The following is a 72,089-nucleotide window of genomic DNA, read 5'->3' on the forward strand; positions in this document are numbered from 1 at the left end:
GAACGTCTCGTTTTCTTCCTGTTTTTTTTTTTTTTTCAGAAATGTCTCTGCGAGTGTCTTTCGCCACGAACTGCCTCAATTCTTGATTTGGTGATGAAGCTGCGGTTTGTACGCCCGTTGACGCAACATTTCACGGCCGACATCGTCTACTGTCCAACGACATAGTTGTAACTGCCTAATTGCTTCTCAGTTTGAATTACGGGGGCACCGCTGGAAGGACGTACGGATTAATTGAACAGTAGCCTGTGGAACTGGGTGCTTCGCGTGCTGGTCCGTCACCCAAAACAAACTCCTACACTACTGGCCTTTAAAATTGCTACACCACGATGATGACGTGCTACAGACGCGAAATTCAACCGACAGGAAGTAGATGCTGTGATATGCAAATGATCAGCTTTTCAGAGCATTCACACAATGTTGGCGCCGGTGGCGACACCTACAACGTGCTGACATGAGGAAAGTTTCCAACCGATTTCTCATACTCAAACAGCAGTTCACCGGCGTTGCCTGGTGAAACATAGTTGTGATGCCTCGTGTAATGAGGAGAAATGCGTACCATCACGTTTCCGAATTTGATAAAGGTCGGATTGTAGCCTATCGCGATTGCGGTTTATCGTATCGCGACAATGCTGCTCGCGTTGGTCGAGATCCAAAGACTGTTAGCAGAATATGTAATCGGTGGGTTCAGGAGGTTAATACGGGTCGCCGTGCTGGATCCCGACGGCCTCGTATCAATAGCAGTCAAGATGATAGGCATCTTATCCGCATGGCTGTAACGGATCGTGCATCCACGTTTCGATTCCAGAGTCAACAGATGGAGACGTTTGCAAGACAACAACCATCTGCACGAACAGTTCGATGACGTTTGCAGCAGCATGGACTATCAGCTCGCAGACCATGGCTGCGGTTGCCCTTGACGCTGCATCACACACAGGAGCGCCTGCGATGGTGTACTCAACGACGAACCTGGGTGCACGAATGGCAAAACGTCATTTTTTCGGATGAATCCAGGTTCTGTTTACAGCATCATGATGGTCGCATCCGTGTATGGCGACATCGAGGGGAGCGCACATTGGGAGCGTATATTCGTCATCGCCATACCGGCGTATCACCCAGCGTGATGATATGGGGTGCCATTGGTTACACGTCTCGGTCATCTCTTGTTCGCATTGACGGCACTTTGAACAGTGGGCGTTACATTTCAGATGCGTTACGACCTGTAGCTCTACCTTTCATTCGATCCCTGCGAAACCCTACATTCCAGCAGGATAATGCATGACCGCATGCTGCAGGTGCTGTACGGGCCTTTCTGGATACAGAAAGTGTTCAACTGCTGCCCTGGCCAGCACATTCTCCAGATCTCTCACCAACTGAAAACTTCTTGTCAATGGTGGCTGAGCAACTGGCTCGTCACAATACGCCAGTCACTACTCTTGATGAACTGTGGTATCGTGTTGAAGCTGCATGGCCAGCTGTACCAGTACACACCATCCAAGCTCTGTTTGACTCAATGCCCAGGCGTATGAAGGCCGTTATTACGGCCAGAGGTGTTTGTTCTGGGTACTGATTTCTCATGATCTATGCACACAAATTGCGTGAAAATGTAATCACATGTCAGCTCTAGTGTAATACATCTGTCCAATGAATACCTGTTCATCATATACATGTCTTCTTGGTGTAGCAATTTTAATGGCCAGTAGTGTATATTATTATATGTTTAACCCGGACAAAGTGTACTTCAAATATGACAAAAGTGTCTTACGACATTCTTGTTTTAATGCGTCAACGAGTTGTAACGGGAGACGTGGGAATAATGAGACCGCGGTGAGTTCAGATCCGGGGGGAGGGGGACATGTGATGTGGAGCACAGTGGCACCCCGTGGACAGCGGCGGCGGATTACGCAATCCTCATTAGCGGAACGCGCGTCAGCTCTGACTTGTCCGGCTGCCGGCCGCGGTCCACTGCCCGCTCGGCGCCATTACGGCTAATTGCGAGCTGATTGGTCGGGACGGCCGCGGGGCAGGTTGCTTTCTGCCCCTGCGCGCGCAGGCGCCGCCGGTAATTATGACAGGAGGCGAGCCTCGTTTACGCAATTACCGTCGAATTAAAATAACGAGCGCCGACATGGGTTTCCTCGTCACCGACCTGCGGCCGACCAGGTCTCGCTCTGCAATTAGCGGGTGAGCTGACTAATAACACGTCCCCCATCGCCGTAATTAAAGCCGCGACGCATCTGATTTCCAAAGCCGCTGTAATCACTGTCCCGGGTGGTGTAACACACACGCATCGCGGATTAAGAAACCGACCGGAGCAGTGGCGAAACATCCGTGAAGTGAGGTGGTCTCTGGATAACATCCGCGACTAAGTATACGAATTCTCTCCGACGTTTCTTCTGCAAATACATGCACCTTACCAACCTTGCGAGCACTTAAAGTATTTTGTTCGCATGTGTGATGAGTGGACCGAGGATGTGGCCGGGGGGAGGGGGAGGGGGAAAGCGGAGAAGGGAGGGGAGGGGGTGAGCGCTTATCGCAGACAAAATAACAAATCGGAGCACGAATTTCAAACCTAGCTATGTATTTATTGACCTTTCCGTGCCACATTTCACTATAATCGACTGCTTAACTTATTCTCTGGGCAGTGGTCCCTTAATCAGTAGAAAAGAAAACTTTGTGTAAACCTGAGACTTTTCCGCGATGTATGACCCGTCGTAGATGGAGAGGTGTCAGCTGCAAAGTCATCCATTACTCACAAGGAAAGCGTACTTCGTTATTGACTATTAACCATTTCGCTGCATGTGGACGTGTATACACGTCTGTTACGTCGTTGACCAGGTGCTGTGGACGTTTGGGTTTTTCTAGAGTGCAATTGGCGTCTGTATGCATCCTGAACGGCCGATCTCTCACTCCTGCGGACGAGCTACTTCTGTATCTCGATGTCTCGATGAATAAGGAAGATTGGTTGGTTGGCTGGTTTAAAAGGGGGGGGGGGGGGGAAACCAAACTGCTAGGTCATCGGTCCCGAGTAACGAAGTTTCGAGTACTTATCGTACAACATATATGCCTCATTGTGTGTTATCATTTCCAAAAAGAATGGATATATAGAATCGTTTATGAAAGATGACGACTGTTATGAACATATGATTCGTATGCACAAGGATGTGAATGGGCAAATCATGCGTGAACTGCCTTCGCATATAAAGCCCAATCACTCAAAAACGAAATGAAATATCGTTCTACTCTCAATTTTAAATAAAATTCCGATATCTTTTCCACATCTCATTTACTGCAATGTATGAGCTAAAATCAACTATACGCGAAGTTTAGATAACGCGTTTTTGCCTCTGGATGGTCTTTAAAATTCCGAGCAGTGTTTTGCTCAACATGATACAGCACAGTAACTATGCCATATAATGAACACAAATTCAGTCCTTTATTGAGCGAAGATATCAGACTATAAGATATGCAAAGTAAATTTTTTCTGATAGTGTTCTGAAAATCTAATGATAAGTATTTCATAGCAGCCTCCGAGTCCACATGGAGAGAACTGGGCACGTCACGTGCAGTTTTCCATCAGATACAGAACCCAATAGCTCAAGAACAAAATGAGATATCCTTCTGCTCTCGATTTTAGATGAAATTTCGATGTCTTATCTCCATTTCATTCCCCGCAATGTAAGAGCTAAAATCAATCATACGCAATGCCTTTCTATCTCTGCAAACTCTTTAAATTTGCGTGCTATGTTCCACTTAATTTAATGCAATGCAATAAGTTTGATGGGTAACGAAAAGAAATTCAGTTCTTTATCGAATGAAGATATCCCATTTAAGATGTGCAAAAATTAAATTTTTTCCCGTAATAGTTTTCGAGAAACGGATAAAAAGTATTTCATATCGACTGGACGCCATCTCTCAGCGCAGGAATCGTTTGGTGAGTATTAAAGCCACAACAGATGCCGCCCTCAGCACAGAATGAACAAAGCACTTCTGTAGTAGCGAAAAAAAGTCATAATCACTAACCGCGAGAGGAGGCAAAATTATGAATCCACTGAGCGCAGTCACGGGCTGATTGCCTGAATATTTAACAAGTCGCAAAAGTTAATAAGGACATTTATATTAAAATATTAATTTTTCTCAGTTTTCTGGAGCTGCCCAGGTGTTCCCTCGATGTCGGACCATCGGAGGGTGGAGGAGAATTAATTTTAATATCACATGAACAATTTGATGTGGAATCAGTTTATGTTGGCTCACATTGGTAGAAATCAACTCGTGCCGCGAAAATATCCACGGGCCTACCTCGACTGCCGTCGATACAGGTGCACGCATCTTGTTATGGGAGCAGTCAGCGCACAGCTTGCAGATGTCGCGTTTACCGCCATCTGATTCGAATTTCTTGTTTCTCATGGTCAACAACATCTCCTGTCTGTTTCTTACGATTATTTCCTGTGTTTCACTAGTTGCGGATCTTTAACAGCATTTGCACTGGGATCCAAAGTTTCTAAGGCTGCGTTTATTTTACCACAAGACAGTATGATCAGACGATAGTAAAGTAGAAGCAGTATAAGGAATACAGAACGTAAACAACTACAACATGCATAACGGTGGACAAAAATGTCCTTCGCATTCAGGCTACTGATTAATGCGCTCAGTATGGGGGTGTATCCACCTCTGAAAGCAATACAGGCATGACAAACGACGGCGCACGCTGTGAATGATGTCATCAGTCTCACGTTGAGGCAATAACGCCCATTCTTCCTGCAGCGCTACTTTCAAGCGTTGGAGAGTTGTTGGTGGATGCTGACCTGTGTCCCTAATATATCCCAGGCGTGCTCTGTGGGATTCAAATCGGACAGCGAGCAGGACACTGCGTGCGTGCAGTATCTTCCCTTTCCAGGAAAGCATCGAGCAGCTGTGCTGTATGAGATCGAGCATTATCGTCCATCACTGTGAAGTCTGGGCCCACGGCTACTCGCAACAACCGCACATGAGGCCCCAAGATCTCGTCACGACACCGGGCAGCAGTTAAAACTTGCCCATTCACCCTCACAATTTCATGAAGAGGCGTTCGTGTGGTCAAGATAATCCCTGCTCGCACCATTAGGGATCCTCCTCTACCTCGGTCTCCGCCCACAATGTTTGGGTCCCGAAATCGTGTTCCACGTTCCCTCCAGACGCGAATCCGTCGAGAGTCTCTCTCCAGACCAAAGGGGACTCATTTGTGAAAAGAGCTTTGACCCACTGTTCTACTGTCCAGAGACCACACCGCCGAAGCTTTCTGTACACCGCTTGCTTCGCTACAACACGTCCAGTGGATGCTGCGAGGTCAGATGTCAGTTGCCGTGCAGTACTAAGTCGGTAAAGTCATGCCCTTACAGCTAAATAACGGTCGTCTCTTTCTGATGTTACACGTAATCGGTCCCGGCCTGGTGTTCGGGATAGATTCGATCTCTATGAACTGTCGCCACAGCTGAAAAATAACAGAACGATTCACATTAAGCCATCGGGCCACATCAGCTTGTGATTGTCCTGCTTCAATTCTTCCCATGGCCCTCCACCGCAGAGAGCCTGGTAGGCGTCTTCTCTGTGACTGTGTACACAGCGATTGTGGATGTGGGGCTACCCTGCAAACACTATCCCGTTCCATAAGTGTTCTGACCTCATCGTGGCTTGATTCTCCGTTGACCAGAATGCCATCTTCCGTGCAGAACACGATCGTACGGACATCTCTACACACTTTGTATGATTATATCGTGAATTAGCACACAGGACGAGAAGACAGTGGTTCGTTGCTTTAATTCTGGACGACAGTGTATTTCTTGTTTGACTGCTTTTCTCTTGTAACTTTTAATTTCTATGGAGGAATGACACGTGAGTAATCCAGAATTGTGGACTGATGATGTCGTCCCACGCCATAACAAGGCTACCCCGCATTCAGATGCGTTTTTAAATGGTCATTATACAAACTAGAATGAGAAACGCACCTATCGTGGCACAAAATATTGTGTGTGAGGAATGTTTCCTGAAAGTCTGGTCGTACCTTTTTGTAACACCCTGTGTTTTGCAACCATGATTTATTAATCTCACACCGAGCGAGGTGGCTCAGTGGTTAGACACTGGACTCGCATTCGGAAGGACGACGGTTCAATCCCGCGTCCGGACATCCTGACTTAGGTTTTCCGTGATTTCCCTAAATCGCTCCAGGCAAATGCCGGGATGGTTCCTTTCAAAGGGCACGGTCGACTTCCTTCCCCGTCCTTCCCTAATCCGATGAGACCGATGACCTCGCTGTCTGGTCTCCTTCCCCAAAACAACCAACCAACCTATTAATCTCACAGTTCGGTAACTGTCACATCTGGCAGCAAGTGATTTCTTTGGAATTGGAATTACTACAATCTTATTGAAGACTGAGGGTATTTCACCTGTCTCATACATCTTGCATACCAGATGGAAGGCCGGCCGCGGTGGTCTAGCGGTTCTGGCGCTGCAGTCCGGAACCGCAGGACTGCTACGGTCGCAGGTTCGAATCCTGCCTCGGGCATGGGTGTGTGTGATGTCCTTAGGTTAGTTAGGTTTAAGTATTTCTAAGTTCTAGGGGACTTATGACCTAAGATGTTGAGTCCCATAGTGCTCAGAGCCATTTGAACCATTTTTGAACCAGATGGAAGAGTTTTGACATGGCTGATTCTCTGGAATATCTGATGGAATATCGTCTACCCCCCGGGCCTTGTTTCGACTTCCACCACTCAGCTTTCCGTTCTAAGACTGGTTTACCACCTGAGATCTTGATATTCATACACGTGCCTCTCTTTTCGCCAAAGGCCGCATTAATTTTCACGCAGGCGGTATCCATCTTTCCCCTAGTGAAATATTTTTCTAAATCCGTATATTTGTCCTTTAGCCATTTCTGCTTAGAAATCTTGCATTCCTGTAAGTCTCACTTCTTAAACGTTGGTATTCCTTTCGCCTACTTCATTTGCTACATTTTTAAATTTTTTTTCTTTTCATCAATTAAATCATCAATCACAACTTCCACTTTGCCATAATTTTGACATGCTGGCCACCACAGCTTACCAATCGACATAGATTTTTGTTGACTTGGACGACGACTGATCCGGTATAGGCATCTTTACTTTCTTCGAAACATGTTGTTTATATAGTGGCAACAGATAAAATTTTCATAAAACAACAGGACTACGAGTAATTGCAGGTATTTGTTCACCTTCTTTCCAGATTTGAACCGATTCGTAGAAGTTCGAAACGTATAAGTGACGTGTGTAAAAAAAATATCACATGAACTTGTTTCTTGCGCGTAAAATCTAAATGAAGGTAGAAATTTTAAAATTGGTTTTACATTTTATCGTAATATGCATTTATTTATTTATTTTATTCACTTTAAACTGCATCTTTTCGCTCAATGTACGTCAGAACGAATTTTACGTGTTGCATTTAGCTCGACTTTAAACCGTCATATCTCGACAACGTATGCATTTTATTGAATAAAAAAATTCGTTTTGACTTTATCCATCATGTAAAGCTTCAACCAGTTCGTGCAAGTGTAATGTATAGAAGTGCCACGCTTCAAAAATCTGCCAGAAAAAAACCTGTTTTTGCATGTAAATACCAAACGAAGCACGATATTTTGGGCCACCAGTCTCACTCTATTCTGGAATTGTTTTGTACCTAAAATCCGAAAGGCTGTGACTGTTTTTGCGCGTACAATCCGAAAGTTGCACATACAAATGGTGCCATTACCTGAGCATTTCTTTCAGCTCAATTAAAGGCTTTTGCAAAAGGAATTAATCTATTCGCATAATTTGCGTAAGCGTCAGCTCCGGTTCGTTATTTAAACCTTGCTTAATCTATTGTAACACAGCTACAGTAAGACAGGTTATCGAATGGCTGCACAGAAAGCCCCTGGCCCGGATTAAACCAAAAACTTTTCACCCCACCTTCGTAGCTCAAATAGGAAACGAGTGGCCATACCTCCCTTCCCTCCAAACCGCGATTCTGTGCACGTCCTTTGCATACATATTTGTTACAGCGCTTCCGCGCTCTAACGATTTTCCGTCAGTTCATGCTTGTCTGTTGCGTGTGATTGTCCTACTCTCAGTCCGTTCTTATATAACTTTTGCTTCCAGAAATACCTGTTGTAGATTCATCCTGCACTGCTCCCATGGTCAGGGGATAGAAGTTACCCAGGTAATCTTCCGTAGGGAAGTGATAAGACAGATAAATTCCAAATAAATCTCACGAATCCGTCCTCATGGACTTCATTCACGCAGCAGTAAAATATCAAATTAGCTATATCAAAGACTCGTATAAATGTGTATGATGCGTCACTATACGTTATCTTTACGTATTTTTTGAACCAAAGGAGATACCAAAACACGATTTTTCGGAAATTTCAGTAAGCACAGGAGTGAGTTCTTCGTAATACGGTCAATGATATCAGCTAGAGTTGTGTGCAGATGCCGATAGCTGAGACTATCTGCGGTTATCCACAGTAATAGTGACTTTGCAGATAAAACATAGAGGGTGTATTGTCAACAATACAATGACCGTCTAATTCTGCATTAAAAGCGATCGATAATAGTGATTAATACCGTTTAAGTCATTGCTATTATCTGTCTCGAATTAATATTCACTATGCCGGATACACCCTTTGATAGCAAGGCGTTTCTCGTTGCGACGGGATCTTCTCATGAAATTCCAATCACCACTTTTCTCCTCCGATAGCGAAAACATTCTGTTAACACCTACCTGCAGAGGCAGAAATCATAATCACGAGAAAATAAGAGAATTCAGGGGTCGCACAGAAAAAAATTAAGTGCTTCTTTCTCCCGCGCGCCGTTCGAGAGTGGAACGGTAGAGACAGCTTGAAGATGGTTCATTGAACCCTCTGCCAGGCTCTTTATTGTGAACAACAGAGTAATCACGTAGATGTAGATAGGATAAAGGGACCGAAAGATTATCTGTAACTTGTATAGAAAGCAGTCTGCACTTATGGCAGTCTAAGTACATGAATGGGACGTATTGTAGTTAAGAGAGGATGAGACAGGGCTCTAGCCTCTGCCACACGTTAATAAATTTGTACACTGATTAAGAAGTAAAGGAAACCAACGATAAATTTGAAAGGGAATTGAGGGTTAGACAGAAGAAAAAAGGAACTTGCCGGCTTATCGAAACATCCTAAATCTGTTAGAGATGACAGAGGACATGGAAGGACAGCTGGACGGAATGGATAGTGCCTTGAAAATTGGATACAGGACGAACATCTACGAAAGTGAAACAAGAATAATGCAGTGAAGTCGAAGTAAGTCAGGTAAAGATAGTAGTTGAGTTTTGTTGTTTGGGTATAAAAATAACTAACGATGAACGAACTAGGGACAATATAAAATGCAGACTGGTAGTAACAAGAAAAGAGTGTCTCAAAAAGAAAAATTTGTGAACATCAAACATAAACTGAAAAGTCACTAAGTCTTTTTCTAGTGCTCTGCCTAGTTAGTGACCTCAGTGAAGCAATTAGTATCCCAGAGTTGGGCTAAAGAGTTATGCAAGTCTCACATGAAAATGTATTTTTGTCACTGTTGAACATTGTACTTCAAGATAACAGGTTGTTAATTAATGCAGCAAGTGATGCTTAAATAGTCAATGAAAGTTGTAAATTATCAAGCACTCTTGTGGCAAAGGGTTGTATCAAGTTAAGTAAATCTTTTTATCATTCATGTAAAAAAGTGAACTAATATTTCGCATATCGAGCGAGGTGCCGTAGTGATTAGCACAGTGAAATTGCATTCTGGAGGATGATGGCTCAAACTCGCATCCAGCCATGCTGATTTAGGTTCTCCGTGACTTCCATAATCCGCTTCAGGAAAATGCTAAGATGGTTCGTTTGACAGGGCACAGCGAATTTCCTTCCCCATCATTTCCTTATCCCAGTGGACCGATGACCTTGCTATTTGGTCCCCTCTGCCAAATAATCAATCAGTCAATTAATGTTTCACATGTTTCAGTCTGATTAACCAACTCACAAGGCAATCAAAGACCCCACAGCTATGCTAAGACGATTATAGTTTCGTCTGGTCATAACAAGGAGGTGCTGAAACGAATCGAGGAGAAAATAAATGTATGACACAACTTGACTAGGAGAAAATACTGGCTGCTGGGACACACGCTGAGGCATCAAACAATCGTCAGTTTCGTAAAGGGAGAAAGTAATGGAATTCCAAGGCTTGACTATAATAAGCAGGTTCAGACTGATTTAGGTCACAATAGTAAAAGGTTACAGTTCTCAGATAATTTTGGCCAATGTTGCTATATGAGACGCATCTACTTTGCAATGGCAACTTTTATTTCATCGTTCTTTAATGACTTATTTAATTTTCTGGTTCATATAAGATCTGAACCTAAGATTGCTTCTTATAAAATGCTATAGATACCTTTATTTCATTTTTATCATTTAATCGAAGCACCAGAACACCACACTCAGTTTTATTTGTAAAAAGTTTTATATGATTACTTCAAGAATACATTAAGGATAGGATGACATTGCAACCTGTAAGCCTTAGCTGTCTCTTAAACAATCGATCTGAATGATTTCTTAATCAAGCAAATTAGATATGAATCAAATGTACACAATGAGAGCACATTCATCAATATGCTATAGTGGTATGATCCTTACTTCATAGAAAAGTCGAACTGAATTTGTCATCATACCAACACTGAGTAGTTATAGGGTATAGCTGGGATATGTTCACACAAGGACACGTTGTTTAGGGTGGCGATCGTGTAATCCCATATTCATCCATGCATCAAGAAACAAAGATGACAGCAGTTTGTAGTACTCCTGATAGCCTGTACAAAACTCACAGCACAATCGGCAGAGAAGTCTTAGCCCAACCTTGGACATGTATTAAACCAGGAAAACTCTATTAAATTTTACAACTTAAAAGTCTATAAACATAATCCCTCACACAGGTATTCATTCTGCTCACCAAACTTACATTTGTCTAAAATGATTAACGAAGAATTGTGTTTAGATATAATTTGAGTGGAACATGATGAAACATCCCATCTCTTCCACAAGAAAATTCAACTAAAAATTGGAAAACTGCAGTTATGCTATGTCAACGCTGGAAGTACAGGCACTTTTCCGAAGAACTAGTGAACGAATGCCCGTATTCTAAACAAGTCCCCAAACCATACAAAATTCGTTAAATTACACAACGCCAAAGTGACGAAAAGTAAGCCAGTCGCGTAGGTATTCATTCCACACCAAAAATTTAGATCCAATCAATGATTAACAAAGAACTGAGTTTCACCGTGCTTAGAGTGACATCTGGTTGAGTACTTAGATGCCAATTCGAAGATAGTTTATTTCTGGAGAAAAATCAGCTTAATGCTGGAAACCTGCACAGGCATCACTTAAACACTAAAGATTCAAGCGTATATTGTAGTCTAAATAAGGAATAAACCCAAATCCTATCAATGACTACGTGACATGGTAACTGAATAAAGGAGTCCATTTTAAAATCATAAAAAATCACCAAAATTATAAACTTGAACCATGTTCTTGTCAGGTTATGTTCTGTGAATCTACTTTACACAGTGAAAATAATTTCACTTTACTAGCTGTATGGAAATGAAGTATATTTCTATAGCACCACGCACGGTAGGCAACTCATACACATAAAAAGTGTTCGTTATGACAAGCACAAAAAATAATGGTGATCCACTTCCGAAATTCGTCCTCTACATGATTAATATGATTTCCCCCTAACATCCAAAAGGCTGAAACAAAGATGGTTAAATATTACACACTAAGTTCAGTCTAATATCTCAATGTACAGGGAGTCTGAAGGACACCTTTCTTGTGCGACTAGAGTGGCAGAGTGCCATACTGGATGAACAGTAACGACTTTCCGCCTATCAGTGGACAGGTGGCAGCTAGAGATGATGAGCCCCTCCCCACCCACCCCCCCCCTCCTGCCAACCTAAACCTGTACCTGTTCAGACACCAGACCTATGGTAAAGCAGCTCTCCTGTTTTGCACTCCTCTGTGGTGTGGTCACAGGGGAATGCGACATTCACATGTGGGTAAATAAAACGGCAAAGAGTCTGTCTCAAGTGACGCTAGTTCGTCAACACCCTCAGTGCCACCACATTAAAACGTACCTGTCAGAAATTTCGACACCAATTCGGTCTCGTGGTTGCTCCTGCGCCTAAAGGTAGGCAAACCCCATCTGAGACTGTCGAAGAGGTTGCCTAACCCTCAGAGGTATAGCAGCCACGAAGCAGAATTGATGTCAAAATTTTTGGCAGAATCATTTGTAAGGGGCTGTAACATCCTACCGCCTCGCGGGATTAGCCGAGCGGTCTAGGGCGCTGCAGTCGTGGACTGTGCGCCTGGTCCCGGCGGAGGTTCGAGTCCTCCCTCGGGCATGCGTGTGTGTGTTTGTCCTTAGGATAATGTAGGTTAAGTAGTGTGTAAGCTTAGGGACTGATGACCTTAGCAGTTAAGTCCCATAAGATTTCACACACATTTGACATCCTACCCATCGTGTAAGACCACAGTGGAATTGGGCAGAGTTGTAATAAATTTAACCCACGTTAAACCTCATATAACGTCTGACCTGTGGCATGTTTTTCACAAGTCTCGATACTTTGCCTTCCGTACTACTATCCTTACATGCTCATTCCATTTCGTATTGCTTTGCAGCGTTACGCTTAGATATCTACGAAGTGACAATGTCAAGCAGAACACTACTAATCCTGTCCGCCAACATCGTGGGTCCGTTTTTCCTACTTGTCTACATTACCTTACATGTTGCTACACTTGGAACTAGGTGCCACTCATCACTCCAATTAAGAATTCTGTCTAAGTCATCTTGCATCCTCCTACAGTCATTTAACGACGACAGCTTCCCATACGCCACAGCGTCATCGGCAAACAGCTGCGGACTGCTGTTTACCCTGTCCGCCATATCATTTATATATACAATGAACAAGAGAAGTATTATTACACCTCCCTGGGGCTTTCCTGACGATACCCATGACTCTGACGAACTCTTGTAGTCCAAGACACCATAATGGATCCATTTACTTAAGAAGACATCGAGAAACTCAGTTATCTGTGAACTTATTCCGTGTGTTTGTACCTTCGTTAACAGTCGGCAATGTCGCACCGTGTCAAACGCTTTACTGAAATCCATGAATATAGAATCCGCCTGTTGTCCTTCGTCCACGGTTATCAGGCAATCTAAGGTTTGCAAGAGCCTCTGCATGAACGATTTTTTAAATGCGAAATTTAAAACTTTGACTTTACTTTCGCTATCTTTTACTGCCACACCAGACTGCTCAACGAGAGTCTGGATAGAAGCTTATACTCCCTTTACGTAGGATCAGACTTTTCTCGGCTTCCCGGCAAGATCTATTGCTAAAGTTTGACGGTGCTAGTTGTTGTAAGCGTCACTTATGGATCTCTTTACAGACGCACGAATTTCTATTAACTTTTGCCTGTCGTCATCTGCACGTTCTCTTTTGAACCGAGAGTGCAACAGCCTTTACGTTCTCAGAATTTTACAAATTTCGTTGTTAATCTACCCTGTGTCTTCTCCGTCTTTAATCCTCTTACTCAGCACCTAATTCTCCAGAGCGTGATTTACAGTTTGATTCAGCTTTGCCCATAATTACTCTACATCCATCGTACTGGAATTACATGATGTTAGTTCATCATATAAGTGGGACGCTAGCAACTGTCTACCAAAGTTGTTATGATATCATGGTTACTAATCCCTGTCACTATAGTGACGCAGCATCCGTTAGGCAACGATTGGTGAAGACAGCATTTCTCAAATGGACAGGCCTGCCTCGACTCCAGGTTTAAACCGAACGGAACACCTTTGGGATGAGCTAGAACGTCGTCTTAACTCCAGACCCCAATGTCCAACATTGTTATTTCCTCTTGTTTCGGCTCTTGAAGAAGAACTGGCGGCCATTCGTCCACGACTCACCGAAAGTGTCAAGATATCAAGCCGTCTTAATGAAGAATAGTGGGCGCACCCCACAATTATGTCCACCAACAGGTGTCCAGACCTCTTTGATCAGGTAGTGTATAGCTGGGTCTGATTATTTGCTTTCATTATGGCAACATTCATGAAGCGATATTTTCGGTAGCCTGATTAGTATTTCTGTTTAAGTTAGTTGCAATGAACCTGTAAGGTATTAGTGAATATCTGAATCGGTGGATTAGGCGCGCATCAGTATTACAGTTGGTGGAGTTCGAGGAAGATAACTTGGTCTCTTGATCCGTGCGCGGAAAAGTCTTCTCGTTCGCGGCACTGGCCGAGACCACCCCTCTGTTTTGAAAGGCTGGCTGTCTCAGTTTGCTGCCGCCCGCGTATCTCTGTGCTTCATTCGTTATGAACGAATTTTCGCTACCCATTTCAGTTACCCTGCGGAACAGAGGCTTGCGCACGCCGGCTGTTCGGCAATATTTCTCGAACGATTTTGAAGAAACTATTCGGCAAAGAAGTTTGATTCTGTTGCATCTTATATCGCTCCGCGTCACTCCCTTGTCTGCTTCGTGATGAACTGCACATCATTTCCTTAATGGTCACAGTCGTTATCGTACTTTTACGTTAAGTAAGCTGAAGTGCGAAATTAGAATAGCCTGCAATGAAAACTAGGGGCTGCTATGGGTTTGCGTTTGGAGAACGTTAGGTTAAACACTGTGTGTTTCAATGCAGCTAATATATCGAATTTTTCTCGAAACCTCAAATGAGATCTATATCTGTTTCCAGGCTCGAGGAAATTGATGGTATGTAGTGAACTCACTTCCGATCGCGTGTGCAAAATGAGTGGTAATGAAATATTCATAACATCCCTCATATCTCGTAAACGGTTTGGGATACCGAAACGAGTTTTTCGCAAATAACAGCACACAAACTCTTTCAGCTGATTTTATACGCCAGGGATGTCTATTACTATCCCTCTATACGGGAGACTGTGCGATGGTCAAACGACAATATATTTGTACGATCATCCGGCCGCAACGATTTATTAAACACGAGATTTAAAACTTCATCTTTCCTTTTGCTGTCTTCTGTTGCAACACTATACTGGCCAACGAGTTACTGGACAGAAGCCTTTGACTCTCGTAGCGATTTTATGTTGGACCAGAATTTTCTCGGATTTTCGACTAGATCCTTTGCTATGGTATGATGCAGGCCGCTGATATATGCTTCGCGAAACGGCCTTTTTACAGACGAACGAATATGTAACTTTTGCCTGTTGTCATTTTCGCACTCTCTTTTTGAACCGAAAAAGCTACTGTGTTTCCTTCCTCAGCATTTTCCATATTTTGATATTAACCTACGGTGGGTCTTTTCCGACCTTCTGTCACTTAATAGGGACAGTCTTCTCCAGAGGGCAATGTGCTATCCGTTTTAGTTTTGCCCATGATTTCCTTGGTTGCACGATACTGGAGCAAAATAACGTCCACTGATGTACCAAGTGGGATGCTAGCGACTGCCTCTCTGCTCTTTCTAGCAAAAATACTCTCTCCTAGCGTTCTTGGTTAGTTTATTGACTTTAGTAAGCATCGTCTTATGATGTCATTGTAATCTCTAAACCCTCTCTCTGTACTGGCACAGCGGATGAGGTCAGACCTGTTTGTAGCTACAAGGTCTAAAGCGGTTCCATTGCGTGTGGGCTGTCAAACTAGATGATCAAGACAGTTTCGGAAATCGTGTTCAAAAGTGCGTAAACTCTCCGTCCGTATCCCCTGCAATGAATCCTCAGACGTTCCAGTCTATACTTGGTAGGTTAAAGTCCCTCAAAATGATAGTGCATGATCTGGATATTTACACGGTGATGAGCGTAGACTTTATTTGAATGATCCTAAACTGGCACAGCGACAGCGAGTGTTTGGTAAAAACATTCAACAATTAACCTGATTTTAGCTAGACACGCTATACACCTTCAGCTAACTTCACACTCATACTGAAAATCGACCTCGTTAGAGGCAATGTTTTTGTCGACTGCAATGAACACTCCCAGTCGTACGCCATGTAGTCTGTCTTTCCGATACACGTTTCATGTCTGGGTGAATATTTCAAAACTTTCGGCTTCGGGTTTCAGACAACTCTCGGTACCAAGAATGATTTTAGTGCGACAAATTTTGTGAACTTCGTTACATATACTTCCGACAGTTAAGTGATTAGATTTTAACACTCGAAGTGTCTTTACTCGAATTTTGCTGCCTGCGTGTCCACTGGTGATAGTTCATCAGGGTACCTCAAACTACCGCCTAGCCTAAAAAACATCCATGTGCACTCCACGAGTACTCTGCTATACGAATTGCTGCTTCCTTTGTGTCGTACACTCCTGATCTACCAAGGGGCATCCTACAATTTTCCACCCAATGACGCAGGTCCAGGATATAAAATGTAGACTGGCGATGGCAAGGAGAGGGTTTCTGAAGAAGAGAAATTTGTTAACATCGAGTATAGATTTAAGTGTCAGGAAGTCGTTCCTGAAAGTATTTGTATGGAGTGTAGCCATGTATGGAAGTGAAACGTGGATGATAAATAGTTTAGCCAAGAAGAGAATTGAAGCTTTCGAAATGTGGTGCCACAGAAGAATGCTGAAGTGGGTGGCTCACATAACTAATGAGGAGGTACTGAATAGAATTGGAGAGAAGAGAAATTTGTGGCACAACTTGGGTAGAAGAAGGGATCGGTTGGTAGGACATATTCTGAGGCATCAAGCGATCACCACTTTAGTATTGGAGGGCAGTGTGGAGGGTAAAAATCGTAGACGGAGACCAAGAGATGAATACACTAAACAGATTCAGAAGGATGTAGGTTGCAGTAGGTACTGGGAGATGAAGAAGCTTGTACAGGATAGAGTAGCATGGAGAGCTGCATCAAACCAGTCTCTGGACTGAAGATCACAACAACAATAACGACACAGGTCCAGCAGTCTTCAGACAAAGATATCACAGAGTGGGCGAGGCCTTTTGTTTCGACCCTCCACCTGTCTCCAGACCAAAGGACCCAGATTAACTCCCGGAACAATGCTGCAAACTGCGAGCTCTGCTTGCACGCAACACACGAGGTCAGCAGCCTTCGCCACTTCCGCCAGCAACCCACATGAACTGAGGACGGCCTCAGAACCCAAGCGACGGGCGCCGTTGGTGCCGAAGTGAGCCACAGTCTGCATGCGATTGCACCCTGCAGGCTCGATAGCCGCAGGCAAGACCCCCTCCACATCTCGTATGACGCCCTCCGGCAGACGTATTGAGTACACATTTTCTTTCTTCCCGCTACTTCCCGAAGAGGCTTCATAACGATCCTAACAATGGAGCCCCCGATAACCACGTCCCCCACTGCGCTCTCTGTCCGCACGAGAAGCCCCATCTCAACCATTGTCCCATGCCCTATCGCCTCGTTGGAACAGCTATGGGCCATGTATCTTGTACGACTAACAGCGACAATTATGGATCCTAGTTCGATTCCCATTCTCACACACGTATCCACTTGTCATGTACGATCATCAGTTAAAGCTACTTGACATAGCTGATGGCTCCTCTACTTTCTTTATGCTGCTTCAGGGACTCAACATGATTTCCCGCATTCGTTTTTACTTCCTATCATGATTCACGACATTCATCATGAATTCAGACATAAGACAACACACACTCACTTTTTGCACTCACACACACACACACACACACACACATTTTATTTTATTGGCCATAAAAATGGCAATATTGCACGAGTAATAAAATAACATAGTTCAGATATTCCAGTTATAGCAATCGAGAGGATTTTCTTGGTTATCAAGAGACTGTCAACACTGTACCTTTTCTCCAGTTATTCCCAGTCAGGTTTCCCTTTACCCCACTCCCTACCTACTGGGATATCTAACTGAAAAGAACGAAGTTCTACAACGAACCACTCTCACGAGAAAGGAATTTAAAGAAAAAGAAAAAGAGCGCTCTACAAACTTTCATCGCAAAAGTTTGTACCTAACAGCAGCACTTGAGACGCATAAAACGGCTCGCGCACTGTAAAGGCTGTAGAACAGCGAGATCTCTCCAGCTAACAAGGCGACCAAGTCCAAGAGGTCTTACAGCCAACCACCCCTTATGACGTTCCATGTCTCTTCAGGCGACCATAGATAGGGAGCAGCTTGGTGAAATAAATCATCTCGATTTGCTTGCAAAGTTATCGATTTTTCTTCGTGAAACGATCACTTCCGCACTCAGAAACTGGTTGAAGAATTGGCTAGGAAATGCTTCGACATTAGCTCTACGCGATATATCTGCCTTGCCTTGTGGACCATAAAAATGGTCATTTCCTTACTTTCAATTAGTTATTTCTATCAATAAACACTTAAAAATTGTGTCCTGTATACAAATAAAACTTGTGAGGAAGAAGTTGGACGAGGGTCGCCAGGCAGAAGATGCATTTCTAGGCGTTAGAATTTACTCATATTGAACCACATTTGAAAGAACTGTTATCACAACGATGAATGCTACTCTGTTAGTACATTCGTATTCTTCTCCGAACAGCAACAAGGTATCGTAGGTAGTGTTATCCAGTTAGGATGCTGTAAGTCTGCGGTACCAATTTTTGGTGCCTCGGAAAAGCAAAGAACTTGTTGAGTATTCTCCGAGAACTGAAAAAGAGCTCTGCCTTTGAGGTGGTAGATCAAAGGAACGCCTCACGCATTTCATCACAATGGCTTTAAAGTTTTGTACTAAACGTGTAGTGTCAGAAGTAGTTTTCTACAATCTTCTTTGGAAAACTGCTAAGAGAAAAGGAAATTTAGTTAACTCCTACAGCTTATCCTGCATGTGTGCTCGCCCGGTCAAAGCTCTAACGCAGAAAATAATTACTGTCGTCTTCGCCTAATGAATAATCTCTAATGTCACTGGCACTCAACGAGGAAGCTTGTTTACTTACCTTATTTGGACAATAGTGCGTTTCATTGTATCATATTCCATGGAAAGTTACTACTTTTGCAAGGAATAGTCACAATTTAAGACGGGATAAAGGAACTTTTTGTGGGGTCATCTGACTGTTGACATGACTACCATTTTTAACACTAACATCCAAATTTGTGATCCAGCGTATGGCGTTTTGTTGCTAATAGCGTGAGTTGAAAAAAATTGTTCAAATGGCTCTGAGCAGGATGGGACTTAACATCTGTGGTCATCCGTCCCCTAGAACTTAGAACGACTTAAACCTAACTAACCTAAGGACATCACACACATCCATGTCCGAAGTAGGATTCGAACCTGCGACCGTAGCGGTCACGCGGTTCAAGACTGAAGCGCCTAGAACCGCACGGCCACACCGGCCGGCTAATATCGTGAGTTCATTGAATCGTAACATTCATTTACCAATCAGAAAACAAGACGAGGTATAAGATATTCGAGTATCCCTGTGTGAAATATACCCTATGCTTAGTCGAATCAGTCACAGTAAGTATTATAATGTTATAGGATTTGAATTACGTGAGGGGTTCGTTTCTCTTCTATTAATACAGCAGTGGAAAATGAAAAATAAAAACCTGAAGCAAAGGTTCGACTTCAATGAAATTTTAATAAAATATTACACAGGTTTTTCTTTGTGTGTGATCACAACTACAGGTGTCTCCACACAGACAGATTGTTTTGCATGATTCCAATACACGAGTATACCCTACGAGAAAGAGAAAGACACACCACGAAGGAGCTATGCAGATGGGTCACAAATTGATATTCATACAGGTATCTACGGAAAATGCAAAACTGTAAACTTTGGCAGCCGACGCATCAATGTGACTCTGGAGCGCAATTTCCCAGCGCAAATGGCAAGGATGGCAAACAGATCACATGTCGATCCAGTGCATGAAGTCTGTGCGGATTTCATTTCTCTACTGAGTGCGACAGTAATTATGACTCTTAGACGGGCGCGTGAACAATATACGCATAGCTCAGCATCCGAGAGAGGACGTGTAGTTGGGCTTAAAGAAACCGGTTGGAGTAATCGGCGAATCGTTCGAAATTTGAATAGGAGCTGTGCCACTATTAGGCGTGTTGGCAGGAATGGGCGCACCATGGCTGAACGCAGCGCCATGAAGGAATCGATCGACCTAGAGAGTCGACAGAACGTAAGAATTGATTAATCGTCAGATAGGCACTCAGAAATCCGGATTCGTCATTATCATCGATCCGGCGTGTAACTAGTAGTTCAGTGACCACAAGGACCATTAACAGGCGGTTCACAAAAAGGAGGCTGAACTCATGGCGCTGCTTTCGCCAACTGCGCATTGACCTCTGTACACCAACGAGACCGTCTGCAGTGTTGACGGGGATATTCGGCCTGGAACCACATTGACTAGAGTAGAATCGTTTTCAGTGATCAGTCCCGCTTCCAACATGGGAGAGAGTGTCACAGAACTGATACAGGATTTCGGACGGACGTCATTAAAAGAAAGACGTTTTTCATTGCGACGGAATCTTCTCGCGAAATTCCAATCACCAACTTTCTCCTCCGAATGCGAAAATATTTTGTTGACACCGACTTACATGGGGAGGAACAAAAAAATGGCTCTGAGCACTATGGGACTTAACATCTGAGGTCATCAGTACATAGGGAGGAACGATCACAAAGATAAAATAAGGGATATAAGAGCTCGTACGGAAAGATATAGGTGTTCATTCTTCACGCGCGCTATACGAGATTGGATTAATAGGGAATTGTGAAGGTGGTTCGATGAACCCTCTGCCAGGTAATTAAATGTGATTTGCAAAGTATCAATGAAGATGTAGATGTAGATGAACAGGAAGACGTGTCTGGAGATGCATCGAACAGTGCTGAGGTAGCAACCGGACTGTCGCCCACCATATGGCCCGACAAACAGGAGCGGTGGTCTGCGGTGCCAGTTCCCTTCATAGCAGGACACCTTTGGTTTCATCCGCGGCACCCTTACAGCACAGCGGCAGGCCGACGATACTCTATGCCCCGTCCTGATGCCCTTCATTGCAAGCCATCCTGGGCTTACATTTCAGCAAGATAATCCCTTCTCGCACACTGCGACAGTTTCTAGTGCTTGTCTTTGTGCTTGCCAAACCCTACCTTTAGAACAGTATGGGCAGAGCCCTCCAACCAGCAAGAAATTTTGACGATCTAAAGCCTCAGTTGTACAGAATTTGCACGATATCCCTCAGGATGACATCTAACAACTCTATCAATCAATGCAAAGTGGAGTAACTGCTTGCATAACAGCCAGTGTTGGACCAACGCGTTATTGACTTGCTCAATTTTTGCAGCTCCTTCTTTGTAATCTATCATCTACTTTTTCTGAAATTGTAATCTTTTATTTGTCTATACATGTACATCACATATACCGAATTCTGTCACACTCAGATAATTCCTTCGTCACTCTTTTGTCTTAGAGTCTTTAACAATAGTTTCTAGCTCAACAGCTGTCGACCCGTGGTCCACATGCGGCCAGCTAACTCATTTCGTGCGACAAACAGAAGCAGCACTTTTCTTAGGGTAAATCTCGCCTAGCCTTCGTTCACAGAGTTTTATCCTGCTGTGATGACCAACTTTGTCACGATTATTTTCTCAATCTAAGTTACCTGTTTCACAAACTGTGAAAATACGTTCGTCTTCACTTATTTTCCATAAGTGCAATTTCGCTTCACCGTCAGATTAGTTGTAGTGGGGTATGACTACATCTAAATTATATAAAAGTGTTATTTCATTGACGTTCAGTTCCTTGCAGATATCGTGTCAGCTACTGTTCCGATGTTGTTCAACTTCTCTTGTGATTCAGCTGACTTTTCCAGCATCTTTGACATCAAAATTTACAGGTACGAAACGCTGTAACCAGACATGTCCTTTACATGTTGATGTCCCATCATTTTGAAAACTGTCACTGACAGTTTTTGGCAGCATGAAACACGTTCATCTCTCTTTTTAAACCACTTCTCCAGCGTATGGGCATAGCTTTCCCTCTGTGTTTTCACTCAGATTGACGATACAGCATCATTTTCATGCTACACTGTGCAAAGGTTCGCTGAAAAAGCCTACAAATACTATGCTAAGGTAATGGCATAACGGAATCAATTGCAAAACCTGAAGACTACTATCAAAATTTATATTTAGCCCTTTATGTAGCATTAGTTCCTTTCCTTAAATTGTTATAATGCTGACTTTTAAGTACAATCTCTATTCTGCATAGCCATAAATACCCATTAAGATATTCGCAGTTTTTTCGTAATTAAAATCGCCCTTTGAAAACGTTCATTAATTTTCTACCACTAAATTACTGTAAGTGTTGCATTTTAAAATAAAAATAACAAATTTTACAAGCGACAAAGAATATTTATACCACGTTCACCAATCTGAAAATAATACGATGTAAATACTTACGGCCTTTAAGACAATTTGTGCAGGTTTGTGCAGCGCGGTTTCTGAAAGTCTGCCGTCCCATGGTCTATATAAAAAGCAATCCAGCTATCGGCCACACTGGCGAAGATTTAAGTGTCTGTTGGTATTCAAGGAGAGAGTGTACCACGATACGATCCCCGTAACGCAGAATGAACCAGAGGCTATATCACCATGTCCAGTGAGGGGTGGGTCGGATGATTATTCTGGGTAGAGGAGTTGGCAAAAATCTTGCAGAAAGCGTAGGATAACGCTGCACGAGCAGTAACAGTTTGAGGCAGATGACGATGCGAACGTATCATGTTTCCTCGACAAAAACCAGATGTGTACCATCACTCTAGACCAGTGGCTCCCAACCACTCAGAGATCATTACGCTCCCAAATTAGATTAGATACCAGCCAGTAACTAAACATAGTTTAGTCGCTAACCAAGGATTCGAATTTTTAAAAAAATAGTTTAACGCTCCTAATTTTACGATGGTGTTCGAAACAACAAAATCTCACATGTTCGTTACATGTTTACTTTTTTACTTTTTAAACATTGGTTTGCTATCAGCCAGTGACGTTGGTCAAACATCTCCTTACATACCGTCACGTTATAAATAAAGTGCAGCTACTCACGAAGGTCCAATGTGGGCTGTAACTATCGTCTGGCACCAAAACTTGGTAGATATTCTAATGCGTTAATGCTGAAGCGATTTACGCTGGAAAAAATTAGTTCCAATTTTCGCCACCGTTTGCAGATCTGGCACTGTAATTGCAAGGAAGACATTTAGAAAAATGTTTTCATATGTAATGGTTTATCCACTGAACGTGGTCATAAAAAATCAAACAAGTGAGAAAGGCACAATGTTCATGTTATTATTAACCGCCGCTGACACAGTTTGTTCAATATGAACACCGGAGACGTTGACGAGATGCTCCATCAATAAAACGACGTGATCAATGTTGCTGTCAGCATTTTCAGTGGAATCTGAGCAACGAATTCCTGTATACAGGCCTTCAAATCAGATAGAAACCGAATGTGTACCCAGAAAACGCGTTCTTTTAGTTATCCTCAGAGACAAGAGTCACATGGATTCGGATCCGATGTTCTTGCAGGGAATTCAGCTGGAAAACTTGTGGAGATAACACATTCTTGAAAGATTGCGTTAAGCAAATCTCTCATTGCGGGTCCGTCATGAGGTGTTGCCTCATTTTACATGAAAACAGTGATTTCTGCGCAATTGCACACTTCCAAAGCTGGAGTCACGTGTTGTACAAGGAGATTTCCATAATCTGCAAACGTCAGCAGGTTACACCTGACAGGCCTCTGGGTATATTCTCTTCAAAGCAGAAGGGACAGAGAATAAAGCTGATTGCGAATCCACACCTCGTAGACAGATATGGCGAGTGCAGTGGCTCTTCGTACACAACACGCAGTTTAACAGTGCCCCAAATTCGGCAGTTCTGTGTATTCACTGCATCCTGTAGTGTAAATGTGTCTCGTCACGCCACAGAATATTTCCCAGATACATGTCATCAACTTTCATCAATGCCAGAAACAGAAGAGCAAATTCAGAAAGTTGCTGCACATGATGAGGTTTCAGTTACCGTGCCATCTTGAACTCGTACTAGTACCAGTCTAATACAGACCGGAAAATTTTCCGTGCCGTTGACCATGGGGTGGACAATTCTTGTGACACACCACTAGCACTAGCACTACCCGGGACCTATGATGCGTGGTCAGTTACAACAGCAATTTCGTCAATAACTTCCATTGGAATAGAACCGTTTCCTCTTCCAGCTGCCACACCTAGCTCACCCATGTTTTTAAATTTCATTATCATCTTCTTTAAACCATTTAATAACATTGTGCCTCTCGTCAGACCTTTCACACGGTGGCACTCTCTCAGTGCAGCCCTGTAATTGCTGTCGTTGAGATAAAATATTTTCAATAACAGTGCACGGTCTCCCTTCTCGATAACCATACTGCTCACTCACGTTATGGCTTGCCAACTGACAGCGTGGTTGTCATACCGTCACAGAAACTGTATACAGCTCCAGATTTGCACCTGGTGGCCAAAACTGGAACCAATTTTTTCCACTGTAAATCGGGCCTGCGTTAACGCTATCCACCACGTTTCGTTTCCACACGATAATTACATCTCACCACCTGGTACTTGCGACATTCTTGCCTTTTTACCAATAATAACGAATACTCGTCACCAGCATTCTGTCAAAACGGCACAAGTTTTCTTTGATCAAAACATGGCGTTAGAGTTTGCCGAAATAAACTGTATTTTGGGTCCAATATAACTACCTGAAAATATTCTTTATTATTGATAAGAAGCACTTACTAAATTTCATATGTAAATCAGCATTTTTATTGTTTGCGCTGAAGCTCACTGTTGGTTATCGAAATGTCCTCAACCTCAGCCCTCATTGGTATAGCTCCTGTCTGCGATGGACACTGGCTACATCTTGTTGTTAAAATACAAAAGATAAAATATATTTCCTTGAGAGCTCAAGCAAGGATATCAACAACAAAAGAAAGTTCTAAAATAAATACATTGCCTACTACAAATACATCTTATAACACTAAATTGAGTAAATATCTTTAAAACATTTTGCCTCAAGAAACTTGTATACACAGTAGAACTGTCCATAGTATTTAACTTATGGACTCTAATCTAGATTATATGCGTACTATCAGGGCTTAATTTAAAGTTCGACGAGAAGGAATACACACTGATTTATACACAAATGCGGCCTAGTATCTATGGACCTATATTACCTCGCTGTCATATTCAGTGTGTGTACTGCTGGCGCCGTTACTTATAAATACACATACGATACTGCAGTTGCTTACGACACCACTTCCTCTAGCGTAAAATGGGATCAGTTATTCATAGCGTTGCTGATTTTCTTGGTTGTATTATTTTTCAACCATTGAAGAACTGGGAACAGAATTAAAGTCCTGGAAAAAAAGTTCAAATTATAAGATCTGTTGATGAATTTACAAATTCTTTTAGCAGTGGAAAAGGAATTGTAAGAGTAATTGAACGGAATGGGTATTACGTTTAAAAGAAATTGTAATTTGAAAAACGATAAAAATAATACAAGGGCAATGGTTTGTAGTGGAATTAAATCCGGCGATGATGAAGGAATTATGTTGCAAAATGAGACGCCTAAAGTAATATGTGAGTTTTCCTTTGTTGGCTGAAAAGTGGCTGACGATCACCAAAATGCAGATAATATAAAATACAGAGGGGAAATAGCAAGAAAAGCGTTCCTGAGAAAGCTAAGTTTATTTAGTGTTAGGAAGTTTTTCTGAAGGTACTTGTTTGAAGCGCAGGCTCTTCTGGCACTGAAATGTAGATAATAAACAGTACAGGCAAGAAGAGAATATAAGATTTCGAAATGTGGTGCTACAGAAGAATACTAAAGATTAGGTGAGTCAATCGGTTGACAGGACACCTCCTGTGGCGTCAAGGAGTTGTGAGTTTGGTAATGGAAGGACGAGGGATGGTAAAAGTAGACAGAGCCCTAGACCTGACAACAATGAGCGTGTTGAAATGTATGTAGGTTGCAATTGTAAAAGACCACAGCGAGAACTGGGACTAGTCACTAAACTGATCACTTATTTTTAAAAATGTTGATCACAGCAAGAACAGTACAACGTTTTATTACAGCTATCAGCCACTAATTTTATGAAATGTTTTTAAAAATATATCATGATAAAAAATTTAAAATATTTTAAAACTGTGTCATCAGTTTAGTGACTGGCAGCTGTTCCATAACACATTTTACATCAGAACGCAAAACCCTCAAAATGTGATCGACTGAGAAAATAACATTACCTCTTATGTTGTCTTGATCGACGAGTGAACAACCAACTCGTGAAACAGGGAATAGCATGAGAGGTGATAATTTGGTCGAATTTGTATGCACAGTCTATTGAAGTAGTGTTTAAAATATCTTGGTCTAGTATCTTAAACAACCTCAAATACTTTTTGTCCCATAAAATGAAAGTGTCGAACACTGTTAACCGAGACGAACAGGTGAAGTAAAAAGAGGTGGCTCGTGAACTGACAAGCACAAACAAGCCCTCTCACGCAGAATGAAGGAAGTTTGGGCTTAGATGAAAGTGAGGATCCCTGCAAAATATCACGATGCTCAGAATGGGCCAGGTTGTCCGCAATAAATAAATAATTAAATATTAAACATATTTTGAGGGAAAAATGCAGAGTAATGGTAACAATGTGAAATGTGTGCTCATCACGTGCCAAGTGAGCTGCAATGAATAAATAAGTAAATACTGAAGTAATGTTGAGGGGAAAATGCAGGTTAGTGGTAACAGTGTGAAACGTGTGCTCATCATTACTTGACATGAATCATATACACTGTTTCCAATGTGCTACCAATATAATTTGATTTTCTGAAGTTTCATACAAAGCTGTTAAATTTGCTCACTTTTGATTTATATTTCTTCTGTTAAACAATGTGACAATGCAGTAAGAATACACTCCATATACAATGAATGCTGAAAATAATGATGTGCTGCAAACTGATCCTTGGCATATGGTATTCACTTGAAAGAGGCAGTCATATCATTAAATTATATAATGTGTTCTATATTATCGTATGGTAGCTGTTATATTTACATCAAACTACAGAACCCTCAAAATGTCGTCTTAACAGGAGACACATATGTATGTGTGTATGTATGTAAGTATGTATATGTGTATGATTGTATGTATGTATGTCTTTGGTGTCCTCCCAAACCACTCAAATGACTTCAACTAAATCTGGCACACAAATAATGAGCTTTATGAGTATCAGTCTGCAGGATCTATAACTCAGTCCCAATAGGAGTGAAGCTAAGGCAAAAGTTGTTGTTTTCAGCCCCTGTTATATAGGCTGCTCTGCATGGCAGGCATATTGATCGGCCTCCCTCACGAATATGCTTTCTAGGGCAGCCTACATATGAGGGGAAATACAACTTCCAACCCCTGATGTGTAGGCTGCCCTACAAAACCGACATGTTGTGACAGTAGTGTCGACCAGCTTTATAGACCTGTATTTCAGAGACTACATGCAAAGACAAGTGCAGCTGTTGAAGGTTGAGATGGATACAAGCGGGTATAGGCAGAGACAAAGTGGAAGGAGGGAATGAGTATGGAGAGAGAGAGAGAGAGAGCAGTGTGAGAGGGACAGAAAGATGGGGAGTAGGGGACTGAATAGGGAAAGGAAGAGGATGAGGAGGAGAAGATGGATAGGAGCGTGGGCAGGAGGAGATGGAAAGAGAAATGAGAGCAGGTGGAAATGTACAGAGTTGGAGGGGGATGTGAAAATGAACAGAGGGAAACGGGGGAGGAGATGAGCAGAGAGATGGGACAAAGGCACAGAGAGAGGGGAAGGAGAGATGTGTGCAGTACATGTTTTGAACGCTTTCACGAGCAAACCTGTGGGGAGAAAATCGTTAATAATAATCACTTCCACGAAAGGAATTTTTTCACAGAAGCTCGCTTGATAGGATGAAACACTGTTGTCAAATCTACGTTTGTTTTGGGTTTCGTTACATGGCGACCGTGACAGGACTACAACCTCTTAGGTCTGCAGGTACACGCTGTGGTGGCGGGAGGGGGAGGATGACGAATAGTGGACATTAGCGAAGAGCCGGTGTGAGACGCGCTAGCAGCAGCAGCAGCGTTGTGCAGTGTGCACGAGGCGAGTGTCGCCGGTATCAGCTGGGGGAGGAGGGCCTCTGCCCTGTCTCGTTAGGCGCGGCGCCGCGCGCTAATGGAGCGGTATCGCGGCCATCCGTCTGGCGGGCGACGCGCGACAAGCCGAAGCTCACGGGTGCGGCCTCCTCCGCAGCCCGCAGCGCCCGGAGGCCCTTATCGCCGCCCCACCAGCGCCTCTTCGTCTTTCCGTCGGTCACGCCCGTACCCGCAACTGGCGCACCTCGCTTTCACCAAGCGAGACCATGATAAGTTGTATCTGCCCATTGCGCGTAATATAAACCACTAGAAAACAAAACTGTTGAGCCTTTTTGTGACTACTTGCTGACGTATAGCCTGCTGGCTTCTGTCTCGGGATCTTCAGTCGACATTCGTCCGACGATTTTTCTGGGAGTCGCCAGCACAAGCCGCTGGCGTTGTCAAAGCTTCATTCTCCTTTGTTGATCTCGGACTTGAGTCGAGCGTTCAGCCGGAGATTATATGTACCTGTCGCTCCAACGTCTCAAGCCTTTTTTCCTGGTCATCACTGCTGTGGTTCCCCGATTCCTACCTGCAACGAACGTTCAGTGCAGCGCGCAAGATCCGTTTACTTACAGGCTTTCTTATGTCTTGTTAAAAATATTGACGTATTTTTGAATTTCTATGGCTTCTCTGAAGAAAAGAAAGGGTAACTCTTCTCCACTGCGCGAACCTGCGCGTCTGCGAATTTTATTATGTGGTTCATGTCACTCAGCCCGCAGTGTACACATTCCGCTTTTAACCTGCCAATCTTGCCTGTTAGCCAGGAAGGCAAGCCGCAGAGTAGGCAGGCTGCTGTGCTCCCATCCAAACCGAGCTATGCCCAGCACAAGCAGGATAAAGGAATATTGCTTGACTGCTCATCGGCCGGCCTGGGTGGCCGAGCGTTTCAAGGCGCCACAGTCTGGAACCGCGCTGCTGCTACGGTCGCACGTTCGAATCCTGCCTCGGGAATGGATGTGTGTGATGTGCTTAGGTTGGTTAGGTTTAAGTAGTTCTAAGTTATAGGAGACTGATGACCTCAGAAGTTAAGTCCCATAGTGCTCAGAGCCATTTGAACCATTTGACTGCCCATCTTCCAGCGGTGCTACCATGTGTAGCAGTTTATTCTCTACGGTTTAATTCTACAGTTAAGAGCTGTTCTTGGAAGTTGATGAAAAGTCTTTCTTTTACTTAAGTATCACGAGATGATCTCTCAATAAAGTGTATATTAATTGTGGGTCATTGTAGGCTGGAAGATGGTGGATTTTATTTTTCCTCATTTGTTCCTTTCCCTCGTGATTCTGCCTCATTTATTTATTTCGACATGAACGGTTCTCTCTACAACTTCACCCTCTTCCGATTAGTACCAGCTATTCTCAATTCGAAGCATCGTTAGGTCACCCCTAACATAGATTTTCCGTAGTAAGCAGAACCATCTTTGAAAGTTGAGATCCTTTGCACCAAAGAACCTGATGATGTCTGTTATACTGCTACGACAACTATAGTAAGGTTTTAGAAGTCCAGTTTCAGTTACCTTAATGTGTTCGATGCAGTTATGACCTCAGTAATACCAATTTTAATTACTTTCTCCAAGCTATGTATTATAGGTTCACTGGTCGTTCTAAATGACCAAAATGATTCATTCTAAATTTCCTAAAAGCATTTTAGCAAACACGAGGTTGGTTATTCATATTACGTTAATATAAAAAGTACACGTCAGCAAGAAGAAGTTTTTCTTTCATACTAAGCTTTCTTCGTATTGCTTCACATAGCGCCAGAATCCGATCTTTTAAAATCCACTGAGAAATATTTTTGTTCCTAAGTCAGTCAATGTTTGGCCTAAATGTAGGAACCCTGTATACTGCTAAATACGTTAAACTGAAAATTACATGTCAGCCAGATTGTAAGAGGTCCATGATTAACGAATTTGTAGTTAGCGCATTCGAGCAGATGTAATTTCGATGGATTGCTCACGCGCTGCCTGCGATATGTGAGCTATAAGAGAATCTCATACCAAAGAGCAGTGTTGTACGCAGTAGGACCTGTGTAGCAGTAGTAGTAGTAGCTAGCTGTCTGGTGTATCGTGTTGGCTGAGCCGGCCGTGGTGGAGCGATGGCGGAGCCTGAGTGTTGTAGTATAAGATAAAAGCAGCCTCGCGCATATGTAGTATTGTTATATCAAGCCCCATGTAAATGTTTTAAAAAAAATCTCTTAATAATAGTCTTTCTCATTAAAAGTAACTTTTGACAATCATTCATTACAATTTAAAGAATTTACTAATTTCTCCAATCCTTGGTTATCCCGATTATTGAAAAAGAAAAATCAGTTGTTCCTTTTTATACATGACAAATCTATTGGCCAGCATTGCACAGGGCTGTGCCAGAAAAATTTCTTATAGGAGTAGATATAGACGCGTTATCCGGCGACCTTATTGAAGTAAGAATTTTCAATTTATTCTGAATGATATTTCAGGGACATGACGCAGCGCTGCTGGCGTCAAAAATTCACCAGTTTAAATTCACAGTCATTATTGAAAGGTTATAAGTGAGCGACAATTTTTTATTGAGAGATTAGTCACATTTTATTATTGATAGGTTACGCAATTTAGTTTTTGGAAGGGTACACTAAATGTGAAAGATAATTACATGTTTTTATAGTGGGGAGGTTAAAAGATGTAGCTTTTCTTTCATACTAAGCTTTCTTCCCGCTATACTGTATACCACCAGAATCTGGTCTTTTATACTCACTTAACCATATTTTTTCCTGTATCAGTCAATGTTTGGACTAAATTTAGGAACCATATATACTGTTAAATGGTCTCAAGTCTTTAACATACACTTCCACGAACTTGTCAGCCACTAAGTCTTTGTCCTCTTTCAAAATATTTATGAAGTGAGGAAGCTGATAGTGAGATTTACAAATATATCGTAACATACTCGATGTTCCGGAATGAGGGTTCAGTAACTTTTTACACAGTTTCCATTGCAAGACACCTACCGATTTATTTGAAGCTGTTTCTTGAACACACGACAGCTTTTTCACTGCTGTACTAGGGCTTTGTTTCGTGACTAGTATTTACTCCCCGATTCTTAATTATTTCTCAATCTCCTTTAAGTGTTTGTTCATTTTGTTGCTCCCACAGTTATCATAAATGAGCTGCAGTGGAACTACCTACGCAAAAACATAGATCTGGATAGTCACACTGGATTGATATAGCAAACTTTCGTCAGGTTCAGCATCTGAATGGGTCCCTTGGAGCTTCTGGAAAACGAAAGCTGGCCTGATTCAGTACACACGTACTGCTGTGTCTCCACTGCAGCATGTTGATTGCCTTAATGGTTGCAGCGGAGATAGAGGCAAGCAGGTTGGAAGGAGAATTAATACACCTTTGAACCTCAGCATGTGCTCCTCCGCGGCACATTTCTCCACCTGTCCCAAACTGCAATACTGTTTATGTTCACTTATACTGGTATTGAGGGATCGTCTAGTCATTCCCACTGAGACTGTTCCACATGTGCATGGTGAGCAGTATATTCCCGACGCTATGAGTAGATCCTTTTTGTCCTTTGCCGATCTGAGACGATCTTTGATCTTCTTGGTCACCGATTCCGTTCGTCACCCCTGGGATGTATGGCACAAAGGTCGTAGCCGACATTTCTTCTTCCAACGTGTCACTTTGCTGAGTGTTGCGTTTCGTCACATTTCTTAAGCAAATGGTGGACTACCCACTGCTACTGAAAACGATTTCCAGGTGCTGCATCTCGCGTACGAAGAACTGCGGCTCACATATTCAACCATTCTTGATCACGTTGAGCTCGACAGCTGATTGACTCTAATATTAGAGATTAATGAGAACCACTACAACTGTGTTAGTACACATTTTTTGTATTACAACCGATTTGGTTCTGCTAGAACATCATCAGGTTGACGAGTTGTCAGTATCATGACATAGAAGGCCCCGTTGTCATCTGCAAGATCCGGATATTGTCTCTAACGTTACCTATAACAACCAGACATTTGTATCATGATATTGGCACAGCTCGGCAACCTGATGACGGTCGAAAAGAACGAAACCGTTTGTTACACAATAAATGTGTATTAATACAACTGTGGTGGTATTCGTTAATCACTAATACGAGGTTCACCTGAAAAGTTCGTTGAATGGTCCCAGAAAATTAAGGGAACAAGAGTTACAAACAGAGAGCCATTACTGGCCTTCAAAGTAATCACCATCAGCTGAGACACACTTCTGACTTACGTTGTAAAGCCGTTGCACTCTGTCAGCAAACGCTTATTGTGGAATCGCTCGAAGTATTGTGGTCACGAAAGTATATCCGCAACATTTACGAAGTATAAGCCTTTCATGGCCAATTTAAAGCGGGGAAACTAAAATATTGGTGCCAAATATGAAGAATAAGCAGGGTGTTGAAGAACACTCACCTTGCGTTGAGCGAGAAAGTTGAGCACGCAGATCGCAGTGTGCTGATGGGTGGTGTTGTGAAGAAAGTTCCATTGTCCACACCTGTTAAGTTCTGGTCGAACCCGCTGGATGTGTTGCGGCAACCGTTTCAAAACTCTCTCGTAAATGTACGCTTTGACAGTTTGACTCTCGGGGAGAAATTCGTAATGGATCAAGTACTTGCTGTCACAAAAGTCTGTCAACAACGCTCTATTCTTCGATTTCATCAGCCTATTTTGCTTATAGGCGAGGAATACGATGAACACCACTCCATTGACTGGCGTTTAGACCCCGCGTCATACTGATGACGTAAGGTTTCATCTCCTGTAAAGATGGTTTCCAAAACTGCAGATTCCGTTCAGACAAGTCGATTAAATCTCCGGATGTTTCCATACGAGTTTGCTTCCGTTCGTCTGTCAGCGTATGCGGTACAAACCGAGCACAAATCTTCCACCTTTTCAAATGTTTGTAAACAACAGTAATTGCACTGCCCTCACTTAACTTCAACTATTCTGTTACCAATTTCAAAAACAGCCGCCGATCATTCGCAAGCCTACGTCGCACTGTCGGATTGTGTCGATTGTCAACCCGAACGCGGCTCATACTCGACAATTTGTTCCGTCTCTAAAGCATTTAAACCACTCAGACACACACTCTTAACTCATTGCACCAATACCGTACGCTTCAATAATTGTCCATTAATCTCCGTCGCTGTTTTCCCTCATTGAAGTAAAACTTCCCGTTAACGCTCTATTGTCAATGACACAAGTTCTCATATTCACCAATGCTTCACGTCCGTGGCTTGCACGACAAGGGGCGCTTGTTGACATGTCTCTCAGTACGTAGGGGAGGGGGGAGGGGGAGGGACACCTCATCCGAACCAATGCGCTTTTAAAATATGCGACCATTTACTGAACTTTCCAGACGCTCCTTGTATTAATCATTCCTCTCTTCTGGCTCGAGTAATGGTTTGAGAATTTGTGCAGATGTCTGGCTGCGTGTGCCGGTTTCGGATACACTATCTGATACACGTTCTCACAGTGCTAATGACAGGGGAAAGGCCTCGAGACGTTGGCGAGACAGATACGTATAATCTCGTGGCGCGGGGTCCACTCCAGGCTGCCACGAGCAATGAAGGGGGAGCTTTGGCAACGTCGAACAGTCGTGCTGCTGAAATGTTAAAAAATCATTGAACAAAAATAAGGCGAAGATCTCGAGACCAAATCCAAAGGGCAATATATTATGCTCAGCCGGCCGAAGTGGCCGAGTGGTTGTAGGCGCTTCAGTCTGGAACCGCGCGACCGCTACGGTCGCAGGTTCGAATCCTGCCTCGGGCATGGATGTGTGTGATGTCCTTAGGTTAGTTAGGTTTAAGTAGTTCTAAGTTCTAGGGGACTGATGACCTCAGATGTTAAGTCCCATATCACTCAGAGCAATTTGAGCCATTTGAGCCTTAAGATGTTTCCTATGAATATGAGTCTTGCATCTGCTTTTCCCACTGTATGTTGTGTGCGGTCATTTCACTTAAGGTCGTTCAGGATAATTACTCCCAGATATTTTACGATAGATACTGTTTCCCGCGGCTTTTCATCAATAATGTCACTGTACAGTAGTGTATTTCTTTTCCTGTGTATGCACCAATGTTACATTTATTTAATGCACAATATGTTACATTTATTTACGCTCAGGGTCACCTGCCAGAGCCTGCAAAATTCATCAATTATTTAGAAGTCATTCCGCAAATCGTTACTAGCTTCTCGTGCTGCCATTTTGTTGTAGACAACTGCATCATCTGCGAACAGTTTTAAAGAGTATCCGACGCTTTCTACTAGATCATCTATATATGATGTAAACAGTAACGGTCCTGTCACACTTCCTTGGGGTATTCCGGCAATTACCTTCACATCTGTCTATTTAGTACCGTTAAAATCGCTGTGTTGAGTTCTGTCTGCAACGAAGTCTTGAATCCAGTTGCGAATCTGTTCCGATACTGGAGAATTTCTTTTTCACTAAAAGGAAGCGTGGAACCATGTCAAATGCCTTCCTGAAGTCAACGAACATGGCGTCAACCTGAGCCACGTTGTCTCCGGCGCTGTGGATACCATGGAGGAACAGAGCGAGCTGAGTTTCGCAGGATCTCTGTTCGCGGAATCCATGTAGATTTTTATAGATGAGATTTTGATTCTCCAAAAACGTCATAATAATTGAGCATAAAACATATTCTATAGTTCTTCAACAGATTGACGTCAACGATAAAGGTCAATAATTGTGTGCATCTGTCTTACGGGCCGTTTTTAAAGGGAATGACGTGCGCTTTCATCCAGTCGCTAACTACCCTTCGTTGCTCAAAAGATCGACGATAAATTACTGCTAGACGGGGAGCAAGTTTTTTTACATAATCTTTGTAAATCTTATAGGTATCTCATTTGGTCCTGACGGTTTTCCACTACTTAGCGATTGTAGCTGTTTTTCTACTCAATAGCCCCAAACATCTTGCAAGACCCGTCGAAAATTTCGCACAACTGTGATCAAGAGCGTACATACTGTACGTCTAAGACATATATTATCCACTTTGTTGGAAGATGTACAAAGTGATCTGGGTACATACACGATTTCAAAATTATGTAGCTCCAGCTCGCTTCGGAGACCTATGTCGTGAACACTTGCGTCAGTCTTTTGCTGAAAGGCGAATTAGGGCGAAAGGATTCCTATTTCGTTGGCAGCTCGTTCCCCAGATCTGGTCCCACTTGGTTCCTTCTTGTCATGGAATGCAGGACGGACAATTAACGTTTAATGAGCCACTTGTTCCGACTGAAAGGGAGAATCCGTCTCTAGTGACCGCGCTGTCGACGGGCGTTAACCTCTAATCTTCCTTCCTTTTGAAGAAAGAACGCGCAAAAATTCGGCTGTGTCCTTTTCAATGGAACCATATCGGCATTTGCTTTAAATAGTTTGAGGAGCCGTACAGGAATTTTAGGCACCGTCTTTCTGAAGGCCAGTCGTTTTGAAACGCATTCTTTCCGAAAGCCAGTTAGATCTGATCACTATGTAATTTTTCCTCCTATCTATGTAATCATGTAGTTCTCAATTCGTTCGAGCAATCAATCATTCATAATAGGAAACACAGTCATAGGTCAGTCACTCAAAATGATTCAGAAACTTTACTTGTTACAATGAAATCAGGCGATGATTCTTCTTCTCTGTAGGCTCGTGCTTTGCGGCAGTCTACTAATCTGTACAAATAAAATGCCTCGTAATTTTGGGAGCGTTGTATAATCTGTAGGGAAACCTCAGATCAAGCGGATATTTGGCTTTGAGGCAGTTTAAGCTTCCGAAGAAGTAATGGAGCTCTTGGATTATTAAAAGAAGGGTTCGTATCCAGTCTTTCGAAAGTTCCCTTCTGATTAATAGCTACGCAATATATCGATGAATATCATCAATTCTCAAATGTCAAATACACATCTTTTGTTCAAAATGGTTCAAATGGCTCTGAGCACTATGCGACTTCTGAGGTCATCAGTCGCCTAGAACTTAGAACTACACTCCTGGAAATGGAAAAAAGAACACATTGACACCGGTGTGTCAGACCCACCATACTTGCTCCGGACACTGCGAGAGGGCTGTACAAGCAATGATCACACGCACGGCACAGCGGACACACCAGGAACCGCGGTGTTGGCCGTCGAATGGCGCTAGCTGCGCAGCATTTGTGCACCGCCGCCGTCAGTATCAGCCAGTTTGCCGTGGCATACGGAGCTCCATCGCAGTCTTTAACACTGGTAGCATGCCGCGACAGCGTGGACGTGAACCGTATGTGCAGTTGACGGACTTTGAGCGAGGGCGTATAGTGGGCATGCGGGAGGCCGGGTGGACGTACCGCCGAATTGCTCAACACGTGGGGCTTGAGGTCTCCACAGTACATCGATGTTGTCGCCAGTGGTCGGCGGAAGGTGCACGTGCCCGTCGACCTGGGACCGGACCGCAGCGACGCACGGATGCACGCCAAGACCGTAGGATCCTACGCAGTGCCGTAGGGGACCGCACCGCCACTTCCCAGCAAATTAGGGACACTGTTGCTCCTGGGGTATCGGCGAGGACCATTCGCAACCGTCTCCATGAAGCTGGGCTACGGTCCCGCACACCGTTAGGCCGTCTTCCGCTCACGCCCCAACATCGTGCAGCCCGCCTCCAGTGGTGTCGCGACAGGCGTGAATGGAGGGACGAATGGAGACGTGTCGTCTTCAGCGATGACAGTCGCTTCTGCCTTGGTGCCAATGATGGTCGTATGCGTGTTTGGCGCCGTGCAGGTGAGCGCCACAATCAGGACTGCATACGACCGAGGCACACAGGGCCAACACCCGGCATCATGGTGTGGGGAGCGATCTCCTACACTGGCCGTACACCACTGGTGATCGTCGAGGGGACACTGAATAGTGCACGGTACATCCAAACCGTCATCGAACCCATCGTTCTACCATTCCTAGACCGGCAAGGGAACGTGCTGTTCCAACAGGACAATGCACGTCCGCATGTATCCCGTGCCACCCAACGTGCTCTAGAAGGTGTAAGTCAACTACCCTGGCCAGCAAGATCTCCGGATCTGTCCCCCATTGAGCATGTTTGGGACTGGATGAAGCGTCGTCTCACGCGGTCTGCACGTCCAGCACGAACGCTGGTCCAACTGAGGCGCCAGGTGGAAATGGCATGGCAAGCCGTTCCACAGGACTACATCCAGCATCTCTACGATCGTCTTCATGGGAGAATAGCAGCCTGCATTGCTGCGAAAGGTGGATATACACTGTACTAGTGCCGACATTGTGCATGCTCTGTTGCCTGTGTCTATGTGCCTGTGGTTCTGTCAGTGTGATCATGTGATGTATCTGACCCCAGGAATGTGTCAATAAAGTTTCCCCTTCCTGGGACAATGAATTCACGGTGTTCTTATTTCAAGTTCCAGGAGTGTAATTAAACCTAACTAACCTAAGGACATCACACACATCCATGCCCGAGGCAGGATTCGAACCTGCGACCGTAGTAGTCCCGCACACACCTTTTGTATGAAGGAGCAATATACATATATTTCCCTTTTAATCGTACAATTTCGTATCAGTTATCTTTTGTCATAAATCTCAATATTCAGATTACAATTCTTCAAACAAAGCTCAGGCTAATCGACACGAAGACAATTTCGGAAGCTTTTTTCTAACAACCACCAGAGAGAGTACTACAAAAAATAATTATGCGCTCATGGCATAGCTATTGTATGAAACTACTTTGCGCATGGATTCTGCGAGTATGAAGATAGAAAATTGGTAAACGTCATTCAACGGTAGAATTGTATCAGAATAATTCATCGAATATAAAGAGATATTACAATTACACAACCTCGTCCGACCATTTTTGTGTAAAAACTTGTGTACAAAGCACCAGCCGAGACTAAAGAAGGTTTTCTGGAAAACATTCTAACAGCCTGTGACCTTGCTAGAGCAATACCGAGGTCTACTGATAGGATACGATAGAAAACATCGCGATCGTCATGCAGGAGAACACCACATTTAACAACTTTTAAGAAAGTAGCACCTTGTGCAAATACATGTAGATGTATATCTTCAGTTCTTAAAAACGTCAGCAGACCAACTGCAAATCTGAAATTCGCTCGTATCTTCCTTCGACTCATTCGTTTCACGACCAGTATTTCCAATTTCAAACTGTTACGTGTAACGTCCTCGATTATCCGTGATGTTTTTGTCATCATCACGGAAACATCCTGTATACAAGGTGTTTAAAAAAAGTATCATATGTTCCAACAGGATATAGTATTGGTCAAACCTAAGACACGGGGCTGTCTGCCCCCTTATTTCCACCTGTTTGTTACGAAGGTGATCCCAAAAATAAGGTTTCCTGTTTTTTTGTAAGTACTTAGACCTGTTTATTTCTGCAATGGTTTACACCAGTTTACAGCTTGAATATTTAGCTATTTTTCGACATAATCACCATTTCTGTCGATGCATTTCTGTAGTCGCTGTGGCATTTTTTGTATGCCCATGTCATACCAGCTCGTCGCCTTGCTGTTCAGAAAGTTATGAACCCCTTCTTTCCCCTCGTCGTCGGAGCTGAATCGCTTTCCGACCAAATTTTCTTTTAACCTAGGGAACAGGTGATAATCCCTGGGCGCCAAGTCAGGACTATAAGGTGGATTATGTTCCACTGAAACTGCTGCAGGAGAGCAACGGTTTGCCGAGCGATGTTCGGGTGAGCGTTGTCGTAGAGAATGTGCACGCCCTCGCTCAACATTCCTCTTCCCGGTTCTGAATTGCCTGTTTGAGTTTTTTCAGAGTCTCACGGTACCTGTCAGCGTTAATTTTGGTCACAGTGCGCATGAAGTCGATCAACAATACCCCTTTCCGATCCCATAAAGGTTGTCATGACTTTACCGGCAGACTGTGTTTGTTTGAATTTCCGCGGCTTTGGCGAAGAAGGATGCCGCTACTGCCGTGATTGTCGCTTGGTCTCAGGTGTAAAGTGGTATGCTCAGGTTTCATCCCCCGTGATAATTGAGTCCAGAAAGTTGTCTTGTTCGGCTGCAAGGCAGTTAAGAAATGCGCGGGAAGCGTCAAATCGTTGCAGCATGTGGTCCTCAGTCAGCATGCGTGGCACCCATCTTGCGCACACCTTCCGGTAGTTCAATGTTTTTGTTAAAATTTTCTGAGCAGTGCTTCAGGAAACCTCAGGAACTAACGTGCAGAGATCACCCAGGGTGATCCGCCGATCTTCACGCACGCTTTGCTCAACCTTTAACACTGTCTCCTCAGAAGTTGACGGTCTCCCGCTCCTTTGTTGGTCGTGAATTTCGGTCCGACCAGCTGCAAACTCTCTACACCACTTATGAACATTTTTGACATCCATACACGACTCATCATACACTTCCGTCAATTGGCGATGGACTTCAATCGGCGCAGTGCCCTTTGCGATCAAAAACCGAATAACGGCACACAATTAGCGCTTGGCAGTAACATCCAACGGGAGCTCCATTCTCAACAGCTGCCTCAGCGCGGCGTGCGCATGTTTACACACAGCGCGTGAAGCACTCTTCATAACTGTGTGACCAACTGCCCCTCAAACAGAGTTCTGTACTTATAAAAAAATAAGAGACCTTACTTTTTGGATTACCCTCGTAAGTGCTGCTTGTGGCTACCACGCATCCTGACAGACCCTTCAACTCTTCTACGCAGTGAATCAAGCATTTCTTTAGTGTTATGCCATATGCATTGACCACACGCTCCTGCAACTTCTGCACATTGTCGAGGGATTGAGCATATGCCAGTACCTTTAAATATCCCCATAGCCAGAATTCCAACGGGTTCAGTTGCAGTGAACGAGGAGACCATTCCACCATACCTCCCTGACGAATCCATCGCCCACGAAACATTGCGGAGAGACACTGTAGCATGATCCAATGTGGTGCCCCGTTGTGCATAAACCTTTATCGTAGGCTTTTACAAGGGTAACGTTCTCCACTAACGCTGGTAAATCGTCGCACAGTACTCGGTGATACACAGCATATTTTAATCTGTTTGATGAAGTGTCTGCCACCGACAATCCCTGCTCAAACCCTGATGCTGAAACGGTCCTGAGGCCTCGCCTTCATGGCTGCACGAGGACCTGCATCTGCCAATTTGTGAGTATTGTGGTCATTTACTATGCTTCTCTTGTGAGTATTGCCCATGTCACTCAATCTTACGCATTACTCGTCGCTACTAAATGTTCCATAACTTAGTCCACATACTGGTGTCCGCATATATATTTATAGGAACTTGTCCTCTAGTTTTTGATGAATACTCCTCATGTAGAATATATGACACCCTTTTTAAACACCTTGTCAGTCAAAAAAAGTTTCGAGACTGGATCGACAAAAGAGAGAGAGAGAGAGAGAGAGAGAGAGAGACAGAGAAACGTTACGGAGGCGGTTACAACGCTTTAGGCGTTCTACATAATCTCTCCCTACTTGAGTACAGCACACACAACGTTCGTACAGATATGCAAAACTGTCAGGAAGGTTCTTCCTTGGTATATTGTTAAACTTGCACGTCACGTTGGTTTAAACGTCGGTGATGTTGTCATGGCGTTGAGCCTTCCTACGAATTTCAGCACTTTGTCTTTTGTGGCAGGTTTGTATTGATAACAACAAGTCTCGCCATCTCTGGTGGTTTTTTACAGAAGAGTTGTCCGCGTCTGTCACTTCAGTCAATGCGCGACAGGCGTTTCATACATCTTTAAGTTTGTTCGGGAGTCAAGGTGTGCGGGACAGACTTTGTGCACAATTTTCTCTTTCTAAAGACATTCTGGCGAATACCTTGAACACTTGATGCAGAGGTGTTGCTCGATTGTGATTTGTGACACAACAGCTTTGACACATTATGGTCGCACTTCCACTACTTAACATTGCCTTCTCACAACTGACTGATCAAATGCACATGTGTTGTTTACAGTTGTAAGCTCAATCTCTAACTGTAGTTACTGTAGAACCGAAAAGTTACGCACCATTTTCCATATGAAACAATATTTATGGAGATTCTGCTATTGTTCTGTGGGTCACAAATGACATGTCGAAAGAAGAAAACAAACTAGTTCGTATATAAGATGATACAATTATGAAGACTGGTTGGTGCTACTTCGTCTAAACGAAGCACGTCGGTTACAAAATGCTTCTTAATTTTCAGTTGTGAACCAAATGAAAGAGGGGCGGTAAGTTTGGAAATGATGTACTCCTCCATCTTTCGATGGCAGATACACTGCGTGAATGTTGTCGAACAAATGGGGCTTACTTCTCCTTGTTCAAGATGGACAAACTTCAACTTGCCCAGAAAATATTAAATGCATCTTAATGCAGCCAACATTATTTACACTGTTCGCATCTGGGCAGATGATGTAAGTTGGGCTGCTTATCTTTCGCACAAAAACGTAATTGCAAGCGGAAACTGTTTACTTCGAGTTATCTGCAGTTTCGGCAACCAACGTTTTTCGGTACATACTGAGTGGTCACTTTTGTTGGTAAACAAGAGTAGGGAAAAGTGAAAATTTTCAGCAAAATATTTCATGCACCTGAAGATAATCAACCAAACTTAAATCATCTGCCTTGGGTGAGGATGCTGTAAGACAGGTTGCCTATCTTGAATTACATAAAGTGCAATGGAATTTGGAAAGTGAGTTTCGATCGGCCCCGAAATGGAGTACAATGCGAAAACCAAAAATATTTTACCTGCAACAGTTAGCTGCAAGTTCTATTTGCGTACGTATATAGTCGCCGCTCCGACTTAAATGTTTGTCGTAGTGTTGTACAAACGTTCCAATACCCTCGTCATAGAAGGCATCCGCCAGTGCTTTCCCACAATTCTCTAGTCTGGTCTACAGTTCGTTGTCTGTGCCAAAATGTTGTCTTCATAGCCATCGATTCATGTGAGCAGGGATGAAACGCAGACCGAGCCAGTTGCGGTTCAAATGGCTCTAAGCACTATGGGACTTAACATCTGAGGTCATCAGTCCCCTAGGCTTAGAACTACTTAAACCTAACTAACCTAAGGACATCACACACTTCCATGTCCGAGGCAAGTTTCGAACCTGCAACCGTAGCAGCAGCGCGGTTAAGGACTGAAGCGCCTAGAACCACTCGGCCACAGCGACCGGCGACCCAATTACGGGCTGTACTGTGGGTGATCAAACACTTCCCGCCGTAAACGCTGCAGGAGCATCTTCACTGAAGAAGGAAATGGATGACAGTCACGTTATGTAGGCTGCAAGCATCAAGTGCGAAGCCGTTCTGTTCACTAGAAGGCCGAAGCAACTGCGCAAACACCGATACTGCCGACCAATAACTCTACATGCACGCCCAATACGTTTCCGTGAGAAAGTCAAATACCTCGGTGTCTGGCTGGGCCGGAAATTACTCTGGGGGGACCACATACAACACATGACCAACCGAGCTAGCGCGAAGCTCAAACAGCTCTACCCTATGCTCAACAGACGTAGCATACTGAACAGAAGGGTGTCGAGGTCCATGTACATGACACTTATCCGACCCCTGATGACGTACTCCTGTCTGCTGCGCCTACACGCCTGCGCCGTCTGCAGCTCATACAAAACAAAGTACTCAAAATCATAAGCAATGCTCCACGATACACACGCATCGCGGACCTTCACCGGGAATACCGACTTGAGACTCTCACGGAGGTAATCCACAAACTCACCACAAGACTATACAGAAACTCCAGACATTCGCAGAACCCGTTTATTCTGAATCTGGGGAACTACGACCACAATCATAGATGTAAACATAAAAGACCAAAAGACATACTTGTAAGGCCCTAACATCTATGGCCAAGCACACGCAAACACATCGGTACATGTGAGCCGCTGTTAATCAGACGCTATTACTGGATATCCAGCTGGAATACACTGCCGAATAACTGGCACCACGCAGGGAAGCCGTACCGTACACTGCATGCAGACAACCTCCACACATCCCCCACACAGTGAGATGATCTATGGCCGATCTCCCACTATTGTATAACGATCTTGATTGTTCCAGGAACGTAGCTGCTGCAGCAACTGGGATACATCGCCATCGCTCGCCACGGTAATGATGCATGGTACCCATACTAAAAAATCCAACCTTGCACGAACTATCGCAGCTAGTAAGCCACTACTGCTCTTACTACCCATCCAACTGTCACAGATGTTTTTTTTTTCCCACGGCACGAGGTATGGCACTTTTTTCCCTCTGCTCTTCATATCGCTACCCTCACTCGCGTTTCGTCCACTATCTATCACCTGATGGACCGTGTTAATGCGTAGTCATACCCAGGCGCACGGATAACATCACAGCCCAGAATCCTGTGATCCACTTACTAGATAAGTAACATGTTGACGGAGGTGACAGTAGAACTATTGGTTTGGTCACCACGTTGGTGCGGGCGTGGAGGGGCCCCATCTCTAATTAGGAAAAATTTCTTACGAAGCCCTCGTACTTGGGGGGGGGGGGAGGGGGGGGGACGCTATTTTCTAGGCATCCTTACGTGCTCACTGTCCGCTCGGAACTGAAACAAGTGACGTGATGCGATCGACGAGCGTACTAGAGACACTGCCTAACACATCTGCGCAATGCTTCGTCGCATTTTCGCCGTGGTTCCCATTTCGCGACCGATTGGAACTTACCCTTCGAATAGTCCTCATACTTTACGGGAAACTTAATTTTTCGCGCCCTGTAGTACACACTAACCTTGGAAGGGAATGACCACTTGCCGACGCGCTATTTTCTGTCGGGAAGGAACCACCGTAAATTCGCTGAGGAGCTCTGACGGAAAAGTCAGTATGAAGTCCGCCACCGGTAGCTGAGTGGTCAGCGCGACTGAGTGTCAATCCTAAAGGCCCGGGTTCGATTCCCGGCTGGGTCGGAGATTTTCTCCGCTCAGGTACTGGGTGTTGTGTAGCCTAATCATCATTATTTCATCCCCATAGACGCGCAAGTCGCCGAAGTGGCGTCAACTCGAAAGACTTGCACCAAGCGAGCGGTCTACCCGACGCGAGGCCCTCCTCACACGCCATTATTATTATAGTCAGTATGAACGTCAAAGAGTGCCGGGGTAGGCTGAGAGGACCTTAGGGACGTGCTCTGTTTTTATGGCGGCGGCGAGGACACGCCTGCTCGACTCCCGTGCTGTGGTTCATCGCAGCTGGAGCGGGCGCCGCCAGCTGGCGGTACGGCGTGGTGTCTGCACCGCACCGCGCCGCACCATTAGTGGCGACACGCCGCGGGGCCCCGTAATGAAGACACCGCGTAGTATTTACGGCGCGGGGTCGGCGAGTTACGGCGGCGGCCTCCGGGAACAGGTAGCGGTAGCGGGAACGCCCAGCCTCACTCACACTCTGACTCTGAAACACGGCCGCGCCGCGGGAGCGGGCGAGTCCGGGAGCACTCGTACTCACAGCGATACACCGCTGGGCGTGAAGCGAGAACTGCTCTCGGTCTGACAGCAGAGCACTGCTATAATTCGGCTACCTTCACCTTCAAACAAGTGTGCAGTAGTCGTTTATTTACTTATTTATTCGAGTCAGAAACTAATATAAAGCGTGTTTATTACAATTAAGAGCAAGGGGGAAAAAGAACAATCGAGTCACGCTACTGATATAATTAAATGTTACTCGAGACATACGAGTCACATCTTTATCTACAATAATGATGGAAGCTGAAAATATGAATTAAAATTTATGCTCTGGCTAGGATTTGAACCCAGGTGTCCTTGCTTACTAGGCAAGTGTGCTAGTCACTTTTTTTATTATTTTTTGTAATATAAAGGAAGGTAAGAGAAACAGAAACCTTTATTATTCACAAAATAAACATAGTACGTCCCGACACATGACTGTCCTGGAAGGAACCTCGCTGCCGTCCAACCATGTAGCATGAAATAACAACAAAATCAAAGTGGGGCCATCTCCGTCACCTTAAAGAAAAGTATTTATAGATATGAAAACAAAATTTGAAGTACATCCATTTGCTAACTGTGCAAGCGTTAGTTTTTCATAGATGGCATACTCGCATAGTGTTCTTAGTCGATCACTTTTCTTGGTCGGTTTCACAATGAAAGCACCTCCGCTCATCTTTGCGCACCCGGCACACCCCAAGTATATGGCGGGTCCGCAAAAACCGTTACTAGGAAATTGGTATACCAATCCTTGTCCATTAGTAGCCGTAATAGTTTTGTGTGTCCATCTTTCAAGTATTGCCAGTAATCCAGGACGTTCAGTAAGTTCGTACGTGTGTCGCTATAGATGTAATGGATCGTCATACCTATGATCCACGCCACTGCGTTCGTCTTATGACGCGGAAAATACGTTTCCTCTCGAAAAAATACTGTGTCAGAACAGACTGCTGTATAGATAGTGCGCCGCAAGAACGCTATTATCTTTCTTGCATGAGTCCAGACAGCCAATGCCTCGCCGCAGACCAGCCGATGGGCGTCCGTATCCAGCACGCCGCATTGCTGACACAAGGGCGAATCCGCCAAATGTATTGCGTACTTTTTATCATTTGTAGGGTATTTTCGGTTGACGACAATGTACCATGTTGATCTGACTGTTGTAGGTAGGTGGGGGTGGTGGACCGTGCGCCACACCTCGTGCCAATTAACAGCTGGATGTAGCCGTTCCACCCTATTCCGGGCGATCTGTCGAAGAAGCAGATGGTACACGTCCTTCGATGTCGACTGTCGGGTCGTCGGTAACCGCTCTCGAACATAACTGTGTTCCACGATGAACGTGCTCACATGCGTTAAAGGGGACGCCTTCTCGTGCACGTTCACTAAACCAACGCCCCCCTCTCGTGCTGGGAGGGTAAGCGTGTTGTACTGTACCTTAAAAGAGTTGTCCCAGGCATAAATAGTACCCAAAAGCCGCCTGAATCCTCATAGCCATCGTGCGCGTCAAGGGGAGAAGGTGTGTCAGGTGGCACATCATGGGCGCGAGATAAAGGTTGACGAGTAACACTCGCTGCAGCATATCCATCGACCGTAGGGCGTTTAGTTGTACTGCCGTGCGGACTCTGAGTAACAGTCTTCGGTAGTTGTTCACAGCCGTTCCCGCTGTCTCTTTATGAAAGGTGATACCCAAACAGCGCAGGGTTTGCACCGCAAGTAACGGTCCTTCCGTTCCTGGTTCTAGTCCACGCCCCACGTGCATGAATTGTGATTTTCGGTTATTGACCACACTTCCAGCTGCTATCCCATACGTCTGTAGCCAATCCAGTGCTGTTTGAGTCTCCCCCTCATTCCGTACGAGGAACAACACAATGTCATCCGCGTATGCTCTGCATTTGAATGATAAATGCCGTAGGGAGACCCTGGTAAGACGGCGGCGAAGGCCTGCGGGGCACGGTTCTAAGGCGATCGCATAAAGGAGGATCGACAAGGGGCAACCCTGTCTCACTGATCTTAAGATCTTAAAATACTCAGTTCTCCCTCCGTTGACCACCACCGCTGAACTGGCGCCGTGCAACAGCCGCATCACAGCATTGGTCAATAATGGCGAGACACCCATCCTGTTCATCACCGCGACGTACACAAGATCCTCTCGATCAAAAGCATGATCGAAATCTACAGCAACCATCGCCCCCCGGAGGCGGCATGCAGCCGCGAGGGCGATGACGTCACGATAGTCTCCCAAGGCTGTGTGGATATTACTGATGCCGCCAAGACAAGTCTGATCGGCATGTATTCGATTCTCGAGCGACTTTTTGATACGACTGCCCAGGATGCGCATGAAGATCTTGTAGTCACTATTAAGGAGGGTCAAGGGGCGATAATCACAAGGCCGTTTGCCACCACGGGGCTTCGATATCGGTATCATGAGCCCTTCCGTGAATTGAATGGGAACCGGTACTTCTCGCCGCAGAACCTCATTAAACATACATAGCCACATCTGTGTCATAATGGTCACAAAGGCACGGTAAAATTCCAACGGGAATCCGTCTGGACCTGGGGACTTGTTGCAGGCACCTCGTGTAATCGCTTCCTCCAGCTCTTCACACGTAATTTCAGATACCCCGTCCGCTTCCCCGTTCACACTCGTCGCGTCTGGGATCTCTTCCAGGACGTTCCCCAGCTCCCTCTGACCCTCCCCGTTGCTCGCATGGAATCTGCTAAAATGATCCGTGAACGCCTGTGCTATGGCCCTTTGTGTTGTAAAACGACGGCCATCGCCCAGATCGATCTCATGGATTAAATTCCTGCGTCTTCTTCGTCTTTCCTTTATCACATAATGCATTGAGGGAAGCTCGTTGGGCAGGAAATCCTGCGACCTCACGCGTATCATCGTACCTGCCATCCTCTGCGTCGCAAGCTGTACCAGATTCGCCTTAACTCGGTGGACGGCCGTCTGGCGTTCTGGTGTAGGTGGTTGAGCCAACAGTTCCCGGAGAGCCGTAAAGTAAAACTCAGTGGTCGTGCGCTGCCATTGAGAAACCTCCTTCCCGTAACCTATTAACGACCTCCGTAAAGCTGGCTTCGCGCACTCGATCCACCACTGCAGGACAGAACCGAAAGAATTTCGTCGACGGAGGCAGCCATGCCACGCGTCCTCCACCAGTCGTCGGCATTCTGCATCTCGCAGGTGGGAGACGTTCATCTTCCAAATACCCCTCCGTCTCCATACCTGCTGTTTATCAAGGTTAACCCTACAAATATATGCCTTGTGGTCTGTAAACGCTGTCGACCATATTTCTGCGTCCACCGTCGAGATTGCTAACGCCCTTGAAACGTAGATCCGATCCAAACGGCCCGCGGAGTGGCTAGTAAAAAATGTAAATCCTGGTTGGTTGCGATACTTCAGGTCCCATGTATCGACTAATTCCATCCCGTTGACCAGCTCCCTAAGTTCTTGGCTAGTAGTATAGTTAGGTTGTTGGTCCTTTCTGTCGAGCACACAGTTAAAATCTCCGCCGAGTATGCAACCATCGTATCGTCCTTGGAACAACGGTGCAATCTCATGAGCGTAAAAATCTGCTCTGTCCCTTCTCTTATCCGAGCCTGACGGTGCGTATATGTTGATCTAACGTATTCCACCTATGGTCACGGCCGTACCACGGGCAGAAGGCAAATACTCTACGTCGTCTGCACGTATCCCTTCCTTTAATAGTATACCTGTGCCAACGCCTCTCTCGTCACACGCGGAACAGAAAATGTCGTAACCGTAAAAGTCCGAGGGGAGAAGTATCCGAACTTCTTGTAATAGTACTATGTCTAAATCCGCAGCCTTTATCATGTCACTGAGCATCTTTATTTTTACCGGCGTCCCAATGCTATTGATGTTAACAGACCCTATGCGATAAGCTTGTTGCATAGCGGTATACGTAGATAGGGTACCGTACGGTCGCTAATTTTGCCGTACATAGGCTGCTGTCGGACTAACGTCCCCCGCCGTCCCCTCATATGGTCTGCCGTTATTCCGTGCACTCTGCCGGTCTTACACCGGGAGAGTGCGTGGAAGCAGTTCCTCCGGTATCATCTGTTCCCCACGGGGGTGGTTCTTCTGACCAGTCCCCTAGTGTCCCATCGTTGTGGTGCGGTGCAGGCGCCGTAGCCTCCTCAGTAGCCTGTTGCCGTCTATCGAGCTCCTTCGCTGTGTCTGGAGCATCGTCAGCGGTAGGTCGTGCTGCCGTCCCGCTGGCCACCGTTGCATCCACGCTAGGCAGTTCTTCTGTATCCATGTTCGTCTGTTCTGTACCCGTAAACGTCTCAGAATTGTCTGCTAGATCAGAGTGGTCGTTCTCCACCGTGAGGCGGCGCTTCTTACGGCGTTTTGGTGATCGCTGTTTACGTTGCCGGGCCTCGGAATCAGAGGTCAACATGGTCTCCAGTTGTTCGTGGGGGACGTCGGAATCGTGCGCCGTCGTATAATCGACGTCTCCAAGTGCCTTATCTGAAGGGGCCGCAAGCGGCACCGAAGAGAGGGCGTCCTGTGACTCCTGCAGGCGATCCAGCGCAACGTCGTCCGTCCGTGGCTCGCCACGATCTGCCGCTGCCTGTGTGTTCTGGTACGCGTGTCTCGCGGCCCACGTCATCGCGTAATGCGGCGACATAATTCATGGGTAGCACAGTCGGATGCGGCGTGAGGGGTGGATCATCCCGTGGCAGCTGTAATAACCTTCGTTGAGCACACTCAGAATGTACGTGTCCCTCATTCCCACACCCAGAGAACGTCCTTGGTTGTCCGTCGTAAATGACAATCGCCCTACAACCGGCGATGTACAAGTATGACGGGACGTGTTTTCGGACTTCGATCCGTATTTGTCTGACGCCATTGAGGACAGGATACGTCTTGAAACTCGTCCATTTTTCAGCCACGTGGGAGAGTACCGTTCCGTAAGGACGCAGGGCGTCTGTCACCAATTCTTCTGCCACTTCGAATGGAAGTTCAAAGACGCGGATCGTTCGGAGTCCCATGCCGGCGTGTTCAACTGTTACCGCTCCAACATTCCCGTCCGAATGACAGAAACGAAGTCCTTGTCGGTGTCGAAGTAGTAGTTCGTCACATGCCGCTTCATTTATGAGCTTGACATAGACCACGCTGCTGACTATAGATAAGTGTATTCCAACTAGAACGTCAGGTTCGATTTTCACCTCGTCCCGTAAATAACGTTAGATCTCGTAAGCCTTCGGTCGAGCATATTCGTTAACAAAACTAAATTTCAGTGTCGATTTGCGGAACGGCGAAGCCATGATTCATTCTATGTATACCGCGACACACCGCTACACACGTAACGTAAACACCTCTCGCGCAGACGTGCGGCAGGGACGTAAACACCGTCCGAACCGCTGCACCGCTGAAGGCTGACTGCCACTAAACCACCACAGCTTCATAACTAATACAGCTGCATGGACTACCATAGTGCAATGCCTTCCCCAACACAAACATCAATTGACGTCTTCAGCTCATATCAGATCTACAGATCACCTACACCTGAGTTAAATGCAGGATTTCCCCATTACATCCAATGGTTGGCTCTGAGCACTAAGCGACTCAACTTCTGAGGTCAACAGTCGCCTAGAACATAGAACTAATTAAACCTAACTAACCTAAGGACATTACACACATCCATGGCCGAGGCAGGATTCGAACCTGCGACCGTAGCAGTCGCGCGGTTCCGGACTGAGCGCCTAGAACCGCTAGACCACCGCGGCCGGCCCACACAACACAGTCAGTGATTTTCATACTGAGCGCTACGTGGCGTTACCAACATAAAAACCTAAACAGCCTACTCCTGTGGTGGTGTAGTAAATAACATACCTGCCTAGTAAGCAAGGAGACCAGGGCTCAAGTCCTGGCTAAGAAATCTAAACTTTGGCCGAACAGGCCACGAAAGTCCAACAGTACCGACCGGCCGCTGTGTCGTCCTCAGCCCACAGGCGTCACAGGATGTGGATATGGAGCGACATGCGGTCAGCACACCACACTCCGAGCCGTGTGTCAGTTTACAACACTGGAGCTGGTACTTCGCAATCAAGTAGCTCCTCAGCTTGCCTCACAAGGGCTGAAAGCATCCCGCTTGCCAAGAACGGCTGGCTATGGAACAAATATCGTTGATTTCTTCAGCATCCATCATTAAGTTACACTACTGCTGATCTAAATCTTCTAACTTCAATTGCACAGGGATTCATAGGCAGAAGATGTCCTCCCACACAAAATTCAGGCATGGTTGACAATATAGCAGGGGCTCCACGATCTGTGGTCCTCTGCAGTCACATTTGGTGTTACCCACAGCGAAGTGTCATTTCATGAGGCTACTCCGGGATCTTCCAACCCCAGAACGAATTGAATGACCTTCACACGATCCAGCTCTGTTCGAGCTGAAGTTGGAGGATTTCCGAAGGGAGATGTCTGGTAGAGGTATTCCCAAGTCGAGAAATTCACAATTGTTTCGTTGTTCTTGTAGCCGTTGTTTGCAAGACTGAGGTGGTCTTGAGGGGACTCCCTCTGAATCTCACTGTTGGGGTTGTTGTAACGTGCCCGTGTAGTGACTCGGTTTGCTGATGAACCTGATTTGTTCTCTCCGTGTTGGTAGTAACTTATGACGAATGTCTAGTGGCGCTATGCCTGCGTGTTGGTAATTTCACAAGCTGCATATGTTTTCAAACAACCTGTAATAGGCCTACACGTTTCGTTTAGCGCCTTGTCAACCACGTTTCCGAAGCAGTTGTGAATTGTAAACAAAGTCCGACTTTTATGACTGCGTGATTAGTAGTGACTCCATAAAAAGTTTACGTTACAAGTAGCTGAAGGTTCGCACACTTTTGGGAATCTAGGACTGACGATGAATGAACGAACAAAAAAGATTAATGAATGTAGAAAAGTCTCAGTGGCAGATAATGATTAAATGAAGAAGTAACTGCAGAAAATCGACTCAAGGTCCAGGGACAGGCAATTGGTTCTGAACGAAATTGGAAATTTGTCGTAAGGTCTTATGGGACGAAACTGCTGAGGTCGTCGGTCCCTAATCCTACACACTATTTACTCCAACTGAAACTAACTCACGCTACGGACAATACACACGCCCATGTCCGAAGGAGGACTCGAACCTCCGACGGGGGGAGTCGCATGTACCGTGACAAGGCGCCTCAGACTGCGCGGCGGTTCCTGAACGTAAAGCACTGCAGCGTATTACGTATTAGAAGTGGCAAGTCAATTATTGTTGATCTGCACGATTGGTCATAAAACACGATTAGCATTCAATCACTGTTAGCTTCAACAGTCAAAAATCAAAGAATCGAACAACCACTGAAAAACTTATATTAAAAATTTAAGGAAGCCGACACAAAAAACCTCTAAAAAGTAAAAATTAAAAAGTATTGCCTCTTTAAGTTTAAAATAAGTAGTACTTCTCTGACCCTAGTGTCGTCGCGTCGGAGAAACGCTAAGTAAATAAAAAGTATATGATTTGGTATGTGTAATAGACAGCAGGCGGTGCACCATTAAGTAGTAGGCTATATGTTTCTATGTTACAGGATGGTAGGTATTACAGTGTATGTAGGCGTTGCTTTCTCATATTTTTTATTAAATTACTAATGTCCATGAATAAAATAAGTATTATTGACGAATATCGATACCGTGTATTGCAGTTTTTAATACACTGCCGGGAAAATGCAGCACACTTACCCAAGACTGTTCAGTGGCACCAGGGTATATGGCTATCGAATGGCGTTCAGGAGCCTCTATGTGCATCTGTACTCAATAACTGTACTGAGTTTAGAGTTGAACAGTGTTCACAACGTTATTTCCAGGGTACAACCATGTGCCACGGCGAGTACGTACTCCTTCTGAATAGCTTCAGTCATTTGATCGGGGTCGCATCGTGGACCTGAGGCATGAACATCTCGACGGATTGCTGTCTGTGTTGGGCACCGCGTATCGATGGTGTGTTACCGTGTCTGTGGTACATTCCAACACCTATAAACCAGGTTCTGGACATCTGCGTGGTACAGAAGCACTTCAGGATCGGGGTGTTGTGTCAACAGCGGTGGCCGCCGAACATCATCCAGCGGAGAAATTCAGTCACACGTTACACATGGGATGTTATCAGAGATAACTGGTACCCGACTGCGAGCAGAAGGGTTCAGATCGCGTGTACCTCTGACCATGCCACCACTGACACTACGACACTGGTAAGCATGGCTACTCTGGTGTCACGAAGGACTTCACAGTCCAATGGTGCTCTGTTGTCTTCCATGATGAGAGTAGTTGTGTCTGTATGTGAGTGATGGACGTACACGTGTTCGGTGTTGACCTGGTAGGGGGTCTATTCCGGAGTACATACAGTCACAACAGGCGTCATATTTACGGAGATGCTACAGAAACTCCGCTGGCAGACGTTACAAGAGCGACGCTGTGCATCACGGAGAGATTTACTATTGAAATTTCGGGACAGCACTTTTCAGAAGGCGTCAGACAACTTCATCTTGCGTATGACCACGAGGAGAATATTCGAGAAATTAGAGCCAATACAGAGGCTTACCAACAATCATTCCTCCCAGGCACTATTCGCGAGTGGAACAGGGTTGGAGGCATCAGGTTGTGGTACCGAAAGTACCTTCCGCCACACACCGCGCATAGTGTGGGGTGCCATCCGTTGTATCTCGCGCTCACTTCTGGTGTTTCTGCAGGGTAAAATAACCAGTGGCCTCTACATTGCACACGTTGCTATCCGGTGCTACTGCCATTTCTGCTACTGGAGGGTGATGTGCTTTTTCAGGACCGGCCGCGGTGGTCTCGCGGTTCTAGGCACTCAGTCCGGAACTGCGCGACTGCTACGGTCGCAGGTTCGAATCCTGCCTCGGGCATGGATGTGTGTGATGTCCTTAGGTTAGTTAGGTTTAAGTAGTTCTAAGTTCTAGGGGACTGATGACCACAGATGTTAAGTCCCATAGTACTCAGAGCCATTTGAACCATTTTTTGCTTTCTCAGGAGGACAATGCAGGTCCGCATACTGCCTTGGCCAGCGAGATCACCGGATCTTTCGCCAGCTGGATATGTATGGGACATCGCGAAGTGGAAACCTACTGGTTTTCCAGGGCCCGCAAGAACAATTGCCGAACTGCAATAAAAGGCGCGAGATGCTTCTGACAATCCATCGCAGGATGCCATTCGGCATTCTTACGATCGTTTCCATTCGAGAATACACACGTATGCTGCCACTTAGAGTGGGCTACACTATATATGATGCGACTGCATGGACGCACTTTACTGCGATATTGGTGTTTAACCTGGTCAGCATTTTTTATCATATACATAGTCTTACAAAAGATGGAACACCTGTAACTTCAATTATCAATAAAATGACCTTGTCGTTGAGGGTACCGCATTTTTTTTCCCGACGGTGTATGTCAATGTTCAAGTACCGGCTGAATATTCCATAAACGTCTAATATGTTATTTAATCATTAAGTTACTTGTTATAAAAATTTACCAATGTCAGATCATAAGCTTAATCAGTATAAAAATAGTTTCTACTGGTTAATCTGTACGCACCGCTTCATAAACGTTAGTGAGAATAATGTGATACGCCGCCAAGTCTTACACGTAGCTATAAGCGATCGCGAAATATGTACTTTACATATGTGACTGAACTACATGCTGCTGGGTATATTGATTGTTTGTAGATATCTTCTCGAAAGTTTGTATTCCCGTTGTTTAAGATTACTCGTGATTTCGTAATGTCTGTTCTCTATGTTGTCATGACATCTACTATTTCTCCGTGAATATTACGCATTAGGTCCCGTGCATTGACGACCACGCTACACCTAATTGTGTATGGCATGCGATTTCGGTCTTTTACTCCTTACGATGCCTATGTATTCAGATCTGCTGTAAGTAATAGAGATGTTTTTAAGAAACGACTACATCTCGTGCTGTTACAGAGGATTTTACATTTTGACTGACATTCAATTCTGATGTATTATTATATTTGTAAATTGACTTCCGAATGAACCATACTTGAAACTACGGCGTAGTTCTTAATATATCTTTGAATATTACAAATTAAACTCCCCGGCACGTTTTCCGTTGTGTATGTGAGCGCTTAATGTCAGATGATACTGTAGGGACCTTCATACGAAACTTCCTGGCAGATTAAAACTGTGTGCCGGACCGAGACTCGAACTCGGGATCTTTGCATTTCACGGGCAAGTGCTCTACCATCTGAGCTTGTCACAGAGTGATGTACTTCTCGCAAGTGAGAGACTGTTTGTTTACTCTTAGGACAATGTATCTTTGACTTGTTATATTGTATGTTCTGTGACTATGTAATAAAGTGTTGTTAGACTGCTAATCGCGGCTCTACTGTGATTCACGACATAAGAGTTTGGTGCCGAAACCAGGGAATAGACTTTGCCCGAGACAATTTCCACGATTGCCGTTGTGAAACACGAATTCTGGACGCACGTCACGCGGCAATACTACGACGGGGTTTACTGCAGCGATTTGTTACACCACGCAACAAGCTCTTCGACGACAACCGCCATCATACACAGCTAAGTTCAACTGAATTATCACGCAACATGTTTTGTAGTGCCATTTGCAAAAGGAACTGATTACATTATTGCCGCTGTGTACTGCTATTGTAGCTGTTCGATTAGCGCTTTAACGAATTATCAGATCCTACACTACGCCTGTAGATTGTGTGCCTACCACAAACCAGAAGCGCAATTACACTCTCTAAAGAGAAAACGTATGAGAGAAAGAGCAAACATTACGCGACTCGTGGCGGAAGTTGCAAGGTTGCCCGACACTTCGGAAATCGCGGATTATAAATATTACAATGACAGATTGGGAAGCGTTCTGGACCGCCTCGTTAAATTAGATGAGGATATTCACGAGTTGTTAGACGATGGCGAATACGAAGAAGATGTTCCTAAATGCGAAGATTATATAGACACCGCGAAACTCACAATTTCCCGATTGTCTCACAAAATAGAGAAACAACTTGCGAAATCGGTAGCAGACATAAAGATTCCCGACAATCCGTCGGCACAATCTGTAACAATGAGTCTTCCCACAGCTTCAGTAAAACTTCCGCCGATCAAACTTGAGCATTTTTCAAGCGATATTGAGACATGGGCGCGATTCTGGGAGCAGTTTGAGCAGTCGGTTGACAAAGATCCGAAGGTAACTACAATCAATAAACACATTTTTCTTCGCGGCTATCTCTCCGGAGAACCAAAGCATTTAGTGGACGGTATTGCGGTGACGGCCGAGACGTACGCAGAAACGAAGAGGATTCTCCGAGCGCGTTATGGCAACAAGGATCGAATTATTCAAGCCCACTTAGATTATCTCAAAGCCATAAAACCAATTAAGCTGTCCACCCCAGAGGAACTTAATTCAACATTAATTGAATGCCAGCGACGTATTCAAGCTCTCCGGGCACTTGGGGAAGACGTGAACGGATACGGTCGAGTCCTCGCGCCGAAAATTTTACGCGCTTTTCCGGATGATATATGCCGCCGCTGGATAATTCACGCCAAGCGTACAGGAATATCCGAAGGGGACATTTTGCAACTGATGGAGTTTCTGAACGAGGAAGTCGACGGGGCGCTTACCACGCAGAAGATACGCGGTGAATTTTCAAGCACTTCTAGTAACGGTAACCTTCCCATAGCGTCCACACTTCACGTACACGCGAAATCTAAAAGATCGACTCCGAAGGATACCAGCGTAAAGGAACCATTCTGCGTCTTTTGCGAATCTGACGGTCATTGGGTGCAATACTGTAAGAAGATCTTACGCGTTAATGATCGAATAGATAAATTGAAACTAGCAAACAGATGCTTTCTTTGTTTTCAACGTGGCCACAAAGTGTCAAATTGCATAAAGAAAGAAAAGGCTCGGTGTGTTAACTGTAAAAGACTGCATCATAAGTCCATTTGTGAGGAACGAAAGGATGTTAGGGGTCCTGCGGGTCAGACAAACGTTACCTCCGTGGGAAAGGTATCTGTCGCTCCTCACGGATATACGTACCTTCAGACAGCTCAACTATGCGTCTCAGGACCTACAGGATTGAGCAGGACAACGCGATGTCTACTGGACGCAGGTAGTCAGTCCAGCTTCATAGCAAAATCGCTGATTGATGATCTGAAACTGCAAACGGTAGACCGACAAGAACTAACCGTTTGTTCCTTTAAATCAAACCCTACACGCCCACGCCACCGCAGGCTTGTTCAGTTTAGTATGAAGGGGCTTTGGCAGAATTCTTCAGTGCCACTTACTGCCTTCGAAAGTACTCACGTTATTTCTCACCAGCCTTCGGTTCCACAACATATAAAGAGTTTATCAGATGCCCGTAAGATTACGCTAGCAGATCCGAAAACCCATTCAACAGAAGATCTTCCCGTGGAGATTCTTGTAGGAGGCGATTTTTATTGGAAGATAGTGAAGCACAATTCGCCCATACGCATCTCTGAAACCTTAGTGTTAGTTCCTTCTCTGTTTGGCTGGATACTTAGTGGTAACAAGTCACAAGCCTGTGTGCGTGCAACCGTGGTAAAGTTTGCTCAGACTGACCGATCTCCTCTGCATACGGACAATGATTTCAGACGCTTTTGGGACTTGGAAACTATAGAGATTACTGCCGATCAGGAGCTACCTGTGAACAACAAGGATACGAGACTTCTTGAAGAGTTTAGAGCATCTTTCTCTATAAAGGATCATCGAGCAGTGGTTACACTTCCCAAAAGACAACATAAAGTGCTTTCGAGTAACAGACCTATCGCGGAAAAACGATTCAAGCACCTCAGGGAAAGATTTCGACGTCAAGAGACATTTAAGCAAATGTATTTCGATCTTATGCTAGACTACATTACGAAGGGGCAAGTAGAGGTCGCTCCCACCCCACTCTCAGGAAAGGAGCTATTTTATCTCCCTCATCATGCAGTGAGGAAGGAGAAATACGGAACCACTAAGTGGAGAATAGTCTTTGACGCCTCATCTCACGAAAACAATGCACCTTCACTGAATGAGGTATTAGAAGTAGGACCGAACCTATTACCAGAGATTCTGGAAATTTTACTGCGTTTCAGATTATATTCTACGGCTATCGTCGCGGACATCACACAAGCTTTCCTTCAATTAACCTTGAACGAAAAGGACAAAGACTTGACCAGATTTTTCTGGTTCAAGATTAGCCAGGATAAAACAGGAAATCTTCAAACGACGGACGAACTAACAGAATACCGTTTTAACAGACTCCCATTCGGCCTGACCTGCAGCCCATTTTTACTTTCTGCAACACTAAGAGAACTTGCCGACAAGTGTATGACAGCATTTCCCACCGTAGCGCCACTTATAAACAAGACTGCATACATGGACTATTTTGTGATCTCAGTAGAAGGTGATAATTTGGGGATAACTATATACTATGAACTTGTAACCCTAATGAAATTGATCAATCTCCCCTTATCAAAATGGGCTACCAACTGTGAACAACTCCACACTATCTGGAGGGCAGAAGGGCGAGAACTCCACACCCAGACTCAAGTTTTAGGTGTAGACTGGAACACCACAGGTGACTACTTCTGTATCGATCCTAGCGAAATCATCAGAAGGTCGTCAGAAGAGCCACCCACCAAACGACTCCTTTTACAACGTACGGCTAAATTCTATGACCCACTAGGACTGTTTTCCCCAGTTTCTCTTGTTGGGAAATTGCTATTCCAGGACACATGGCGCCGAGGAATTGGCTGGGATGAACTTATGCCCTGGGACTTAGGGGCACGATGGTGCACTTGGATATCTAGCTTACCTTCATTGTCACATATACGTGTCCCTAGATGGATTGCTACAGCTCATGGAAGAGACTCTCAGCTGCACGTATTCTGTGACGCCTCAGAAAAGGCATATGGAGCAGCTTTGTACATTCGTACTGTCTTAGATGATGACGTCGTAACCCATTTAGTCTGTAGCAAGAACAGACTTGCTCCTATTAAGAAGGTGACATTGCCTCGACTCGAACTTTTAGCGGCAGTAGTTGGGACCAGACTATTGTGTTACTTTTGCCGCGCAACAGACTTTAAAATTGCCCGTGCGATACTGTGGACGGATTCTACAATAACACTAAGTTGGATTCACTGTGATCCTAACAGATGGAAGACCTTCGTTTGTAATCGTGTAACTGAGGTACAAACACACACGACTCCCACGCAATGGAAACACTGCCCAGGACCAGACAATCCTGCTGACCACCTCTCACGTGGACTTCTCGGCTACCAAATGAATTTTTTGAACATTTGGTGGCATGGGCCGCCTTGGCTTACATGCCCTCCTGAATGCTGGCCAAACAACGATACTCCAACGATGGTACGACTTCCTCCCGAAGAAAAGAGGAAGAAAACGCAGAGTCAAGTTTTGTCGATATCTACGCCAACCAGCCTTTTGAACTTACTTAAACTCAGCTCGTACTGGAAGCTCATTCGTATCACAGCATGGACTCTCCGCTTCCTACACAACATTCGTCAGAAGAATAAATCTTCAGGAGAACTTACAGCCACCGAATTATCAGCTGCCAAAATGTATTGGATTCGAGTGGGCCAGACAGATTCCTTCCCCAACGAGTTACATGCACTTCAGAATAACTTACCACTGCCAAGAGAGTCAAAAATCGCACGATACAATCCTTTCCTAGAAGATGGACTGATACGTCTAGGAGGTCGACTGCAGTGCACTAGCCTAAATAGGGAACAAAAACATCCTGTACTTCTCGACGGTTCCCACCACTTCACACAATTGGTTATTCGAGAGACACACATCCGCCTTCATCACTTTGGTGTTCGTTCTGAACTATCCGAACTGCGAACCGAATTTTGGATCGTTAGAGCTCGTCAGGCCATCAAAAGAATCCTACACTCATGCCTCGCATGCAAGATCTTGAAGAATCCACGAGGGCAACAGATCGAAGCACCGCTGCCACCTGAACGAGTTTCACCTGCCAAACCATTTGCTATAACCGGAATAGACTTCGCTGGCCCACTATTCATCAAAGTGGGGAAGGAAACGCACAAGTCATATATCACTCTTTTCACATGTGCTACCACACGAGCTGTACACCTCGAACTCTGTACAGACTTGTCAACGGACAAGTTTCTTATGGCACTTCAGCGATTCGCCGGAAGACGCGGACTACCCCACACGATATATACAGATAACGCGAAAACATTCCACGCCACGAATATGGAACTAGCCCAACTTTGGAAGGCATTAACCACCACAAAATCTTATCAGTTCCTCGCCCACCACGGTATTACTTGGAAATTCATTGTCTCCCGTGCGGCTTGGTGGGGAGGATGGTGGGAAAGAATGGTGGGCACTATAAAGCGTTGCCTACGGAAGGTACTGGGACTCGCAAAGCTCACTGAGGAACAACTGAACACCACCTTGATCAGTATTGAAGCCGCGGTGAACTCCAGGCCCATCACACCAGGAGATGATTGTGATGCACTCACTCCATCCCATTTTCTGACGGGAGAAAAACTTACGACTATTCCGACGGGACCAGAGCCTTCAACGAGCACGAATTTAACAAAGGAATTCCGACTGAGACAGCAACTCTGTGACAGTTTTTGGAACCGTTGGGTTAAAGAATACCTACTGCAGCTCCGGAACTACCATGAAGTTAAACGCCCATCGGGACGAGTCATCCCCTTTCGCCCTGGCGACATCGTGCTGATCCAAGAGGACCTTCGTCCGCGACATATGTGGAAGAAGGCCAGGATAGAAAAGGTACTACCAGGAAGAGACGGCAGGGTAAGGACGATAATACTCCGGACACCAGAAGGTCACATCATTAGTCGTCCTGTGCAGCTGGCCGTACCTTTGGAGGTCGACCAGGGTGGGGAGGATGTCACAGAGTGATGTACTTCTCGCAAGTGAGAGACTGTTTGTTTACTCTTAGGACAATGTATCTTTGACTTGTTATATTGTATGTTCTGTGACTATGTAATAAAGTGTTGTTAGACTGCTAATCCCGGCTCTACTGTGATTCACGACAAAGCTACCCAGGCACGACTCACGTCCCGTCCTCATAGCTTTACTTCTGCCAGTACATCGTCTCCTACCTTCCAAACCTTACAGAAGCTCTCATGCGAACCTTGCAGAACTAGCACTGCTGAAAGAAAGGATATTGCGGAGACATGGCTTAGCCACAGCCTGGAGGATGTTTCCAGAATGATATTTTCACTCTGCAGCAGAGTATGCGCTCATATGAGACTTCCTGGCAGATTAAAACTGTGTGAAGGACCGAGACTCGAACTCGGGACCTTTGCCTTTCGCGGGCAAGTGCTCTACTACACAGTTTTATTCTGCCAGGAAGTTTCATATCAGCGCGCTGGCACGGTAGCTCAGCGTTTTCGGTCAGAAAGTTAGCTTGTATCTGTAATAAAAAAAACTGAGTTAATGGATAAACGACGAACTGAAACTGGTGTCTTGCGACGTCCGCCCCGAGAAGATGCAACGAACTAAAACGAATAAAATGAGATAAAAGACGGATGGTAGAGCAGTTGCCCGCGAAAGGCAAAGGTCCCGAGTTCGAGTCTCGGTCCGGCACACAGTTTTAATCTGTCAGGAAGTTTCATATCAGAGCACATTCCGCTGCAGAGTGATAATCTCATTCTGACCTTCATACGGTTTACACTAATAGACACACTGATGCACGAGGAAGCATTGTGTATATAATCCACGAGCGCTACGCTAGACGAGCCTTCCGGCAGTAGAAAATTAATGCTAGTCGTGCGAAACAGGGGCATGTCCTTAGCAAAATACTGTTTAAGAATGACAGCCTGAGAGAAACGATGGCATTCTTAAGATCATCGAGGATGAGTTTTTCCGTGTTAGCGACTCGAGAGAATGAGGGAGAGAGGGAATTTAAAATTGGAGAAGGCATTCTTGATTGGAGCACAACGATCGATATAAAATCCTAAAAATCAATAAAAACAGTGTCGATCGCGTTTTCAGATTTTTTATAGGCCAGAAACCGGTTTCGGCCCTTTCGTCAGACTATCTTCAGGCTTATCACCGCCATTGTGGCTCCTGGCGGCAGACGGAGCGAGTTGGAGCGAGATCGGTAGAAGTACGGTTGTCACAAATCTGAAAACGTGATCGAAACTGTTTTTATTGATTTTTAGACAGGATTTAGCTCAAAGCGTTGTCAGTGTACAGAAGTAATTTTAACAGGTGTGACGGCGCAATTCAGCATCATTCATGTCCTGTAGAAAGGTCGCAACGCTTTAAAGAAGTGCTCTGTGTGACGGAGGAACGAGAGTAGGGAGGTATTTTAATGGTTATATGAATCAGATGATAGAAAATTAACAAACCTTCATTGCTCCTTTGAATCTAGGTTGACTGGAACGCAGCACTTCATCAGAATCATTATCTGTTGGCCACGAAAAACTGGGATGATTTTGTTTGTCTCTTCTTTTCCTGCGGGACTCCATGCTATTTATAACAGTCACCAAGAATACTCGACCTCATTCTGGTCATTTTCACTTGGTTTCCGCCAGTGATAACTCCAGATACTCTATGCGTAGATAACCCACATTGGTTCTCAAGTAATGCACGATTCTGAAAACCTTCTGTTCTGAGAATCTGCTTAGAACAGTTTAGAAGGAGTAAATTACCTCTGAATGTATACCTCACTGTGAAAAGAATACGCGATTCGCGGTTGGCTGCTATGTCAGTTTAAACCAGCTATCAACAGCAGAGATAAGTAGTCACACAACCAGGAGATTGACTGCAGCCGATTTCAAGCCAGACTACTTGCAGGCTGTGCCACTAATTATGATTAACTCTGGAGAAACCATTATTATACAATGATCCATAGTAATGCAAGCACCACGTACGTAGCCACTGTCACCAATGAAAGTTAGTGCATTGGTAAAAAACAATTTTTTTCGGTTAGCATCTGTGAGGTAGTAGTTTGTGAAGAATAACATGTCTGAAATGCACTAACCTGCCCAGAGTCCCGACCTGAACCCCATGCATTGCCTTTGGGATGAGTCATGAAGTTGACTTCAGTTGGGACCCGTGTGTCCAACATCACTACCTCCTCTAGTTTCAGCTATTCAGGAAGAATGGGCTGCCGTTCCTCCACAAATAGCCAGACATAACATTGAAGGTGTCTCCAGCAGAGTTCAAGCAGTCGTAAAGGCGAATGGTGGACACGCCCCATATTAATGTCCACTAATGAGCGTCCGGATAATTTTGATCAGATAACATATTTGTCTCCAGCTAGCCGGCCGGTTTGGCCGAGCGGTTCTAGGCGCTACAGTTTGGAACCGCGCGACCGTTACGGTCGCAGGTTCGGATCCTGCCTCGGGCATGGATATGTGTGATGTCCTTAGGTTAGTTAAGTTTAAGTAGTTCTAAGTTCTAGGAGACTGATGGCCTCAGATGTTAAGTCCCATAGTGCTCAGAGTAATTTGAACCATTTGAAGTGCTTACAATAACATATTTGACATGGAGTTCAATCAAGCAATGGGTCTCATCCCAGGGTGTGTTCGCCCGACAAACGCGGACTGAATACTATCGGTTCTTAGTAATATTCCACCACCATCTATAAGATCACAGATATTGCTGACAGTGATATCAAGAACAAGAAGCAAACCAAAATTACCAATTCGTTTACAGATTTCATTTTCAGAAACCCCGTGATTGAGATCTACAAAATTAACGTGGTGCATAGTTAACTGTGTGGTAACGTGCTCGCCTCCCATGCAAGCGGAGCCGGGTTCGATTCCCGACCGTGTTGGAGAATTTCTCCGCTCTGTGACTGGGTGTTGTGTTGTCTTCATCATCATTTCATCCTCATTAAATGCACGCAAGTCGGCCAATGTGGCATCGAATTAAATAAGACTTGCACTTGGCGGACGAACTTCCCCGAATAGGGGCCCGCCGGCCAGCGATGCCATATCTCATTTCATTTCATTTCCATCGTGGTGTACAGCAATCAGTCTGCAGAACAGTGATTTCAGCATGCCTGGGACAATCAATAGTAAGAGGAAACTTCCTTGAAGCGTCACGAACAAGTTAAAACCCCATGGGAGCGACCAGCAGGTTTTCGTCTACTCCAGGGAGACTTGCGTATGCTGAATCGGATCAGAAGTGACAAGTTGTGGAGAACTGCTGCATCAATGGGGATGGAAGTCTCCTCTTCAATGTGACTGGGTGGAGAACAGCAAATTGTACATCACATAACATCTGAACGTTCCCTCAGAGCATTGTACTATATCTTTGATTTTCAAATCTAATGAAATTTACAAAGAACTTATCGGGCCACTTATCAGTAAGTCGTTGAACTCCTCTGTTCTGTATGTGTACACTGATTCAGTTTGTGCCACACAGTCGTGGTACCCACTCCTGAGGTAAGCTGGCCCACAACCATTGTAACCGGTCCTTGGTTTCCTGCATACTGGCACTTATATGGGGTTAACGTCCGAGTTGTTCCTACACTTCTTCTATTGGGGACATATCTAAGAATGCTGCTGGCCATGAGAGTACCTCAACATCATGCAGACAGTTGTTAGAGACATGTGCTATGTATGGCCAAGCATAGTCCTGTTGAAAAATGGCTATGTATGGGCAAACATTGTCCTGTTGAAAAATGGCACCATATTACCGCCGCATCAGAGGTAAAATACACTCCTGGAAATGGAAAAAGGAACACATTGACACCGGTGTGTCAGACCCACCATACTTGCTCCGGACACTGCGAGAGGGCTGTACAAGCAATGATCACACGCACGGCACAGCGGACACACCAGGAACCGCGGTGTTGGCCGTCGAATGGCGCTAGCTGCGCAGCATTTGTGCACCGCCGCCGTCAGTGTCAGCCAGTTTGCCGTGGCATACGGAGCTCCATCGCAGTCTTTAACACTGGTAGCATGCCGCGACAGCGTGGACGTGAACCGTATGTGCAGTTGACGGACTTTGAGCGAGGGCGTATAGTGGGCATGCGGGAGGCCGGGTGGACGTACCGCCGAATTGCTCAACACATGGGGCGTGAGGTCTCCACAGTACATCGGTGTTGTCGCCAGTGGTCGGCGGAAGGTGCACGTGCCCGTCGACCTGGGACCGGACCGCAGCGACGCACGGATGCCCGCCAAGACCGTAGGATCCTACGCAGTGCCGTAGGGGACCGCACCGCCACTTCCCAGCAAATTAGGGACACTGTTGCTCCTGGGGTATCGGCGAGGACCATTCGCAACCGTCTCCATGAAGCTGGGCTACGGTCCCGCACACCGTTAGGCCGTCTTCCGCTCACGCCCCAACATCGTGCAGCCCGCCTCCAGTGGTGTCGCGACAGGCGTGAATGGAGGGACGAATGGAGACGTGTCGTCTTCAGCGATGAGAGTCGCTTCTGCCTTGGTGCCAATGATGGTCGTATGCGTGTTTGGCGCCGTGCAGGTGACCGCCACAATCAGGACTGCATACGACCGAGGCACACAGGGCCAACACCCGGCATCATGGTGTGGGGAGCGATCTCCTACACTGGCCGTACACCACTGGTGATCGTCGAGGGGACACTGAATAGTGCACGGTACATCCAAACCGTCATCGAACCCATCGTTCTACCATTCCTAGACCGGCAAGGTAACTTGCTGTTCCAACAGGACAATGCACGTCCGCATGTATCCCGTGCCACCCAACGTGCTCTAGAAGATGTAAGTCAACTACCCTGGCCAGCAAGATCTCCGGATCTGTCCCCCATTGAGCAAGTTTGGGACTGGATGAAGCGTCGTCTCACGCGGTCTGCACGTCCAGCACGAACGCTGGTCCAACTGAGGCGCCAGGTGGAAATGGCATGGCAAGCCGTTCCACAGGACTACATCCAGCATCTCTACGATCGTCTCCATGGGAGAATAGCAGCCTGCATTGCTGCGAAAGGTGGATATACACTGTACTAGTGCCGACATTGTGCATGCTCTGTTGCCTGTGTCTATGTGCCTATGGTTCTGTCAGTGTGATCATGTGATGTATCTGACCCCAGGAATGTGTCAATAAAGTTTCCCCTTCCTGGGACAATGAATTCACGGTGTTCTTATTTCAATTTCCAGGAGTGTATAAGCACGTAGTATGACCATGACTTACCATTCTGTATTCAGAGTCTCCTTAGCCATTAGCAGCCGTGACCTGAAGACAAGCACAATGACTCTACACAGCATGATGTCACAGCCACCCGCCTCCGCAGCTCGGTGGTCACAACGGCGGAATGCCATGTGAGAGGCTCAGATTCGATTCCTGGCTGGGTCGCAGATTTTCTCCACTCGAGGATTGGGTGTTGTGTTGCCTTCATCACCATTTTATCCTCATCTACAGGCAAGTCACCACAGCTGTGTCAACTGGAAAGACCTGCACCAGGCTCAGCACAGGTGAGGACTCCGCCCTAGCTACACGAATTAAAATAATGATACCCGAGTAACACAGCTATGCCTCTCGAAAACAATGGAAAAATCCGACTAGTCACCAGGTCGCCACTATACTGGCCGAAGTTGGTCAACGGCGGTAATGGAGAACCGTAATTCGTCTGAACACAAGCGACGCTATTCATCAGCAATCTGGTGACGGCTGCTCTCCAAACGCAACCGTTTGTATTGTGACGTAAACGGTACCCTACGCATGGGATGCTAATGCCCTACCACTGCTACTGCTGGTCTCCGTCCAATGATGCGGAATGACACAGAATGTTGCAGGAAGTCCATTACTTGCTCTCGGATGGCAGATGGTGATGTGATGTGAAGGGGTTGCGATATGCTTGGTGAACAATACAGCGAACCTCTCTTGAGGTGGTCAGATGTGGCCGACAAGCATAACTGGGCGTAAGACCGTTAATCCGTTAATCAGATTAACTTTAGTTAATTTAAAAAACGTCAACGGACTCTTTACCTTCCATTGACTGTCCTTGAGTCCGTTAATCATTAATTAGGTCCCTACTATTTCTGACAAAAATGACGACACGCTACCTGCGGGAATCTTGTTCTGGCGAGTTCGGCTCATGTAGATGTGTAGCTACGCCGGGGGTGCAGAATTAATGTAAACAACCGAGTGCGAAAAGAATAACTTTGTGTTGGCGGTTTATTGTTGTTGATTTATTGATTTTTACTTTTTGTTAGTGGATTACTGCGAAGACTAAATCATGGAATCGGATTCTAACTCAACTACTGATCAAAATCTGTGACACCCTTGATAAAATTCTAGGAGAATCTCATGCATATTGCGGGTGATTCCTGCCGACAACTGCTGCAACTGTATTTAAATTGAAGAATATAAACGTTAGGGGTGAAGTGAGTTGCACAGCTATAGCCAACTCGTTATTAACTGACGCAGACAAAAGGTTTGGACCTCTATTAGACGATAAACAATGCCAACTCGCTGTGGCTTTTCATCCCAAGTTCCGGTTGACATGACTGGAAATATATGACAACAGTCGAGTGTAAGTAGTAAGTAAACGAATGAAGCTGCAGAAGAGGCTCTCAGGCATAAAGCCAGCGAAAGTTCAGAGGACCGAGACATTTTAAGCGGTGCTGGTAGAAGCAGCAACGACGAAGAGCAAGATTTTCTTACGTCTGTCACTCAGTCTAACAAAAATCCTAGGAGTAACACTTCTGCAGAAAGTAAAACCCGCAGTCTAGTCAAAATGTGGCTGGATTTGAAACAGAAAGACTCTTTCGATGATGCGGTGTTTCTCTGGGGAACAACTTTTAGTAAAATGATTACAAGAAGAGAATAGAAGCTTTTGAAATTTGGTGCTACAGAAGTATGTTGAAGATTAAAAGGATAGATCACGTAAGTAATGAGGAGATACTGAAGAGAATTGGGGAGAAGAAATTTGTGGTACCACCTGACCAAAAGAAAGGATAGGTTCGTAGGACACATTCTGAGGCATCAACGGATCACCAGTTTAGTACTGGAGGTAAGCGTGTGAGGTAAAAATCTTAGAGGGAGACCAAGAGAAGAATACTGTAAGCAGGTTCAGAGGGATGTAGGTTGCAGTAGTTATTCGGAGACGAAAAGGCTTGCACCGTATAGAGTAACAAGAAGAACTGCATCAAACTAGCCTTTGGACTGAAGATCACAAGAGCAACATTTATATATTAAATGTAGGACCCTGTACCTTCGAGTGCTGCAGTCGAACGACTTTTTTTCCGTGGGCAAAGGCTTTTGTCTCCTAAACAAGCCTCGCCCTCGGATGAACACTTTAACATGTTGATGTCCATGAAGGAAAATATGCACCTTACGTCGGAGACTATCTGATTCTAGCGTACTTTGATTCTCCCGTAATTTAACATTTATAACTAAATAATTATAAAACTAAATGATTAAATTGTTTTTCATTTATCTTTGATGTCCTACCTAGACCTCCTCAACCAAAACTTTTATTGAAGCAACAGTAATACGTTCGATTCACTTGCTCATTTCAGTACACCCAAAAGACAATGTTTACTATTATGAGTTAATGATTAACGATTAACTTTAACTTCCGATATTTCTCCTGTAAAGTAACGCTTTAACGCTTGACAAAGTTAACATTTTTAGTATCGAATTAACGATTAGCGAAGTTAACTTTTTCATTAACGTTGCCCAGCTATGCTGTCAAGTACCTTGTCGACGATTGTGACTGCCATCACTTCGAATGCAGTCCAACATCGGGCCACAGTAACATCATCACATTGGATGCTGCATGATTCAAGCAGCCAGCCAAAAGGAGACTCACACAAGTAGGCCACTTTCAGACTTTGTTAGGTGCTGATAACGCAATCTCAGACGAGCACGTGTCCTTCACAGCGATCAGTCAGCATCTGAAGCTGTTTACGCCTCTTATACACCTAACCAGGCCTGGTAGCAACACTGAACGCAAACAACAATAATGCCCTCTGGTAGTCGTTCTACTATGGCTCTTCGGAAAGTAAGGAACGATCTATCGTGAAATGGAAACCACAGTGAGAATCATAATTGTTTTTTTTTTTTTTTTGCAACAGTTAGTTACACCTTTTAGCCACTTTTCTACATAGTCGCCGCTCCGACTTAGACATCTGTCGTAGCGTTCTAGCAACCTTCCAACAGCATGTTGTGCTTTCCGAAATTTTTTTACGCTGGACTGCAGCAGGTTGTCTGTGCCAAAATACTGTCTTCGTAACCAGTGGTTCATTTCAGCAGAGATGAACATCAGAGGGACCCAAGTCCGGGCTGTATGGTGGGTGATCGAACGCTTCCCATCAAACATGCTGGATGAGCGACCTCATGGGCCCTGCAGTGTGCAACCGAGAACTTCCATGAAGAAGGAACTGCATGCATTTACGTTACGTGGGGTTGCAAGAAATCAGGTGAAATCTCTCGGCAGGCACCCATACCTCGCGGGAAACAGTATTTTTTGACATTTTTAAGTGATCACTGAGCTCTCAGAACTGAGAAGAGTGACATGACGCTGTCTGTAGGCATACTAGAAGCACTGCCCGACACATCTGTGCAAAGCTTCGTGGCGTTTTGACTGTCGTTTCGATTTCGAGACCGATCGCTCCTTAGATCTCGAATCTGTCATTTACGTACTCACTGATGATGTGTACATGTAAGAAGTTCTACATCTACACCTACATCTACATACATACTCCGCAATCCACCGTACGGTGCGTGGCGGAGGGTACCTCGTACCACAACTAGCATCTTCTCTCTCTGTTCCACTCCCAAACAGAACGAGGGAAAATTGACTGCCTATATGCCTCTGTACGAGCCCTACTCTCTCTTATCTTATCTTTGTGGTATTTCCGCGAAATGTAAGTTGGCGGCAGTAAAATTGGACTGCAGTCAGCCTCGAATGCTGGTTCTCTAAATTTCCTCAGTAGCGATTAACGAAAGAACGGCTCCTTTCCTCTAGAGACTCCCACCCGAGTTCCTGAAGCATTTCCGTAACACTCACGTGATGATCAAACCTACCAGTAAGAAATCTAGCAGCCGGCCTCTGAATTGCTTCTATGTCGTCCCTCAATCCGACCTGATAGGGATCCCAAACGTTCGAGCAGTACTCAAGAATAGGGCGCACCAGCGTTTTATAAGCGGTCTCCTTTACAGATGAACCACATCTTCCCAAATTTCTACCAATGAACCGAAGAAGACCATCAGCCTTCCCCACAACTGCCAATACATGCTACACTACTAATGGAGTATTGAAACATTACAGGATTCTATTTCCTATTCATCTGAATTAATTTACATTTATCTGTATTTAGAGTTAGCTGCCATTCTTCACACCAATCACAAATCCTGTCCAAGTCATCTTGTATCCTCCTACAGTCACTCAACGACGACACCTTCCCGTACACCACAGCATCATCAGCAAACGGCTGCACATTGCTACCCACCCTATCCAAAAGATCATTTATGTAGACAGAAAACAACAGCGGACCTACCACACTTCCCAGGGGCACTCCAGATGATTCCCTCACCTCCGATGAACACTCACCATCGAGGACAACGTACTGGGTTCTATTACTTAAGAAGTCTTCGAGCCACTCACATACTTGCGAACCAATCCCATATGCTCGTAACTTAGTTAGGAGTCTGTAGTGGGGCACCGAATCAAAGTCAAGGAATATGGCATCCGTCTGATACCCTTCATCCATGGTTCGGAAGATATCATGTGAAAAAAGGGCGAGTTGCGTTTCGCAGGAGCGATGCTTTCTAAAGCCGTGCTGATGCATAGTCAGCAACTTCTGCATTGGCATCCATCTTCTGAATGCCACACATTTTTGTCTGGTGATATACATGTTTGTTGTAAATAGTTGGCTCTTATAATCTCTTGCCATGATATGATGAATAATAATTCAGTTAGCCATAAAATATGCCAATGATACGAACGTAGATACTGGTTCGGAGCCTACTCTGCAAAGTGATTGCCGTACCCAGAAAGGTGCACCTTCACCCAGCCGTATGTTTCCTGCACCGACCGTAGCACCCATCGGAGAAATTAACGTTTTAATAATGTATTAGCTCTAATTTAGTCAAACGATGCTCATCCAGCTCTGAAGGAAGTGTCAAGGCGTGAGCACGGAAATCCTTTCAAGCCATTGAGGCCGTGCCCGCCGCCCGGCCGTATAAATCATGAAGGCTCCCTTCAGTTCGCGAGAAGAAAAGAGTCGAGGTCCTAAATTACAGGCTGTGGCCGTCGCGTCGCGGGAGATTTATTCGGCGGTGCCGCGCCGGCTCAGAGGCGTCTTTGTGTTGACGCCGGTGGCGGCCCGGCGCTCAGCGACGGCGATCGCGGGTAATCGCCTCTGATTGGCCGAGATACACAGCTGGCGGCTGGGCACGCCGCGGACCGGGGCTCCAGCGACGCTTCTGGGAACCCGGGGCGCTGCCTCCCACTCACTCACTCACACACACACACACACACACACACACACACACACACAGAGCGACCTCATTGTTTTAGGGGCTCTCTGTGAGGAGTCACTGTGCCGTCTGCTCTCAACTGCTTTGGTCAGCCTCGTATTCCTGACCATTGTGTCTGAGAGCGTTCAGTCACATCACATTTCTAGGAAGTTCACTGGACAGTTGCCGTCCCTTGTGTAACACTACCCATTCACAGCCGTATCGCATTATCACCTCCACACACACACACACACACACACATATATATATATATATATATATATATATATATATATATATATATATATATATATATATATATATATGGCGGCTATCAAAGAAACAACGACCTTTCGAAACTTCCTGGCAGATTAAAACTGTGTGCCCGACCGAGACTCGAACTCGGGACCTTTGCCTTTCGCGGGCAAGTGCTCTACCAACTGAGCTACCGAAGCACGACTCACGCCCGGTACTCACAGCTTTACTTCTGCCAGTACCTCGTCTCCTACCTTCCAAACTTTACAGAAGCTCTCCTGCGAAACTTGCAGAACTAGCACTCCTGAAAGAAAGGATATTGCGGAGACATGGCTTAGCCACAGCCTGTGGGATGTTTACAGAATGAGATTTTCACTCTGCAGCGAAGTGTGCGCCGATATGAAACTTCCTGTCTTCCTGTCGGATAAATTTCGCGTCTGTAGCACGTCATCTTCGTGGTGCAGCAATTTTAATGGCCGGTAGTGTACTACGAGGGTCGTTTAGTAAGTAATGCCACCCCTTTTTTTTGTCAGAATATATTAATTGTTAAGAGACAGAATTTGGTAACAGTACACATCAACATGTTTTGTCCATGTCTTATTATTCTATGTAGTTCTATGGCCTTACGGCAACATTGTGGAAGAGTATGTATTCCCTGCTTGTAACAGCTCTTGTCCTGTAGGCGCAGCCATGTTTTCACTGCATGGCTGACACTTTCGTCATCTTCAAGTGTGTTCGCCTTAGAGAATCCTTA

The sequence above is a fragment of the Schistocerca cancellata genome, chromosome 3 (genome assembly GCF_023864275.1).
Source record: "Schistocerca cancellata isolate TAMUIC-IGC-003103 chromosome 3, iqSchCanc2.1, whole genome shotgun sequence".
In the NCBI taxonomy this organism is placed as follows: domain Eukaryota; kingdom Metazoa; phylum Arthropoda; class Insecta; order Orthoptera; family Acrididae; genus Schistocerca; species Schistocerca cancellata.